The sequence below is a fragment of the Sciurus carolinensis genome, chromosome 7 (genome assembly GCF_902686445.1).
Source record: "Sciurus carolinensis chromosome 7, mSciCar1.2, whole genome shotgun sequence".
NCBI classification, from domain to species: Eukaryota; Metazoa; Chordata; class Mammalia; order Rodentia; family Sciuridae; genus Sciurus; species Sciurus carolinensis.
This window is the reverse complement of record NC_062219.1, coordinates 146,574,494-146,646,582: the sequence shown is the minus strand read 5'-3', so window position 1 is coordinate 146,646,582 and position 72,089 is coordinate 146,574,494. Positions and strand designations below refer to the sequence as shown.

Genomic DNA, 72,089 nt, shown 5'->3' with positions numbered 1-72,089 from the left:
AAGGAATCAGGTTATAGCTTGGCACAGTGTGCACGCCCGTAATCCCAGTGATTTAGGAGGCTGAGGCAGGAGGATCACAAGTTCAAAGCCAGCCTCAGCAACTTAGGCCCTAAGCAACTTAGCAAGACCCTGTCTCCAAATAAAAAATAAAAAGGACTGGGGATGTGGCTCAGTGGTTAAGTGCCCCTGGATTCAATCCCTGGTACAAAAAAAAAAGAGAAGAAATTGTGTTATAATGCCCTAATTTGGTATGTATGTATGACTATCTCTGAAGATGTGAATTCTTAGAGGGCAGTAAATTGACTTAGTCATTTTTCTTCTTTTTCTGGTCTTGGAGATGGAGCCCAGGGCTGTGTGCATGCTAGGCAAATGCTTTATTATGAACTACATCCCCAGTCCCTTATTCATCTTGTTGTTATCCTAACAACTCTACCATATTATAGCAGTTGAATTCATGCTCCCTGAATGAATGAGAGAATGAGAGAATGAATGAATGAATGAATGAATCTAGCCTGACTTGCATTAAATGAGAAGAAAGAAAAATTCAATATAATTAGGATTTAAAGATGGTCCCTGACTGAGGTCAGTTCCACTTACAGTTTTTTAGCGTAATCATGGCACAGAAATGTAACCATATAACATTTTTTCACTTTCAGTACAGTATTCAATAACTTACATGAGATATTCAATAATTACTATAAAACAGATTTTGTGCTAGAGACTCTGCCCAGCTGTGAGCTGTTGTCAGTGTTCCGAGCACATGGAGTTAGGCTTGAGTAAGCTGTGATATTGCATAGGTTAGGTGTAGTAAGTGTGTTTTCGACTTAGAATTGTTTGGGATTGTTTTACCAGGACATCACCCCATTGTAAGGCATGGGGCATCTCTGTTGATCTTGTTTATCTGAAGTCTGAACCAGGTGTGCTAAATACAGGCACAATTGTTTGTCATTGAGTCCGTTCCACATGATAGCTATGGGACACACACATTCTCAGAAGGGAGTACTGCTGGAACTTGTCTAAAACTTATGTATGGGACGCACCATCTTTGCTCCTGAGGGCATCTTCCTACCATGGTCCCGCAGTGAAGTCTTGGTGAACAGGGTGCAGTGCCTCCAACCAGGCCCAGAAGCACTGAGTCCTCTTGGAACTGAACATGAAGAGATGCCATGAAAGTTGCCAATGTATCATGATTCCCAATTCAGAGAGTGTAAATACGTCCAACCAGGCTGAAGATCCGTTGAACAGACTGTGGAATCTGAGCAGAATACCGACCTGTGACAGTCAGAGCTGAGTTGCAAGGAAAAGAACCAGTGCTAACTAAGGGAAGCGTATTATGGGATTGGAAGTGGTTGGTTGACAGAGACTTTGAAAGGCCTGGTGGAGCAGGCCCCAGAAGCCACACCTCAGGACGGAGGCAGAGGGAGCTGCTGCCCCTTCCAGGGTCAGAGAGCCCTGGGCTCCTCACACACCCCCTCGTGCCATCCGTGACCCAACAGTGAGGAAGCCAGCGTGGTTAGGAAGCTGCCCCGTCCCACGCTCGCCATAGTTAATACCAGCGAAACACAGGCCCACACCGGCCTCTCAGCACCACGCATTCAGGTCTGGACCCCGGGACCTCTGAGGACGAGGCCAGTGAACAGAATGCCCCCACTTCTCTACCTGACGGTGGAGCCGGTGGGAGCAAGGCCTCCATTCCCGCCTTCCGATCTCTGGAAGGGAAAACCAACATCACGGGACTACAGCCCAGACGGGAGGCAGTCTGGGAAATGGGGTTGTACCAGAAGGAGGCTGGAACGAATGCCGAGTGGTGATGAGGGTACCCACCACCATTTAGGGGTTGAAATGAGATCATGAACATCGAGCAGTCACACGGAGTTCAGCCCGCAGTCGCACCCAGTAAATGGCGGCACTATTAATATCAAAGCTACAGGACACGGAAAACCTTCTTTGTGCGGCACAGCTGTTTGTACAGGTTTAAAAAATCAAGTGGAAGTATTTCTTCCACCCAGATGGACTCTCATGAGACTGCAATGTGACAACGAAGGGCCCATCTTCTTCAGGAGGACCTTGACATTGATAGAGGCCTTCCATGGGCCAGGTGGTGTGCTTTCCATTCATTATTCCTTCTCTCTCTGATTCCTCAAGACTCAGGTCTTGTTACAGAATTTGTCATGGAAGGTGAAAGAAGTTAAATCAGGTGCTCAAGTTTTCATAGTGAGTGATTAGGGGCTAGAATTCATTGCAGGCCCTGAATGGCCCATTTCAGAGCTCAGCTGACCTCCATTGAGTTGGATGGACAGGACTGACTCAGAAGATGAGGTCTAAAATTTGGTACTAATGTAGAGGATGTTGATCAACAGCACTGTCCATATGCAGCAGAGTTACTTAATAGAAAGGTAAGTGGAGGGCTTAGACCTGTGCCTGACTCATGGTAAACACTCCACCAAGTGCTCAGATAATTAGCCATTAATAGTCTTGTGAAAAGACACTTAATCACTGAGTGGATTGTAATCCTGTTAGCAGCAGGCTTCACACCTTACAGAACATCCATTTCCAAAGTGTTTTGATTAATGGCTCAATATCAATGAGGAATCCTCTAAATGGATTTGTATCAAAAATGGTATAAATTTCTATCTCCCAGAAATTTGACCATGTACTAGCTTCATGATTTTGAGAGAATCAACTAATCTTTCTTATGTCTGCATTCTCATCTGTCAATGGGAATAATAGTCCTACCAATATCAAAAGTCTGCTATAAGAATTAATTGTTTAACACATACAGTGCACTCTGCGTGTTGATTTCAGCTATTGTTTATACTCCCCAAATGGGATATTCTACATAAAATTGGTGTGGTGCCAATTCATTCATTTTAGTGGCTGCATAATATCTACAATATGGGTACACAATAATTAATATGCCATCATCCCTGACTAGCATGTGCCTTGTTTATAGTTCTGTTAGAACAATGCAATAATGGTCCTATGCACGTGACCACTTTGGGAAAAGCAATTTGGTGCACTAAGTGGAGTATACAGATCAATGAATGTTGACACTGAAATCCCACATAATCAGCTATCAGGTCAAGAAGTAGAATGCTACTGGCTCATTAAAAGACTTCATGACACCCCTTTCCAGACATGAATAGCTACCTCCCTGATTTCGATGAGTTTTGTGTGTTTGTGGCTGTATATAAATAGTACCATGCATTTGTACTCTTTTGTGCAAGGGCTTCTTTTGTGAGAGTCGTTCATATCATTGCTTGGAGTTAGAACACACTCATTCTTATTTCTGTACAATATACCACTGAGTAAATATGACAATTTATTTGTCCAGTCTTCCCTTCTTGGATATCTGGGCAGCATCTTGGTTCATTTTGTGCTGTCATAACAGAACACCTGTCACTGAGTAATTTAGAAGAAACAGAAATTTATTTCTCACGGTTCTGGAGGATGGGAAGTCCAAGAGCAAGGTGACCACAGCTTTGCGGTCTGGTAAGTGCCAAGTCTCCGTTTCCAAGATGGTGCCCTAAAAGTTGCATCCTCCAGAGTGGAGGGATGCTGTTCTTTACATGGTAGAAAAGCAAAGGAGCTGAGAGGGCGAGAGAGGGCCTAACTGGTTCTTTTACATCAGTGCTTGATCCCATCTGAGAAGACTTGGCTGTAACAGCCTAATCATCTCATAAAGGTTCCTCCTGTTAATACTGTTGAATGGCAATTAAATCTCAACAGGAGTTTTGCAGGGGACAAGCATTCGAAACATAGCAGGTAGTTTTTAGTTCCAGGTGTCTATGAATGCCACAGCAGTTGACATTCTTCTGGTGAACATCGCATCTCCAATGGTCATATAACAAGAGGGACATCGCTTGCTACCCCACAAGGTGTACATGTGTTTAGAGGACACTGAGATTTCCCTCCTGATCATCCCAGGGTCCTCCTCTGCCAGCACAGTCTATTAGTTTTGATGGCTCCACACTTGTGCCCACACTTGGCAATTTTCTTGTAGATAAACCTTTTACTTCTAGTGGGGGAGTCTCAGGATGGAGCTGCAGAGTCAAAGTGTGTATATATATTCAACTTAAACTGATGTGGCCATATTGTTTTCCAAAATGTTTATATGACTGCATCTTTTCACCAGGAATGTATCATCCTCCCCACATATCTACCAACAAGAAATACTGCTGCTCTTTAAACTTTTCACCATTCTGATGAGTGTAAGATCATATTACATGCTATTTTAATTTTCACTCCTTACTATGTCAATTTTTGTATTTGTTGGCAACTTGAGTTTGATCTTCTATGAACTATCTTTATGACAGACAAGTTACTGAATTCATGACCTATCAGAAAAGATTAAAAGAATAATTTAGCAAAGAGAAGGAAAGGTCTAAGGGAAAATGTATTTGCTGTCTTTGGATATTTGAAGGCTCCTGTCCTGAGGGAGGACATCATCTATGCATCTGCTGGGGCAGAGTTGGAGCCAACGAGCATGGGTTTTAAGGTGACATATTTTAAATTAAATTAAGAAAGGACTTTCAGACTAATAACATTATCCAACTACGAAACAAGCTTTCTCTGAGGTTGTAAATTATCTGTTCCTACTTGTGACCCTGGTGAAACCACCCCTGTTTGCATGTGATGGGTGTGTTGGAGGGAAATCGTCCCCTGGGTTGGAGATGCACCTGGATCAGGGGTTCTAAAACCAGGTTCTGCCTGAGAATCCACTTAGAAACTTTAAAACTTGTGTTGCCAGTTCCTTGCCTTGAGGCGTTTGCTGCAAGCCTGGGGAAGGCCCAGTATTCTTTGAAACACTATCCACGTGATTCTGGTGGCTCCTGTGTACCGATCAGTTTTTGAGACACTCTGGTCTAGAGGACTTCCAGAATCTCTTTGAACTGTGAAGTGACAGATTCCGTCAGCTGCTGTGTGAGCGAGGCTGTTTAGCATAAGATGTGATAAGATCACATTAAAAAGGACCACAAACAGCGCTGGCACAGTTCTTTGCCCTTTGGATTAGTTCCTGTCACATATTTTCCTCCCACAAATGAATGTCCTGACTATAATCCTCCAACAAACAAAACAGCCTGGGAAATTATGGGTTAGAGGTTAATAATTTGTAGACAAAGCGTCTTAGGGATTCTGCAGTTGAGTGCTGGGGAGGATGGTATTCATTATCTCAGAAGTTAACTCTCTAAGGAGATAAATCCTCTGTCCAAATGAACCACCATAGAAGAGAATGAGCTTCGGGTCCCAGGTCTGATTGACTCTTCGCCTCAGTCTCCTTATGTCTAAAGCTGGGACAAGGATACAACAGTATCTACTCTTAGGAGAGTTCCCCCAGGATAAATGAGATGGCATAGGAAGTACCTCGCACAGTGCTGGATACACACTTAATAACTATTAATTATTATTAATTGGAAGGACATAACTTAATTCCCTTCCCATTACAATGCCAGAAAAAGCCACTCAATTCTGAATACAGCTCTCTTTCTACAATTCAATAAGTCAGAACTCAAGTTTGATCTTGATATGGCAGCTTAAAAGTATCGCAAGCATTTCAAAATATTTGGATCCTTCTTTGATAATTAATGGAGGTACACAGTGTGTTAACCCTGGATGTTGCTCAAACATTTCGTGGATATTTAAAGGAAAGATTTATATTCAAGGAAAGAGAAAATTTTAGTCTTAATAGGAAGATTTTCAAAGGTTAAAAAAGGAAAGTTATTTTCGGGTATCTTGATCTGTTCCAAAGAGCTTGAATAAATTAGCTCTTCTTTTTCTTTTATTAGTTATTTTGGATTTCAGCTACTGCCTTAGGTCTAATATTAAGTTCTGGTTAAGCTTCATTTTATTACTAATTCCTTTTGCTGAACCAGGGAACTGGAACCAGGTTTGGTCAAGATTCTACTAAAAACATATAGGGATCTGGAGTTTAATCTCTGAGCCTCAGGTTGTTGGAAAGGGCAGAGAGCTGCCTACCTCTTAGCAGGAGATGCCACACCTACAACTATTTCCCTTGGACCAGCTCAGAAAATAAGCAGGTCAGGCACAGTTTTAACAGTTCCTTGGAGACAGGAAGGCCTGTCTTGTTTTTGTAAGATAAGTAGACAACATAAGGCAGCCTTCAATAGATGTATTTTGGATGAAAGAATGAATAAAGAATGGAACTAGAACTAGGAGCTGACTGGAAACCAGGAAGACTGAAGGAGAGAAGCTGAAGACAGCAATACTGGTTGAAGCCTGACTCTAGGAGCATAGTAGGCCAGAGAGACCCGAGCACGTTCCTTAGGCCTTGGTCAGTCCAGTGGAAGACGGTCAGGCAATGAACGGAGGGAAGCAAGCTTCAGAACTCTTGGCCGGGTACTGTAAGGAAAACTGTAAAAAGCCATTTGAGCAGAACGTGAGCACCCCAAGGGGACTACTATGGGCATAGTTGCCATAGGAGGCAAGGAGGTGGGACTGCTTTATAATTCTAGAACGGTGAGGGGAGTGGGAAGATGAGCCAGAACCTGCCGGAATGCCCTGTGAATGTTGCCAGGTGACTAGTCTGCGGAGTGGTCAGGAGGTGCTCGCGGTAGTGGAACTTCCTGATGAAACCAGCCAAGAGGCAGCTTGGCCGGTCCTTTGAAGTAGTGCAAGATGCAGGCAGCTGGAAGCTGGGGGCCAAGAGGGGCAGGAGGAAATGAGGTCATGCAGGAGTTTGTAGAACTGGAGTGTGGAGGGAGGCTTATCCCAGAAGAGAGAATTAGAGTGAGGCCAAGTGTGTCCCATCTCTGAGGACAGGGAGCCCCTGCCGACATCTTGATTATGTGAGTAGGTACCAAGAAATGAGGTTCCTAGAGGAAAGCTGAACAGGCCCTTCCACAGAGGGATTGGCGCTTAGTGGGTGGGACTAGTATCCAATGACACCTGTTGACATTTGTTAATTCCCAAGACTGTAACTGCCAAGAGAGATTTGAGTAGCTATATAATACATAATAATAATAACTGGAACATATACACTGAATCACATACATATGTATGCATGTGTGTGTCTATATGTACATATATGTATATATGTGTGTGTAAACATACACACATACATACCCTAACTTATCATTTTTAGAACTTGCCATGCTGTGAAGGTGGTCTGCATTTAGTAGAAATGACATTTCAAATTCTGAATTTGAATCTCTTCTGGGCTAGCAATATGGGGTCCGATCCTCCCTGGTAACACTGGGCAGAGGCAGCCAGCTGCAACTCCCATTCATTCAGGGAAACAATCACCAACACTCAACCGTGTACTGTGTTGCTAAGCTAGGATGCTTGGTAGTTAGGAACAGTTAATGCAGTTTTGACATGCAATACTTTCAACTGATGATGACTTTATTAGGACATAACCCCATGATAAGTTGAGGATCGTCTCTATTGCATATATACATATATATATATCTATACATATGTAATATATATGTTTATAACTAATACTAATGAGCACACTTGTGCACATACATATAGACATAAACAGCATATATTCTGTGTGTGCAGACATGTATATATGCACAAGTATGTATTAGTATTATTTAAATTGGTACCTTTTTCTCCAGGAGCTTACAATCCAACACTTCTGGGAAATATCTAATCTCCCTGAGCTATGAAGGCTAAGAAGAAGTTACTTCAGGCTGGAAGGATTGGTGGAGGTGGGATTCGAGAGCAGAGGAACTGTAGGAGAGGTTGTATGTGAGTGCATTTCATGTGTTTGGGATCATAGGAGAGGAGAAATCAAGATGAGAAGGGTCCCAGCATTTTTAGAGAAAGCAGTGCAGATCTGTTGGGCTGAGCAGAGGGAACACAGCTTCTTTCTCCACCCCAGGAGCCTGATCAGGAAACCAGCCCTGTTTCTCAGGAGAGCTGATTGTGTCCCTGAACTGTGACCTACATTTAACAGAGGCTCATTTTTCACTTTGAGATGGCCCTAGACCTGGTGTTCCTGTTCAGGGCTCATTTTACTGGTGTCCTAGTGTAAGATAAATTTAGTTAAATTTGCTATCTGTGGAACGTAAAGAGAATAGACTTACACAGCCCCTGAAACACCCACTGAGGGTTTATAATGTCAACCAATTTTGTCCAAATGCAGTCCATCTTTCATTCATTCATTCAATTCCAGATGTTTGCTGAGTTTATTCATAGAGTCTGAGTGGTTTCTGTGGCAGGCCATGTAATTAACTGTGTTCACGGCTTACCCAGAGCCTACGTGATTACCAGACCCCAAGACTAAATACCCAAGGCCTTTGAGCTTCGTTTGTCTCTGTTATTGAGTTCCCAGATAGTCTAAGATCATGAAGGGACATCCTTCCATCTTCTCCATGCTACATAAATAGCGCAGATCCACACATTACTTTGCCAGGGAAAAGGAGGGCATTTGGTCTCAACTGGGTCCAGTAAATGTTGCTGAAGACCCCAAATCAAGCTGGGGTGTTGAGACCAGAGGGGTAGTGCATTCCTCAGCAGGGAGGTGGACCGTACCCTGACCATGCACCATTTCCCACCTAGACCTGGGGCACCAGTGGCCTCCCTGAGAAGCTTGGAGCTGGGCCTGGAACCTGTTTCTCCCAAGTTGATGTTCTGGTCTGAGCAGCGAAATCTGCTCAAAGTCCCCACACTGCTGGGTCGTGAGCTTGTGTTTCATGAACTCGGAGGGTCTGTGTTTTGGAAAGGGTTCCACTCGAAGCCAAGTGAGCAGTCTTCTCTGTGATACATGCTTTGCTTTCAAAAGCGCCCTTATTTTTAGACATTTTGCCGAGATCCCTTTGATGTGATCCTCTTGTGAAATCCTTTAGTTGCACAGAAATGTAAGCCTCCGTCAACAAAATTGAAAATTTTTCAAGTTGTCATGTTTTAGGCCCCCTCTGTGTGCAGTTTCATTTTTCTGAGGTTTCAGTTATCTACAGTCAACCTCAGTCCAGAAATATTATGTGGAAAATTCGAGATATAAACAACTCATACTTTTAAAGCAACTTTAATTGCATTATATGGTTGTAATTGTTTTATTTTATGGTAGGTGATTGTTTTTAATCTCTTACTGTACCTAATTTATAAATTAAACTTCATAGGTATCTATATGTGAGAATCAACTTAGTATATAAAGCGTTTGGCACTAACCATGGCTTCAGGCATGTGTTGAAAGGGTCTCTGGTGGGTAAAGAGGGACAATTGTAATGTTTCACTGACCCTAATGCAGCCCCCTCTCTGCTACCATTATAAGGTTGACTTTATCATGCTTAGTTGGAAACTGTGGGCTCCATATTATTTGGATTTCCAAATGCCTTCTCCAACCCTTGGCATCTTTTCTGAGAGACATTTGTTTTCCATGAACTTCATGATGGAAGGATTTGGTTGCATGAATAAATAAAAAATGTCTATTACCCACATGGGAATCAGCCATCATTCAAAACATTTCAATTCAATGCATTTCAACTTCACTCAAATCTATGTTTAATTTTCATAAAGCAGCAAAAGCCTGGGAAGCTGGACAGTGTGGTCCCATGTGGACTCCACAGGGCTTGGTACCTGCTGGGAAGTTTCTACCATAAGATGGGCTAGTCGGTCACTGCTGTTGGCCAAGCGGATGGACTTCTGGCTAGGGGAAGATAGGACAGCCTCCAAATTGAGAGCACTTATTTCTGAATCAAAGATTTGTTCTTAACCGGGCACAGTGGTGCATGCCTATAATCCCAGCAGCTAGAGAGGCTGGGGTAGGAGGATCGAGAGTTCCTGAGTTCAATCCCTGGTAACTGTATCCCCCACCCCCTGCAAAAAAGACTTGTTCTTTCTTAGAATTTTTTTCCAGTTGAAAGAATTCAGAACTTTTCAGTTTCTGTGAGGGGGAGGGGAAGGGGAGGCTGATCTTTCAGAAAGGACTATTAAATGTGAAGAATGGGCGAACGGGCAGGGAATCCATTCTGTATAGAGCTGGATGGGGGAAAAGCTTCATTCAGTGGTGACCTCCACAGGACAAGAGTTAGGAGGCAGTGTCCCCAGTGAAATGACACCCTGGATGCCCCGGACTCTCACTTCACAATGAATGGCCTTGTTTCTGCATGTAAAAGTGATATTCTGACTGCATGTTTTAAAGGTATGTCTGGGGACAGGTGCAGCTTAAAGTTCCACGAGAATACAGGGCGGAAAACAAAACTCCTTGCATCAGCTGGACCATGGGGACCACAGAGACCACGAATCCCATGCATTGTGCTGTTCCTGCTGTTCCCAGGAGCGGCTGCAATCAGCCACAATTATCCTGACCACAAGTTGCCAACGTCTTGGAAGACCAAACTCTGTTCAAAACCCTAGAGAAATGCAGGGCCTCATGTCATAAAGTCCTGTGTACTTTGAAAAGATTACTTATGCTTCTTCCTAGTCCCAAACCTCAGAAAGGAGGAGGAAGAGGAGGAGGAGAAGGAAGGGGAAGGGGAAGAAAGGAAAAGAAGAGGAGGAGGAAGAAGAAGAAAAAGAAGAAAAAGAATCAAATCCCCTAAGCATCTGCTAGGAGCCTCTTTGCTAGACCTAAGTCTCTGGAACTCTGTCCTGGGGCCCCACTTTGAGAGTGTAATTTAAGTAGATTCTGAGTTGTAGCTTTCTTAATGAAAAACACACCGTCTGGACAGCTCTTTAAGCAAGGAGGGATTCCTCTAGTCAGGGCAGGTATCTTGGAACTGGCACCAGGACAGTGACTTTCCCCTCCCCTTTCAGACTCACCCCTGTAGGTAGCAAAATTTCCCCTTGGGCCAAACCGCCTTGGTTCCACCCTTGGTCTAGCATAAGACTTTCAGGGCTCATCTGGGCTTATCCGGACGTGTCTGAGCATCAGCGTTTGCCTGGAACTGACTTCCTGTGCGTGCCCTAATCTAGGCTTCGAATCACCACGGTGCTGCAGGGCACTCGCCTCAGCTGATTCCAGCTCAGAAATGCAATTCTCATCCAATGGAAACACACCGGGCACTGCTCCATACCCATGCGACGCTGTCTTTCTTCCTGTTTTCCTGGGCGTCACTGAAAAGGGGTTGTCACACACGCATGACTTGTCCACACCTCCCCCAGTGTGTTCTCCTTACCATTTTCATTTGATTAATTTCAAAGAGATGCCTCCATCTTGTCCTCCGCTCTCTGATCTTGTTTCTGAAACTCACTAATTCTTTCCATGGGCCACTCTGGTTGCTTTTATCTAAGGAGGCTAAGTGGTTTCCTTGCAAATCAAAGAAGGGTGGGAGATCCCATCTGGGTGCCCTGGGCCCCAGGCAGTTAATTACTAGCAGAGTGTCTCGGTGAACTTTATTATCCTTGAGTTTCAAAGTAGCAAGTTGGGCATAAGGCAACTTCTCTTTCATGGAAACGTGAAATGTTCTGAGATCTCTGGAGTCAAGCATGCCTCTGGCATTCCTATAAAAGGAGAGAGCTTTTAACCACTGACAATTATTGGGTATGCCACCACATTCCCAGACACAAAGAGTGGGCAATCCTGGTGCTTTCTAGTTACACACAATGAAAGCCATCTGTGGGCAGTTTGAATTCAAGTGAATTCAACTGGGAAGAAGAGCGGTTCTCGACATTAGACGCTACACAATTATCTCATTATCTCACACCCAGAATTCTGAGGACACAGGCTATCTGTGAGCCTTCCCTTCCTCCCTCTGGGCAGTAACATACAGGCTCATACCCACAATCCCTGCAGGCTGCTTCCCATTAGGAGGCCAGACCATTGGATGGCACTGTGATGGTTTGGATCTGTGATGATCCTTTATTAAGTAACTGTGAGATTCTCTGAAGACTAGACAAATAACTGTCCCTTCATTGGTCACAGGTTCTAAAATCTGATGCAGAAAGGAGTCAATCTCAAAACCTCCCCTAGACGACCCATTTGATTGGTGGGGGGAAAGACTTGGTTTCCAACCTTTTTGCCTGAGAGCCAAAGAGCAGAAGACCACCCAGACCCAGTGGAGACCCGTGGTGGTCTTAAGAGTTCCGAGCAACTCAGTCAAGCTCCTTAGACTTGCAGATACAAAATTGACTGAGACCTTGGATGAGAGGCAAATTCTTAATCTTAGATGTCTTTTACAACAGCAATGGATGGAAAAGAGACTGTTATTTTTCCTCAACTTCAATGTTTCAAACAGAAAGTCTTTGATCTATTTCTAAATACTAAAAAAAAAAAAAAAATTCCCCAAGGGAATAAAATCATGGGAGATATTAAATTTGCATCCTCTGACTTCCCCGTGGGAAGAAAGATGGTGGTATTGTTAGCTGCTTCTCTGGGGCAGGTGTTGAATATACATCTTTCAAAAGTAGCTGCTATACAGGATGTGACCTTTTTAGCTCGAGTTAGGGATAGTCTTTGAATAATCAGTTTTATCGAGCTGGTCTTCTCCATTTCTTGACTAGAATAAATTCTGGGAGGTTGGAAAGTACCCCTTTTCCGAGGACCATTTATTTTCCCAAGGATCCAATATTATGTCAGTTCGGAGTGGTAATGGAAAAACCGTAAAATGCCTGGGAATTTACAGATACTTAAATAACGTTTTTTCTTGTTTTTGCAGTACAGTTTAATGACCTCTAGGTGGTGGTAAAGATTCCAACTGGGTCTCATGACTGGTGTGGACAGCTAATCCTCAAATTGCTCTCTAGGATCTTAAGAGTTAATGGACAGGACAATTGAGTTGACTCATTTTCTTGTGCTGTCAGTATTATCTTTTCCCCTTGATTCTCAGTGGCAGGCAGCTTGTCCACGGCGAGAAGCTCTGAAAGCAAAGCATGAAATGGAAAACAAGGCTTGGAGGTGCTTATTTAGTGTAGATCTCATTTGAATCTTTGGGACAAGTTACAAACAAAATTCAAACATCCTTGAGTTTTAATTTGTTTACGGTGAAAAAACATACAATTTCCTGTTTTTAATGGAAAGGTATTTGGTCATTAACTCCCATTAACTGGGCATCGATTTGATGAGTAATGGAAAGAGCATATGGATTAGATTTCCTACAGAACACTTAAAAAAGAAAAAGGAAGTTGAAGAGGAAAAACATGCTTGGGAAGAATGTCTTGGGCTCAGAAAAATAAGTTTCGCAAAAACACAGGATAATAGTAGTTTGTAAACACTCGTCTTCCGGTTTGTCCTGAAACTTCAGTTTGGAGAGAAGTAAACAGAATAAACCTGTCTGGTAGGAGGTCAGCCTCTTCCTGGTCACCAAGTCCCAGACACAAACTCTAGATGTGGCGTGTGTCACGGTCACCTCTTAACTTCAGTGATTCCAGTAGCCAGACCCTGAATGGCGCCCCACAGTGAGTCTTCAGCTATTTGCGGCAGAGAGCCTGGCCCAGGAGCACGCCACACGCTGACACAGGCCTTGTGTGCCACTCCTATTTGTTGACTTACTAGACCACAGCAGCGTGTGTTCATTTTAGCAAATTAACCCTAGAAAAACAGCTGTGCCCAAATTCATTGTGTGCATTGCTTTGCGATCATTGCTAATAGATAATAGAACGGCCAAGTGACTGGGCTGTCATTCCAGGATACGTTCACTGAGCACCTGCTACGGCAAAGCTTTCTCTGCTTTCTCTCTCCCTCCCAACCTTTGGCCTCCCTCATTCCAGTTTTCAACACTCCTACTTACTACTTGGGGGGCAGGGCTATCATATTTGTTGTCCCCTTTAGTAGCATGGGGTGTGGTTTCCTTTTTCACTTAGTCCTTGATCCTGTGTTCTCGGTATTATTTGCGTATTTTTATCTGTCATTATTTGTGAGTGTGGCACTCTCAGAAACTGCGCTGCCCTTCTCCAATCCTGCATCCTTGCAGGAGAGACTTTTAGGCCCTTGGGTCCTTAAGTTATGGTGGGGGTACTCACTACTCCCATGAGCTGCAGTATAAGCTTTTTTATTGGTGTGGGAGGGAAGGCACAGGGGATTGAACCTAGGGTTGCTTAACTCTTGAGCCATATCCCCAGTCCTTTTTACTTTATTTAATTTTTTGTTTGTTTTTCTTTTTCTATTTTGAGACAGGGTCTTGCTAAGCTGCTGAGGCTGGCCTCAAACTTGCAATCCTCCTGCCTCAGCCTTTCTAGCTGCTGGGATTACAGGTATGTGCCTCTACGCCCAGCTGCAGTGTAAGTTTTGAAGAAGGAAGTGAAAGACTTAGGGGCTTAGTGCCTATTAAAGCACTTTCTTGTATCATTTTTTGTCACAGCAAAGTGGATGACTTCCATGAGAAGATGATGAACTTGGGAATGGTAAGACAAGCCGGAATCAGCTTGCCATTACTGTGACAAGTACCTGAGATAAATCAACTTTTAAGGAGCAAAATTTATTTTGGCTCAGGGTCTCACAGATTTTAGTCCATGACTTAACTCAGAGTTACTCTACCACTAAGCTACATCCCTGGCCCTCCCAGTTACTTTTTTAACTTATGTTTTGAGGCATGGTCTCACTAACTTGCCCGGGCTGTCCTTGAACTTGCAATCTCCTGCCTCAGCCTTCTGAGTCGCTGACTTTACAGACGTGCAGCACCACGCCCAGTTTAATATCTAGGTTTTATAAAACCAAGCTCCAACTCTAATGAGATTACATAAACTAAATGATATATTTCAACCATTTCAGTAAAACTTGCATCCAACATACTTCTACTTATATGGAACAAACCTAAGTTAATTCTGGTTTCCTGCAGTTGCCTGAGGGAAGGCAGCTTCACATGTCCTTAGGACAGAAAGATTTGTCCTTAAAGATGTTTGGCTGTGTCCTTTGGAACAGATGAATGAACGTGCGTTTTCCCCAGAGAAAACCAGATATAGATACTCCAATTCAACCCACAGGATTTTAATGTTGCCACTCCTTGTATAGAAGTTTCCTTGGCCTAGGAAAATTAACGGAAAGCTTTTAAGACCTCTGGCTTAACTGGTCTGAGAAATGGCAATCATATTTCAACAGGGCATTTTTTTCTTTCTCACTCACTAGTAGTTTGACTCTCCCAAAAGGCAGATGTGAGGATGTGGGTTGGGGAGTTGGGGAGGCTGATCTCAGAGCTCAAGTTAGGCAGGAGGAGGGTTTTCCGGGTTTATGGCACAGTGTGGCGACTGTGGTAGACAGCAGTACGTTGTGGGTTTCAAAATTGCTAGAAGAATAGATTTTAAAAGTTCTCACATCAAAATATGATAAGTATGTGAGGTGATGGCTGTTAATCAGGGCTTTAGTTAACTTTTTGTTGCTGTGACCAATATGCCCAAAAAGAACAACTTAGAAGAGGAAAGGTTTATCTGGGGCTCATTGTTTCAGAGGTCTCAGTCCATAGACGGCCAACTCCATTGCTCTAGCCCAGGTGAGGCAGGGGGAAGGCCCCAGCTCATGGTGGGTCAGGAAGCAGAGAGGGAGGAGGAAGGGACAGCAGAGCAGATGAGGGACAGGACCCCAGTGACCACCTCCTCCAGTCACAGCCCACCTGCCCAAGTCACCACCCAGTCAGTCCAACTAGGATGGACTGATTAGGTTGCAGCTCTCAAAATCCAGTCATTTCACCTATGAATAGTCCTATATTAACAGGAGCTTTTGGGAGACACTAGTAACAACTGGGTCAAGATATTAATTCTACAATATATACATAACATCAAAAATTCACATTGTACCCCATAAATATATGATCATTATTTGTCAATTCAAAATAAAAATTTTAAAGAATGCTAGCATGGGGTAAAAATCTTCAACACAGAGGACACTTACCTTTGGGGTACACCTTTTATTTACCTTTTCTCTCTGCTCTTGTATTTCCAGTCCCTTCCTGTCATCCATTAATCTCCCAGATCCCATATTTAAAAGTCCCTGGAAACCCAGGGATCGCCTAACTTGTGGGTCTGTCTCCTCACCCTTTTCCCTGACGAAACCTATTACTTATTTCATTTCATCTCTGCCATACTTAGAAGCACGATGGCAGACTAATTCATCTTATTGACTCACAGAATTGACTCTACCATCTCCTGGGGGTGGGGAAGAGCAGAGAGGTCAGGCTCTAACATTACTGATGCATCTGAATGTGCTAGCTCATTTTATCCTCAGATGCCTCTAGGAAGTATAGCTTTTAATTTCCTTATGACAGATGTGCTTTGAGAGGTAGTTAGCCAAATAAGAAACGTCACAAATGGCAGAGGTAGAATTTGATTCCAGAGTTTTAAGACTCCAGAGCAGGTACAGGGTCCACGCTGTGCTATCTGAGGGGTTTACATCTGGAGGCAAGGCCTTGACCTGAAGGTCATGAAATCCCACAAGGAGGATGGGACAGGGATGTGCTCTTGCTGCCTTGAGCTAGCCAGATCCTATTAGAGCCTCTTTTATTTCAATCCTCCCCCAGCCCTAGGCAAGAGGTGTCTTTTGTCTTGGAGGTAGTACAGTGGCAGGTTCCTTCACCTGCTGTCATTTTCTTTTGATCAACCAAGGACCTTTAACCCACATGCCACCCAGTGGGAAGTACCCAGGAGAGATCCTGGGTGCTGAGGAAGGCCGGTGAAAGAGAAAGGTCTCCCAGGGGCAACACGGGGGCCTCCTGGGGGCTCCTTGGGCAGACCTGAGCTCAGCCTGCTCTGAGTTGGCTCAGATGGCAGCGGGAAAGTCCCCCTCCAACTGCCACTCCGAGCCCTCAACGGCCAGACTTGGCTTACAGGAAAAAAAATCAATCAATCAGTCAACGTCTGAGAATTTTAAAGAAGTGAACTGAGACCAGGCCCGTGATGATCCAACAACCCTGATTCTTCAGGGAACCAGCTCAGCATTCTCTTCTCCACAAGGCTGGCCTGTGGCCTTTTGATTAAATCATTTGCAGGTGAGGACTGATATAGTTTTGGTCTTGAAAGGCCCAGGTATTAAAGGCTTGGGCCCTCGGGTGGCACTTTTAGAAGGTTTTGTTTAGGAGGTGGAGGTGGTGGGAGGGGACTTAAGTGGGGCCTCAGGTCACTGAAAGCATGCGTGCCCTTGAAGGTGATCGTGGGACCCCAGCATCTTCCTCTTTCTGTTTCCTGACTCATGAAGTGAGCGTACACCCGCTCCATGATGTGCTGCCTTTGCGGGAGGCCCAAAGCCAATGGCGTCACGTGATCCTGGATGGGGAGCCCCAGAGTCATGAGTTACCTGTTACAAGTCTCTTGTAAGGTAAGTGCCTCAGGCGTTTCATGATAGTAATGTGAAGCTGATGAATAAGAGGAAACTGGGACCGGAAGGGGAAAGGAAAAAAGGGGACAGAGCTGGAAAGGAGCCTGTTGTGCTGATATTGATTCTTCAACACTTCAACATGGCAGGTGGTTTGTTAAGATTCTGTAGCATAAGTGGATTCATGTGGCAACAAATTAAATATTTCAACTTCTTTCCCATTCTCTCTTTTTTTCTCTTCCCTGTGGCTGGACTGATGGCCAGCAGGGGTAGGATAGGGTGAGTGAGTGAAAGTAGGTTATGAAAGGAGAACCACATGCTGCTGAACACAAGAGTACACTCTGTATAGACACATGCTGATTGCGGGAAGCTCAAGGTCTGGGCGTTCACATTTAATACTCCAGGAAATAAATAGGCACTTCTGCTTGGGTCTGGGATTTGCTGCTATCCTTTCCACCCTCCAGACAAATTAGGGAGTGACTGTTGGGATGACAGCAGCCTCTGTGGGAACAAAGTAAACCGCCCCCCCCAAAAGCGAGAGGGAGTTGCCTTCTCAGAAGCCAGGGTCAATATGTAATCTACTCGGTGACCCTCGAGTCCATTTTAAGATCTTTCACATTAAAAAGAATAAAGCAAACAAACAAACCCCCCCAAAAAAGGGGGGGGAAGGGAGGGAGGGAGAGAGAAAGGGAGGAAAGAGAGAGGGAAAGAGAGAGAGAGAGAGAGGGAAAGAGGGGAGAGAGAGAGGGAGAGAGAGAGAGGGGAGAGAGAGAGAGGGAGAGAGACAGAGGGAGAGACAGAGAGAGGGAGAGACAGAGAGAGGGAGAGAGAGAGAGAGAGGGAGAGAGAGAGGGAGAGAGAGGGGAGAGAGAGGGAGAGAGGGAGAGAGAGAGAGGGGAGAGAGAGAGGGAGAGAGGGAGAGACGGAGAGAGGGAGAGACAGAGAGAGGGAGAGAGAGAGAGAGAGGGAGAGAGAGAGAGGGAGAGAGAGAGAGAGGGGAGAGAGAGAGAGGGAGAGAGGGAGAGAGAGCTCACAAGAGGCATATTGGGTAGTGGAAGTTAAGGGAAACTTCATAGAGACACTTTGACCAATTGCAATGTATTGCTCTTATTTGGACTAGGGTTAAAATGAGATGTGAATGATACATTATGTGCATGTAGGAATATGTGCCACTAATAGATGTACTTAAAATGCCCCAATGAAAACATTTAAGAATGAGCCAGAAACCCAAAGAAAAAATATTTCCAAGACCGCAGGCGAATTTGAATGCCGACTAGGTTGAGAACTGAACATAGTAAGGACTTACTGGTGTGTTGTTGGATGTGAAAACAGAATGATCGCATTTTCAGTTAGAGTCCTAATCTTTCAGAGTTGCCTACAAAACTGTCTAGAGGAAATGACAGCATGTCTTGTATGTGCTTCTGATGAACCTGGGGAGGGTGGACAGGAAGGAGCTGGAAGTCAATGGAACCAGCCACACGGGGTCGGGGAGGCCGGGGCTCCTCATGCTGGTCTCTCTTCTGGGGTGTGAGTTCCGCCTCTCCCATGAAGGAAGTTAGAGCGAACCCCACTAGACTGCTCTGTGACCTGTTCACCACCAGAGCTGCCCGGCTGGAAGCCTGCGCGCTGGGCACCGGCCCTCCGAACGCTGAGAGGACTTCCCCTTTTGAAATTGTTTTTGTGTTTTTCCAACGAACCCTCTGCCTTGGGCCAGAATCAAACCACAAACGGGCTTTTTAAAAAAGATCAACACATAGAGAATATGGCAGGAAGGAATGGAGGGACCCTCACAGCAGAAGAGGGAGCCCAGGTGCGCTAAGGCGGCCCTGCAGCCAGGCGGCGACGCCAGGCAGACACGCAGCCCAGGCCGCACCGGGCAGCCCGCCACACCCAGGCCGGCAGCTGTCTCCAGAAGGGCTGCTGTGGCACATCTGGGTCAGGCCCCGTGAGTGTGTGTCTTTGGACCTCGTACCTGGGCACGACCTAAGGCTCAGGGTAGTTTTCCTCCTGGTTGAAATCATTCTCTTGCTGGGGATTTTGCAGCAGGTTTCCTGAGCAAGCACCTACTTAGCTGGCCCCAGAGCAAAGTGCCCTTTGTGACTCTGAAGCCCATCTGAGGAGCAGGGCCTGGTTCCCCTTCCCAGAGGACATTGGCAGAAGAGTCCGTGTCATCTCCAGGTGACGAAGCCATGCTGCCAGCACAGGACCAAGAGGGCTCCATCTCCACGTGGGGCAAGCAGCAAGCCAGGCAATAAAAGCTCACAGAACCGCAGGCCCTGGGGGGACTCCGGACTCAAGCCCCCCGGTGGAGGGCTGCGCTGAGATGCTTCTGTGGAAAACGGGCTGGACACAAGGAGCCTGGCACAGCCTGAAGCCACCACCACTGCCCAGGCTCCTGACCAGGAGCTAGGGAGGCCTCGACGGTTCTGTTTCTGTCTTCATTTGCAGCCTGACTGTCCTCTCCCCACAAAGACAAGACAAATGGAGCTGCAGGAAAGAGAAGAAAGAAACCATGACTGCTGATGGGGACACAGTGGCAGCCAGCGCGGGTCCCCCCTGGGCTCCGATTCCGCGTCTTGGTGTTTTTACAAAGCTACTTCCCCATTCACTCCACCTACCTCTTTTCTTCCCCTAAACAAGCCGAAATATAATTGTAAGGCAGAAAGCAGATTGCTCCTTGAGCTGACACGGTGGGCAGCGTGGGGGCGGGGAGCCGTCGGGGAGGCCGGCCGCCGAGCTTGGCTCTCCTTGGCCTCTGGCGAAGGCTCTGCCTGTGTGGCTTTTTGAGGTCCTTTTACTGTTTAAAAATAAACTTCAAGGAGGCTGGGGATGAGCTCAGGATCTGCAATTCCCTGACTGCGATCCCCAGGCCTGCAAAACCATCAACATCAAAATAAAGGTGCATGGAAACAACAACTTTTAACTTTACAACAATTTTAGAAATACAGAAAAATGGCAGGGTAGTACTGAATCCCTATCTTCTCCACACCCATTTCCTCTATTATTGATATATATATATATATATATATATATATATATGCACATATATATAAATAAATACATATATACATATATATAACATGGTGCATCTGTCACAACTTATGAACCAACACTGTTATTGTTTTTGTTTGTTTGTTTGTTTGTGCCAGGGATTGAACCCAGGGACACTTAACCACTGAGTTACATCCCCAGTCCTTTGTTATGTATTTTTTTAGAGACAGGGTCTCACTGAGTTGCTTAGGGCCTCACTAAGTGACTGAGGCTGGCTTTGAACTTGTGATCCTCCTGCCTCAGCTTCCCAAGCCACTGGGATTACAGGCGTGTGCCACTGAACCCTGACAACACTGCTATTATTAACTAAAGCCCCTGCTTGTACTTTCTTTGTTCTCCTCTATGCCTTTGTTCTGTTCCCAGAACCCACCTGGGACCCACATTACATAAGTTGCCATGCTTCCTTAGTCCTCACTTGGCTGTGACGGATTCTGGAACTTTCCCCATTGTTGACCTTGACGGTTTTGAGGAGTTCTGCCAGGAATTCTGCAGAATGCCCCTCAGTGAGGATTCAGCGGACATTTCACTCATGATTAGCTGGGGTTGTGGGTCTGGGGAGGGAGCCTTTTAACGCTCTCGTTTTGGCTTCTGAACATCAGTCCTCGGCCTCCTTCAAAGCCAATGGCTTCAGGCAGCCGGAGAAACATTGAGGGCCCAGCTTCCTCTCCCTGCCCGATTATCCTGTGCCTCCAAGCCCTCTGCTGTTTGCTCTGTTAAAGAACAGAAATGTTTTTAGAGGTTGGAGACGTGATTGGCAATAGCCGCCATGAGGGAAGGTGTATGTCAAACCCGATTCTAATTTTAGCGGCAATGCAGGGAGATTTCAACATTAAACATTAGCGATGGGTTATTTTAGTCACCGACATGAATGGTATATAAATTATCTTTCTTGCTCAAAGACGGGGTCTAGATTTGCTTTTTCCTGAGCTAATTTGTGCCTGTTTCCATTTTTAATTGTGATCGCTACAGGATTCAGATTCATCTTTAACAGTGTCCTGGGGGCTGCTTTCCTACGCTCCAGCAGAACTGAGATTTGAACTATACTTAAAAAGGACACTAGATTGCATTAAATGGAAAACTTGAGACCATCATCACTTAGAAAGACCGCTGCAAAAATCTCAGATAAAATGTTAAAGCATGCAACATAGCATCTCATTAAAAACCATGTCTTGAGCAGGATTTAGTCTAAGAAAGCAAGGGTGATTCATTAATAGAAAATTCCATAATATGATCCTTCTTAGTAAGAGAACTAAAGAAGGATCATGCAACCATCTCTGCAGAGGCAGATGGGCATTTCACAAAGTTAGCATTCATTTATGTTAAAAGCATTCAATCAGATATAGCTTGATGACCATCTTCTTTAACTTATATATAATTTTATACATCATTTAATACTCTGTAGTATAAATATATATGCAAATTTCATATTTTGTATTTATGCTGTCATCTCTTGGTATCCATAGGGGTTTGGTTCCAGGACCCTTATATAAAATGTTCAAGACCCTTACATGGTACTGCATTTGCAAATACCCTGTGCATAGCCACCTGTATACTTTAACTCATCCCTAGATGATTTATAATACTCAACACAATGTAGATGCTACATAAGTACTCGTTATACTGTATTGTTTAGGGAATGATGACAAGACAAGTATCTGTGTGCATTCAGTGCAAACATTTTTATGAATATTTTTGATCTGTAGCTGGTTGGATCCATGGAGGGAGAATCAGTGGACACGGGGATTATACAGCACTTGATGACAGAGTTGCATTTAGAAATTAGGTGTCAGTTGACTGTGTCATTGTGTGAGCAGCATAGCGAGTTCATACCTGTATGAATATGTGGTATATAAACCATCTTCTCTGATCTGCTGTTGACTGAAATGGGATTATGCAGTACATGTATGTAGATGTAGAGATACGTATGCATGTACACATTTCAGCTCAAAAGCCAGCTTCATAGGTAATGTGATAATATAAGAGACTGTCCATTAAAGTGAGAAGCAACACAAGGATGCCCTATCCTACTATTTAACTCTGAGCTAGAGGTAATAGCCAATGCGATTAGACAAGAAAAAGCAATTAGAAGGATGAAAACCGGAAATAAAGAAGCAAAACTATCTCTGTCTGCAGGCATATGAAATCAATAGCATATGACGTTATTTAAATCCTGATTTAAACACAAGAACTGTAAGAAATTGATTTTATATTGACATTTGTAAACTTGAGCACTGGCTAGATACAGGTTAATATTAGTAATTTTTGTGATATTTAAGAATGATAATACTTGCAATTCCAGTGGCTTGGGAAGTTAAGGCTGGAGGATTGTGAGTTCAAAGCCAGTCTTAGCAACTTAGCAAGGCCCTAAGAAACCTAGTAAGACCCTGTCTCTAAATAAAATGTATAAAGGTCTGGGGATGTGGCTCAGTGGTTGAAGATACCTGGATTCAATCCTCAGCACCAAAAAAAAAAAAAAAAAAGAATGATAATGACTTTTCAGTTAAGTTTTTAGAAATTCTTGTCCTTATGAAATACCTAATCATATCTATGTATATATATATATATATATGAAATACTAATTACAAATGTATCTAATTATTATATGTGTAATTATATACAATTATACATAATAATGATGGAAAAAAGAATTACATTAATATTAACATTATTTTTAAGTATATTATAGCTAAAACAAGATTGGCCATGACTTAATAATTGTTGAAGTTGGGTAATGGATATATGGAGCTGGTTATGCTATTTTTCCTAGTTTTTTATGTCTGAAATTTTCCACAATAATTTAATCATTAGTACTGTTTAATAATTTAGTACAATATTTAAACAAATAATCTTCATGATGGGTATGTAGATATTCATTGTATTATTTTCCATTTTTTCGTTATTTTGGAATTGCTTGTGATTAAAATCAAAACAGTTTGTAAAAGAAATCACAATGAGATAGCTGTGCAGTTTCTTAAATTGAGGGAGGTCTTCAAAGTCTACAAAACTTTATTTCTTAAAAGAAGAAAAACAAAAAGTTCTGTTTACTCCTGGTGTTTGGCACACAGGTTTCTCATTATTTTCTGTGAATTTTGTTGACTTGTTTCATAATTTAAGTAATAGTTTTTTTTTTTTTTTAATAATTGCCTGTGTGGTGCCAAGGTCACCTCAGCCCTCTGGGGGGTCTACTTGTGATGGGGCACAGAGGTCATCCTCAGATTTTGCAGCTGGAGATTTTGTACCAGCAAGAAGTGGATAGATAAGGAGTGTCCTGAGGAGAAGTCGCACTCCCAACCCTTTCCACACACTTTCCCACCCTCTGCGGGCTCTTCAGGGAAACCCAGGGGCCTCCGAACTGTCAATCAGCAAAGGAACTGAGGAAGGGTTGCCTGCAGAGCCTCTCCTTTACCCGCTCAGTGGGTGCCCAGGGCGTGCTCCTCCTTGGTGGTCAGCACCCCTGACCCTGACCCGGAAATCACACGGTCCAAGCTCTCCTCCCTCCAGGGTTGGCAAGTTGGCACCCTGCCGCGTTCTCCAGGTCCTGCTTGGCTGAAGGTCTCGACTGGCTCACTGAGACCTTTGCCTCCAGAGTGCCACTCAGAGGACGAATTGGTGAATGCAGAGACTGGAGGACACAAGAGACAGGAAGTTACTACACACGTGCTTCAGGTGTGGTGAGATCCAGCCAACGGCCGCCTTATTCTGAATTCAAGGCAGCTTAGGAAGCAACAAAACAAAACAAAAACCCATCAGTACTTCGATCCTGGCTGCCTTTGTTTCTGGAGAGTCATGCATCATAAATTTATTTCCGAAGGAGGAGCAGTAAAGAAGGAGGCACGGTTTCTATTGCTTTCTGTTGTGAGATACTCTTCAGTATTAATATACTTTGGAAATATATTTCAAAAATAATGACACTGAATTTCTAAAGAGAAAAAACCTGTTTTAGGATCAGTTCAAGCACACTCATTAGGCATCCATTCCTTCCTTCCTGTAGTCATATAATAAATATTTTTTAGGTTCTTACAATGCTCCCAATATTACTTCCAGGTTCTGAGGTTACCCAGAAGCCCGGGCAAACACTTAGAAGCAGAGGCATTGGTAAGAATGTGCTAAGTTTTGCTCCCACTCTACTGAATTCAATTAAAAGCTAGTTATTATCTAAACATTTATGTCATTGTAGGCAGTCATTACCCAGATTGCTTTCCAAAGGCCAAATTTGACTCAGTGCACCTCTGAATACCCACACAAGGCAACAGCAATTTCTCTGCAGAACAAAAAAGTGATTACACAGGAGGTTTAGCTCAGGAGAAGGGAACAGAGAAATAGCTCCGGGGACAAAGCTCTTTATCTTGGCTTCCAAAGAGCAGTGGTTTAACATTTAAAAGGCTACTTTCCAGAACATTTTCCCCAGGATGTTTCTTTTGCACATTTGCAGACAGGAACTACAATAGAGTCTCCAACACCTTCCATTCTCCAGAGAGAATTTTCCTGCTTGACTTTGTGTTAGATAAAAATAGCATTTTACTTCTCTTCAAGCCTGAACACGGGATGGCCAGTGAGTCTGGCTCTTCCATTCTAAAATGGGAATTGTTAACCAGGAGGTAATGAGATCTGGCCTTAGTCAGCAGCCCTGGGTGTTGTGAGATGGACATCCTCCTCTCCATAAAGTTCCCCTTAAAACAAGCCCCAAAGGTCTGTGATCAGGAGGTTTCTTCAAACATTTCACTGGGTGTTGCGCCGGTAGGTCCTGCACTCTGCAGAGAGCCCAGGATTTATTTGTCTTACTTCTCTCCCACGTTTCCTGAACTTTTCCTAATACTGTAGGTCAGGACCCCTCAGGTGCCACTTTTCTTTTCTTTATTGACAATGTAAGTCTGATAGATGTCTCTGGTCACTCTGTACCCTCGCGCCTGTCCGGATCACGTTCCCTGATTCAAGGCAGTGCCAGGATCGCGGCAATCTCTTTGTAAAGAATTTAGGAAACAGGACTGTGGTTGTGGCTCAGTGGTAGCATGCTCACGCCTCGCATGCGTGAGGTCCTGGGTTCGATCCTCAGCACCACATAAAAATAAAGGTATTAAATAAATAAATAAATAAAAGAATTTACCAAACAGTAATTCAATAGATGTGCTCTGCAGGAGAGTGTGGACCACTTAGGTCTTAAAACAAAGGGAGAGCTGTCCGGAGTGTCAGCAGTGGCTGTCGCTAGAGGGATTTCTTTCACGTGTTCCATGAGAACATTATCATTTCAGAACTCCACAGGACTCCTCTGGGTCTCCAACCTCCTTTCTTCCCATCACAAGAAGCGAGACTCAGGGAAAGGTTAGGACTTTCCCAGTATCACATCGCTAGACCTCAGTCTTTCGCGCAAGGGACTTCTGCTAGAGAACAAAGCAAGTGAATAGCTGAAGACTGTCCAAAGATAAAAAAGCAAAACAAAACAAAACAAAAACAAACAAACAAACAAAAAAAACCCTTCTTTTAAAATGAGACCCAGCTCAGATAGCACCTCAATGCCCCTTCCCAGCCATATTAGAGAACCACTTCTCCCAAGTTTGTGGACTTAGGACATCCTAGTGTCTTCTGAACTAGCACCTAAGTGTCAGCACTGATGGTTTTGTTCACTGGTACATCCTGCGCTCCCAGAACAGTGCTCAGTCTCCAGGGGACAATCAGCAAAGGTTTGTTGACTGAATGAATGAAGGTTTGAATGAATGAAATGAAATCTGTCACCACTGTTGGAAACTCAGGATTGACAATAAAAAGAATGAATATAAGATCTGAAAAAGCTGTATGTTATCCTCAAACAATAGAAAATATGATACTGATACATTTTGAGAATCTTAATGTAGTCTTTTTTTCTTTTGGTCCAGGCGAGGAGGACTAAGAAGAAGGTGGACATGGCCATCTCCTGACATCTCCAAGCCTTTCATCATTAGGGTCAAACGCTGGATATCGAAGCGATTAGTTAACTTACACTTAGAACTCCTTTCCCAGGTGCTCCGGAGCAGCCGCATCCACGCATGTCACCTGTGCTCCCTCTGAAAACCACTATAAAAGTTCAATTTGATTGAATTCAAAACAATTTAAGTTATTGAGCATCTACTCAACAAATTACTCTGTTAGGCATTTTAGGGAGAGAGAAATGAAAAGGGTCAAGTTCCGATCAACGTTGGCTCTTGATGTATTGCCTGCCTGGCTCGCTGCCTGCCAGGCGCCAGGGTCGGAACGTTTATCTTACAGTTGTGGGGTTGGAGGCTGGGGAGGAGCTCTTTCCAGTGACCAACGGGGAGACGTGCAAACCTGAGCTCACAGAGGAGAAAGACGTCCTATCTGATAAGAATTCAGTAGCGATAGGGACATGCAGTGACACGGGACATCTCAGGCTGGCATTTGCCACCAAGAGCACAGCATGAAAAATCAAAACAATAACAAAGCAATGATACAGTGATTGTTTTAAAGGCACAAAGGACTGAGAGATGGTTTCATTAACAACGATTCTAATGTCGAGTGGACAACCTCGATTTTATGTAAGATCAAGAAAAGAGGGAAAGGATGAAGACAGATACTAAAGAAAGATGAACCTTTCAACAGATAAAGAGAGTGAAAACATCATCAGAAAGTTTCATCGAGACCAGACTCAGCAAGAAGGTACAGATATGCTGGAATGGTACGCTTGCCCGTAATCCCAGGGACTTGGGAGGCTGAGTCAGGAGGATCACGAGTTTGAGGCCAGCCTCAGCAACTTAGTAAACCCTGTCTCAAAATAAAAAAAATAAAAAGGGCTGGGAATGTAGTTCAGTGGTAAAATGCCCCTGGGTTCAATCCCCAGTTAAGAAAATAAAGAAGAGAGAGAGAGAGACAGAGAGAGAGAAAGAGAGAAAGAAAGAAAGAAAGACTACACACACAATGAGCTAAAATTTGAATCTTGACATCCGACAGGAAAGAAGGCAGATAGAGGAGAAAAAAAGGAATTTTTGTGATAAAATATCATTGAATCAAAACTAAGACAGATGTTGAAAGCATTAAGGGCATCACCGGCTCAAGTTTCCAGCACAACAAAGCAAAACTTGCGATGGGTCGATGGGTCACAGGTGTGTCTACTGCTGGAGACGCCCTACAGAGAGGCGGCCTCACACCCAGCAGCAGGGGACAATTCGCTAACCATGATGCTTTGGGCTGGAGGTAATAAGAAAATCAAGTGCAGCAGCTTCAACAATGGAAACAAACGTACTGGCTCCCTGACTAATCAGGAGGTGGGCGAGGGACTGCAGGATGAAGCGAATTCCTTCTCGGTGCTCTCAGGATGGCCTTAAGCTTCCCACCCAGCAGATTGTCCATCCTCTGTGTGTGTCCATTCCCCTTTTTCTCACAAGATTGCTGCAGCGGCTCCAGGCATCGCATGCTTACAAAAATACCCAAAGCCAGTGAAGCGGATGGCATGTGAGTTTCTGCGAGCCCTTTAAAAGAGAAAACAACCAGAGCAGAAGCTTTCAGACCCCCCACATCTTGAATTGGTTAGCATGTTATCAAATGCCATTTTAAACCCAGTCAGTGACAAGAAGAATCAGATTACCAATTAGTTTAGATTCATGGAGACGCATCTCCATGAGGCTGGGAGGGTCCGGCCTCCCCTAAATTGGATAGATGCCTGAATACATCAGGATTTTGTTGCAGAAGAAGCAGAGGAGGGGGAGGGCTACGTGTGGGCGACCGGCGGGGTCTGCGGTGACCTCCCTCTTCACCCTGCTCGTGATGTTGACTGGCGTGTGGCTCTGTGGGCGTCGACGGTGCGTGGGATGGTGTGACCGGTCGGTGCCTCTGTGGTCAAGATGGAGACGCCTGGGTCATGGAAGTGGGTGGGGCTGGAGCCCCCAGCATGGATCCACTCTTGTGGGTCCAACGTGGGGCATCTTACCCTTTGCCCTGGGAACACGAGAGGAGAGTGACCAGGCCACCTGCCCAGGGAAGCCCAGGTTGGAGCCACGGGGGTCGGGGTGGCGTGATCCCACCCCAGCCCCAGACCTGCTGTCCATCTGACCCCCCACCAGCTGCGGTTTCCAGGAGCAGCCACCCGAGCGCGGCCCCGGGTCTGGCCCGATGGCTGGTGGGGTCCCCAGGGTCACCTGGCCTTACCCCGCCTGCCCACCTCATTGATCCTCGGTGGCCAGGCGCGGCAGCCAGGCCCTCCGTGCAGGTACGTGGCAAGGACAGAGGCAGACGGGCAGAGGGCCCAGGTCCAGGCAGGACCAGTGGCTGCCTTTGGATCTTCGTCCCCGCAGGTGGACACACTGAGCCACTTTAGAGGCTGGCCTGGCCTCCGCGTTCAAACACAGCAGACTGGACACAAGGAAGGATAGAGTGAAATAAAATAAGGGTTATAACGGGGACAGCGAACGCAGTCGCTGACATTTACACACCCAAAATGCTGTCCAGCAAGAGTGGCTTTCCAAGCCGACTCAACAATACCACAGTGTTTGTGCCCCGTGAATGAGCCCAATGTGGCCGAACAAGCCATCCAACCCGGTAGCTTTCTTCCAGGGAGCTGGCGCCAAGGCCTGTCTTCGGTGCCCAGGGCCAGCGCTTGCCCGTAGAGTGCCTTTGTGCAGAGTGGAAAGAGTCTCCCCCTCGTCCTGTTGCTTTATTTCCATCTAATGAGATATTGTTCTAATGTGCCATAAAATTGGAAGAGTTAATACACAAATCCTTGAGGCGTGAACTTTGAATGGTGCCTCCTTGGGTTGTACAGTGCGCAACCAGTGCAGCTGTGACAGTAGCCTCGGGACCCGGTTGTTCTGGGGATAAGAATAAGTCCCATTGTCTCACGGATGGAGTGGGTCTGGGCCCGTGGTTTGGAGGGTGCCTGGCAGTTTATTAATTTAGGCATTCAACACAGGGTGGTTGCTCTTTTTTCTAGGTACAGTACTGAGTGCTTTGAAAGCATTAGCTTATTTAATCTTTGCAAAATAACTGTGAATGGATATTGCTTCATCCCTATTTCATAGACAAGGAAGTCAAAGTCTAATATCTTATAGGACTCGCCCCAATTTACACATTTAATGGTATTGCCTCACTTGAATCCTGACGAGGCTGATGCTAAAGTTACCACTCTACCTCTTAAATAAATGTTCTCTCTCTCTATATATATGTATGTATATGTATATATATAAATATAAATGCATGTGCACACATTGCATATTACATATGCCAATTGTGATGAATATTCATACCATCGTCTCTTTATTTCAATTCACATATTTTCTGTGTTCCTCGGGAAAGCAAGGAGGAGCCTGCCACGTTTGGGGTGTCCCTGAAGGCGATGTGGACACAACAGAAATCTCAAACACTAAGTGAATGTGGGTCGCTCAGACCACATGACCGAGGGCCATCCAAGGAACTGCTTCTGCAAGGGGTGACTTGTGCGGTGCCCCTCTGTCACTTGCTTCGGAGGGATGACTGTCCTTCTGCCCAATTAGGAGGCTCAGCCCTCCAAACTGGGAGCTTGTTGGCAAGGATCCAAGCCTGCGGGCCCAGCCCCTGCGGCCGAGATCCTCAGGAGCTCGGGTTGGGCCGTGGCTGCTTCCTCCAAGCGCGTGCAGCAAACAGAGCGACCTACTGACCGAGGAGTCTGTCTCTCTCTCCTGGGTGTCTGGAGTCACTGGGGCATAGTTTTTGGCCCAAGAAAATCCCCTTGCTGTCCTGCTGTCTTGCCTTGGACTTTGAGGAAGTTGATAAAAACACATGAGGAATGAAAAAGTTGGTTCTCTTGCAAGAAGGATTCTTAATTTAACTGATTTCCTTCTTAATTAGATTTAGCAATTAGGGTTGCACATTAACCTGGAGCTTCCCTGTAAGAGCCTCATTCTCCACCGTGTCTGCCTGGTTTGCCGTGCCACAGCTGTGTGATTGGCAGTTAGAGCCGCATCTATTCCAAGCAGAGATGCACACAGCCCAAACCTGCGGGCGGGCTCTGCAACCTGGCTGCGTTCAAGAAGCTCCTGTGAAGAACCTCGCCGGCCTCTGGGGTGATGGGAAGGTAAGCAAGGCCATCGGGGGCTCCCAGGCGCCCACGAGTCATTTGGTCATTCAACAAATGTCTTTTTTTGGTACCAGGGATTGAACCCAGGAGTGCTTACTCACTGAGCCACATCCCCAGCCCTTTTTTTTTGCGGTGCTGGGGATGGAACCCAGGGCTCGGTGCTTACAAGGCAAGCACCCTACCAAGTGAGCTATCTCTCCAGCCCCCCCCCCCCCTTCCCAGCCCTTTTGATGCCTTATTTAAAGAAAGGGTCTCTCTAAGTTGCTTAGGGCCTCTCTTCATTGTTGAGGCTGGTTTTGAACTCCTGAGCCTCCTGCCTCAGCCTCCTGAGCTGCTGGGAACAAATGACTTTTGAATGCTCTCTGCTAGACTCTGTCGTAGTGACGAGGGTTCTGCCCACCAGGCTGGGGAACTCCGCGTGCAGCTGACGTTACTGTTTTGGGCGAGGGCTGTCGATCACACAGCTGTGGCACTACGAGCCAGGCAGGCGTGACGGAGAATGGACTCTACAGGAAAACCCTGGGCTAATGGGCAATCTTAAATGCTAAATCTAATTAGGAAGGAAATCAGTAAAATTAAGAATCCTTCCTGTAAGAGAACCAAATAAGCCAGGAGTGTTTTCTTGGGCCCAGAGCAGAGCAGCTGTGTTTACAGATGGCGATGCTGGTGGTGGATGCCTGCTCCAGGTGTAGGGGTGGTGCTGGCCCTTGTGGCTGGTACCCAGTGGCACTGAGGCAAGAAGAGGCTTTGATTTTTGTTAAGGAACAGGTGGCATTGCCTTGCGACTCAGATTACTCAGGATAACAAGCTGCATCTGCTGTCCCTAGACATTTGCATGCAAATGTGATCAGTTCTTCACTCCTAGGCCACTGATCTTCAAGTTCAAGGGCAGTAAACTGAGACTCTTGACGGGTTCACAGCTGCTTCTTTTTATAGCTGCAGTTGAGCAACTTGGGAGCCTCCAAACTTGATTTTTATTGAAAACTGCAATGCGCTAAATGTGTGTCCCCCCACCCCCCCCAAAAAAAATTTCATGTGTTGCCGATTTAATCTCCCAAATTGTATGCTAGTGGTGCTTGGAGGTGGGGCCTTTGGGGGTGATCAGGATTAGGTGATGTCGTGTGGGTGGGACCCCCATGATGGCATTAGTACTTTGTAAGAAGAGGGAGAGACCCAAGCCTGCAGCTAGCTCTGTCAGGTCACATGATCATGCCGCGCAAGGCCCTCACCAGATGCTGAACAGATGCTACCACCCTACTTTTGGACTTTCCAGCCTCCAGAACCATGAGCCAAATACACCTCTATACTTTATAACTTACTAGTTTCAGGTAATTTGTTATAGCAACAGAAAATGAACTAAGACAATGATCAAATTCTTGCATTAAGTGTCAGAGAGGTTTTTACATGAAGAGGCAAGGATTGTGTCTTCTTTTGACAAATTGCGCGGTAGACAGAGAAGTTTTGGAAAGGAGTGAATCCCACCACCTTCGATGTCGTGACATTGCAATTTACCCTCATGGTCTGTGAGTAACACAGAGTTCTAAAGAGACGAGAGGCAGCAAGGAATTTAATTTCACAAGTTTATTTCACTGACTTCCCCTATGCTAATAGCCACCGAAGATATTTGGCTCTCCTGCATTTACGGAAAAATATTTCTCCCCTCCAGCTCTTCTCCCACATTTTTCTTCCCTACGGTCACGAGGTTCATTCCCCTGCCCCCGTCTTTGTTGGTGTTTATGGGGTCTAGAAAGAAAGAACAGAAGCGGACCCCTTAAGGAGACCCCCTTAGCAGTGTGTTTTCAGAGGTTCTTGTGACACCACGTGCATAATGCAAAATTTTCTGTCTTTCCTCCAAGTCTCGAGTGACATCTCCATTTCTCAGGAAAGCTTTGTGGAGTTGTCTTGGGTATTTTGGTCGGTTTCCCGGGAGGTGTGGGTCTGGAACAGGGCTGCCCTTGGGCACGCGCAGGATGAGGGTGAGCGTGGGTTCTCTGCCCACTTGGAGGCCTGACCAGTCCCCAGCCAGCTCTTGTTCTCTGCCCGGGGCTTAGTGGTGGAAATTCGAAGCCTGTGAGCAGGGCCGGCAAAGAAAAGAGGGTTCACGGTGATACTTTGAAAGTGCAAAGGCTTGTGAAGACTTAGATCCTTCTGTTGTTCCTCTCGGTCCTTTAGTCAAAAACAGCTCTGGCAATCCAGACGGTAATCAGTAATCCCGTTTGGCTCTACCTGTATGTCTACTCGCTGGGTGTTGAAGGCTTATTTCCTGAGAAACACTGGAAGTTAAAAGGGTGTGTCGTTCAAGGACCTTGTGCTGTGCACTTGGGCTGCCTGGGAGAGGTGGCCTGGAGCCGGGCAGCGCGAGGGAGCGTCAGCGGAGGCCGCGGCCTCGACATCCAGGGCGCTGGTGGAGAGAGGTTCCCACACTCCTTAAAACACAAAGCAAAAATAAACACCGTGGCACTCGGGCTGGGGTTTGAAACTGAGGTTTGAATATGAACCATGGAAGGCCACATGCAGGCTGTCACTGAGAAGCAGTGCTGAGCCCCCTTGAGCTGGCTCCCGGCTCCAGCTCTGTGACCTTGGCCAGGTCACTTCAGCTCTCTGTGCCTGGGGTCCTCATCCATGGAAAGAGGTCAAGAGGAACCTACTGCATAGGAATGTCGTGAGAGGGTGTGACCCCACTCCCGCCAAGTCCCGAGGGCTTCCCGCGAGGGACCCTGCCTGCTCCCTCAGTGCTGGTGTAAGTTTAGGTTGATTATCAGATGGAAAGGGGCCACCTCTTGTTTCTCAAGAGGAAAAGGAACCCTAAACAGAAGTAGTGTGAAACGGGAAAGGCGTTTTGGAATCAAGTACAGCTGTCCTTCCAGGTGCCGCACCTGAGGATTCAACCAACTCGTCACCCGACCTACAGATGGAGAATTTTTCTGGGAAAAAAAAAGATGCATCTGTATTGGACGCTTAGTGACGTTTTCTTGTCATTATTCCCTAAAGCAATGCAGCAGAGCCACTGTTTACACAGAACTTACATTGTCCGGTGTGCTAAGTCATCTAGAGATGATTTACAGCACCCGGGAGATGTGCATGCATCATGATCAAACACGGTGCCATTTGACAGGGGGCACTGGGCATTTTGCATGAAGGTCCTGAACCCAATTCCCTCAGACACCAGGGCTGAGTGTACTGCCACGGGGGAGGGTCACGATCCCCACGGCAAGAGGGCAGGGGCTATGCCTCAACTTCTCCCTGCAGAGAGGGGGAGCAGAAGAGAGGCCCCGGAAAGGAGGATGGTGCGCTTGGGTTCCTCTGCACAGGCTGCATTTGCTTTGGGTTGAACGCATAACTGCAAGACCAAGGTGTGCGTTTGCAAGGACCCGGGCTGGAGCAGGTAACCGAGTGCCGTTTCAGAAGGTGCTGCCTGGCACTGAGGGTCCTGTGCGCCCACCACCTGTGAGCCCGTCCCTGTGAGGCGGTGGCCTCTTAGGAAGCTCAGCAGTGGCAGCTCCACTCTTCTCTGCAGCCTCCGACTCCGTCTCTCTTGCAGACTCTCCTGGCCCACAGTGGCACCAGCTTCCAACGCTGAACACAAAGGACGTTTGTTGCATGAAATCGTTTTATAAAGCTGGCCCATTTCCATTATGAATAATCATGACACTGGGGTGAAGGAGAAGGGTAACTCTGCGTTTGAAACTACTAAAAGGCTATGATTCATTTTTGGTCTTTTTTTTATTAAGAAGCCTATCTCAGATAATTTGCAGCCAAGTTTTACCCCGGAGCAAATTTCCTCCGTCATGTTAAATTCATGGGGGAAAATCCTCCTAGGATTTAGAACTGAAAAATAGACAGCTTTAATAAAGAGCAGGGGAAAGGCAGTGTGTTCTAACCATTTAGGGAAAAATGGGCAAGATGTTACTAATAAGCTGTGCTATTTTTTTATCCTGCCGTTTACTTCATCTGAAGGAATATGGAGATGAGCTTTTAAATTCTGGATGATTACCTGACAGCTTCCATCTCTAGGGCAAATTATTAGCAAGGGTATCATTTTGCTATTGCCTTTACTAAAAGCTCAGAGGACACACGCTTACCAGAGCCCAGACGGGAAAGTCAGATCTCTAGGCAAGAGGCACGTGAACAGAACTGCGGGACCCAGCCAGTTCTTGATGCCCTCTCACAACATTTCCACACACTGCATTAGTCAGCTTTCCATGCTGCAACAAATTATCAGAGATAAAGCAACTTAGAAAGAGGAAAGGTTTATTTTGACTCAGTTTCAGAACTTTCTGTCCTTGGTCACTTGGTCCTGTGGCTTTGGTCCTGTGGCAGCATAGGACACCACGGCAGGAGAGGATGGCTGTCATCTCAAGGTGGCCAGGAAGCAAAGAGAGAGAAAGGGGCTGGGGTCCCAGTATCCTCTTCAAGGGCACTCGCAGTGACCTAGTTCTCCCCCAGTAGGCCCCACCTCTTAAAGGGTCCTCCACTGCAGCGGGGGACCAAGCCTTCTTCACATGGGCCTTTGGGGGTCACTTGCCCAAACCACAGCAGATACCAACCTTCTTATCAGGGGGCTGGGGGCAGGGGCTGGCAGGGCCTGTGACCCCTTTCTGGATAAGCTCCCAGCCTAAATTGTCAGCCTGCTCTCCAACCATGCACCCCTTCCCCTCCACCCACACCCCATGCTTCAGTCACGCCGAGCCACCCGCTGGCTCCCCGGTATCCAGGTTGGTGGACGCCCTCCTTCCACACCTTTCCTGCCCGGCACACTCGGGCTCATCTTCAAGACGCTTCTCCAACGTGACTTTCTTCAGGAAGTCTCTCAACCCCAAAGTTCAGGGCACCCTCTGCTCTTCCAGGTGCCCAGGACCTGCTTCAGCCGTGGAACGTGGAGCTGGGGTGGCTCCTCGAGTCTGAGCTCCGCTTGGTGCTCCAGAGGGCGGGGACTCGGCTCAGACACCCAGACCCTCCACCTGGGTTTCTCCACAGCAGCAGATTCTTCGCTGAGGGGGGTTTTCCTGTGCCCGGAAGGATGTCTGGCAGCCTCCCTGCCGTGCTCACTAAAGGCCAGCGGCGTCCAGGCCACGGGCCAATGTGACAATTAGAAAAGGTCTCCAGACATTGCTTGGCGCCTCCGGGGGACAACATGCCCCTGGTTGAGGACACTGACTGCCCTCGTCCGATCACAGATCCTCATGGATATTGGGTGATGATGACTATTTGATGAATTAATAAATCAACACCCACATTAACGAATCAATGCATTACATGAACAAAGAACTTACTGTAAACCAACGTTCAACAACAACACAACCAAAAACCCAAACCTCTTCTTATAACTTGCCACACGCACCGGACCTGACTTGAGACCTGGTCCCAGCAGGTGCGCGTCTTTATGAACCGGCTGGGTCTCTTTCCCCCTGGTTGGGTGCACTTCACTCTTGAACGAGGGCTTCTTCCACTTTCTCAAGCTTTCTTTTCCTTTCTGTCAATCAAATTCTGTGCTTATGTCAAGACAAAGTGATCTCCTTCAGAAAGTGTCCCCCAATTCACCTGTATTCCTTCACATAAGAATGCTGCACATGCGTGCTGGTTTTGGTCTGAGTACTATTATTTTTTTGTTCCACAAACATGCATAGGTATTCTTTTTGACTAGAATAGCCCCTTAAGGTTTTTCTGCCCCTTAGCACTACGGCAAGCTTTATGAACAACAGATGTTTAGCTTTCGCTTGAAGCGTATTTTTTTTCTTTAGGCAACAGGCAGGTGTGTTAATCTGCAGTTTGTGTGGTCCTGACATAGGTTTGTGCTTAAGAGGCACGGGGTTCATGCTTTAATAACTTGCAGTTCATACAAATGTGAGCACAAGTGTTCATGAATGTTCTAAGATGTCCCGAGAAGGCATTGAACGTGCAATGAGTAATGAAGACAGAAATGGCCGCCCTGTCTTGAATCTGGCGGTGCAAACCCCACTCAGGATCTATTTTCATTGCTTATTAAATCTCATTAAGTCCCAGGCCTCTTGTTTGTTCTGCACTCTAACCGGTGAGCACCCGGCAGCCCTCCTGTGGCACGCATGCAGGGACCCCCGGTTCGTGCACTTCCAGTGCGCGTCTGGAAGTTTCTGCCAACTCCGGTTCCACAGAGCACTCTTTTTTTTTTTTTCTTGGCAGTGTTCGTGTTTATCCACGTGTGCCTCCCGCAAGTGTCTGATCCTTGGTGTTCAGTGGCAGTTAAGGGATGACTCCCGGAGTTTACCAGCATGGTGCTGAGCTTGCCATCCTGTGACAGGGTGGCAGAGAGCAGATGTCCTGGAGCAGGTGGGTGGGTGGGGACGTTTCTAGCTGCACCGCTAAGTTTGCAACCCTGAATGGAAAGACGGGGGGCTTCTGCGCGGGTCCTGCGATCGTCTCTGGCAGAGCAGCTTCGGGCTCCAGCCTCTCCGGCTCAGAGCCGGGCTCTCCAGTGCTGCCCGGGAACCTGTCCACCCTCCTCCACGCCCCGAGTGCCTTCCCCGCGCTTCTCCTGCTGGGCCCCGCTGTGGTGCCACCCTCTCCACTTGTGGCCTCTGACTCCTTCCCTCCACTCACACTCAGCTGGCGGCCATCTGGCAACCCCTCTTCTGAGGATGCGCCCACAGGTGGGCCCTGGGCCTCGCACATGACATTTTATGGCTTCCTCAGACTCCTCGCGCCTGCTGCTGACTGATGTAGCCCACCAGCCTCTTAGTGCCGTCTCCCGACTTAGCTTCCTCTCTTCAATTGTCCCTCTGTATCGCTTCTTCCTCAGATGCCTTCAGTCTGGCCTCCACTTGAGACACAGCTCACTTCAGGATCCATCTCTTGCTCCACCCTTTCCCCCTGAACTGCCCCCTGTAGACATCTAACATTGTCATGTCTTCACATGTCAGTTAAATGCGATGGCCACCAGCTGGTTTCCTGTCTTTCTCAGACTCTGTAAGTTCTGGCCCAGGTTTCTGACTGACTCTAAGCTTGCCCACAACCAAGTATCATATCCAAAACCAAGTGCAACTTTCTTCCTACTCCCATGGCTTGCTCCTCTATTGGTCCCTCTGTTCAAGACTCTCTTCCAAGAAAAAACAATTTTTTTTGAAGGGGTGAGTACCAGGGATTGAACTCAGAGACACTCGATCACTGAGCCACATCCCAAGCCCTATTTTGTATTTTATTTAGAGACAGGGTCTCAATGAGTTGCTTAGTGCCTTGCTTTTGCTGAGGCTGGCATTGAACTCTTGATCCTCCTGCCTCAGCCTCCTGAGCCGCTGGGAGCTGCTGGGATTACAGGCATGTGCCACTGCACCCGAGAGAAACAGAATTTTTATGACTCACCTGTTGCAGATTGCTGATCTCACTTCTGAAATCTCGACTCTTGCCTTTTATCCCTGTGTTTTTTATTGTTGTTTTATAGTTACACATAATGGTGGGATTCATTGTTACATATTCATTCATGCACACAAAATAACAGTATCATTTGGCGAATATCATTGACACTTACTCTTTTTACATGGATCCATTAGCAAGGTGGAGTTCTCTGACTCTTCTCTCCTTGCTCTTCTGTACCACGTGAGGAGTTCTCTGTGCAAGAACTGAGGTTCACAAGTTCCTCACTCTGAAGGCACGGAACCAAGTCCAAATCAAACTCAGAACCCAAGTTCCCTACCACTGTGACTTGGCTGTGTATCACTCCTGAGTCCTCGCTGGCCACGCAGGGGCCTGTCCACCCCACCAAACTGCATTCTAGTCATGTCCACACGCATTCTTTTCCCATTAAAAATCAAGACCTTGCTCAAAGGTCCTTCGGGAGCACCTTTATCCTTGGCCCTGAGGCAGAGCTGACCACTAGCCTCTGGGCCTCCACAGCACTTGCCTTAGAGTTCCAAACGGCACCTTGTAATGCAGAGGTTTTCCTGTTACTCACTGGAAGTGCCCGTGGTCCAATGGGCGTGAACGATGTGATCAATTTGTTGACCTGCCATCCATCCATCTACCTACCCGCTGACCTGCTTACCCTTCCCTGTCTTTCGATAAACCAGGCTAGTATTTTGAGCCTCCATGCCTAAGATCCCCACCAGGGCTAATATTCTAGAAGTCTGAATATTAGTTAGCCTCTGTACAGAGAGACAAGAGGGTACGTTGCAGGTTTAGTACATAACATGGGCACTCTGGATCATTCATATCTTGAGGACTTAGAATTTCTAAGGTTGGGATCTACTATTCCTATGCCTTAGGTTTGTAATAAATTTTGTGTTCTTTTTCCTGTTAAAAAAATTTTCTAACTCAATAATACTTAGTAGGCGCTCAATAAATGTGTCAAATTAAAAAATGAGTTAAGTTCTAGAAACTGACAGAAGATGGACTTTGGTATAAGTAGAGTAGAAAACAAGTCTCCTGCCTCCCGGCCTTTTGAGTTATTTAAGAATTGTCAGTTACGCACACTGTACCACATTCTCTGCCCCACAGAGCATCTCCTAAACAGGAGCACAGGAGCGTGTGTGAAGCTGTTGGGGCCCAGCAGCCGCAGGCCGGCACCGTGGAAGAACCAGCCCTAGGCTCTGCAGCTGAGGCTGTCCTGCGGGGCCCAGACCCGTCCCAGCAGGACCCACGCCAGTCAACTGCCCCTCACCTGGTGCCTTTCCACACACCGCTCCCTCCAGTCGTTACCCCAATTTTCACCTTCCATCTGCTTGTGTACCTTACAGTATTTTTACCTAAGTCAACTCTACAGCCCAGAAGCACAGGGGAGAGATTAGCGAGGTGGAGTGGCCTCAGAGCGAATATCCTAACCATTTCAAATTTTCTGTGTAGAACCAAATTAGATGCCAACTTTGATGCTATTGCTCCTTTCTTTTAACTGAATAAAAATGGCTTAAATGACAGTACAATATCATGTTTGCTTTAAATTCTTTATTATCCTGAATATAAAAGACGGAAGTCCTCTAGGATATAACAGAGTTCTTTATGTGGAAACATTATTTTTTTTTTACAAGTGAAAAAATAAATACCTCTTGGAATAAAGGCTTATAATGCTAATATGTGCCATAAAAAAGTAGAGTTTTAATATTTGACAAAATGTCTGTGCAAAGAAACAAATGCATAAACACATTACTGCTACATTAAGGCAATATGAAAAGTATACTCAGAAATCTCAGTAAAGTGACAGTGTAGTTCCTAGCTTCAACTCAGCTAGTATTGCACCCGATAAGGTCATCTAGGTTTCCTGACACCCTAGAAAACCTGCTAGCTGACCAGCTTCCAAAATGCCCAAGTGGGAGTGGAAAACATGTCTAAGAACAGAGAACCAAAGAACCCTGTGGAGGGGTCAACCCAAAGAAAATCTAAGCACTTATTTAAAAAGCACATACGCAAACCAAAGAACAAAACCAAAAGCCCACCGAACCGCACACAAGGAGGCAGCAACTGGCAACCTGTGGGAAGGCTGAGACCTCAGACGGTGGCAGCAAAGTGACGCCCGGGTGGGAATGGAGCCCGGTGCCCAGGAGTGAAGACCAGCCCTCTGGGTGCCGGGGCTCCGGTTTCGGGGCGCGAGGCTGGCCCTTCCAGGGCAGTGCTCTCCCTCCCCAGTCTAAGCGCGTCCACCAAGCGGAGCCCAGGGAGCCTGGCTAGTCACAGACCTTTACCCAAACTGGTGGCATCTGACAACCACAGGCTGGCACAGCGGGCAGGGACGGGAACGGTGGACACCGCCTGCCCACTGCTGGTACCACTGAAGCCCAACTGTCGAGAGTCACAGGAAGGACTCTGAAGCCTGCCTGCATTCCAGTCATTCTTGAACAAGTTGTAAAAACAGAAATGACATGATAATGACAACTACTTAAGAAAAATTTTCCTACTAAAAATGTTCCGCGCTCCATGACCTTACAAAAAGAACCAAGTGACTTTGTAAAACTAATTCTCACAAAACCTGCTGCAAGGTGGGACCTCGCCTCAGGACACGTCGCGGAGACTTAGGAGGTCATTTGCCAAAAGGTCCCCACTTCTTGGCCACGCTGCCACTTACTGACACCGAAGACTCCATCTATCCCTTTGCTTGATCATAAAAAAAACAAGACCAGGGATGTGTCCGCGGCTGGGGTGTTGGCTCTGCCTGTAGATGTCCTCGCTTTTCTTCTCTTTTCTGTTTCTAAATGTCGCGTGGCGGGGAGTCTGGGAGTGGATTTCTCCACGTCACCGCTCTCGCCTTCACATGGGTCAGTCTGTGGAAATGCGGCGTGTCCGGACGCAGGACGGTTAGATGACGGTGAGGTTGAGCAGGCTGGTGTGCGTGGGCAGGTAGACGTGCTGCACGTGCTCCACGCGGGACCTGCAGACCGGGCACGACTGGAAGAGAGGCCAAGAGCAGGTTAGAGTTCCTCGGAGGGCGCCTACTGCACGCGGTGAGACCAGGGGCCCCTGAGCCTCCGTGGCTGGAGTCTGCGGCTCAGCTCCACAGGGCACAAGAGCCAAACCCTTCCTCCTGTGCTGGACGTGGCCCTATAAGAGTGGAGACCACACCTCAGGCCTCACACAGGAGGCCGGTGGAGACTGGCCCTGGGCCAGCATGACCAGGCGGATGCCCACGTGGCTGGAACGTGGGTGGCTGGCGCTGCTGGCAGGCAACAGCTCTCTCTTCCTGGGGTCCTCAGCAGGCACGTGCCCTTCATCAGCACTAAGGGAGACTGTGGTACAGGCCAGTACATGGCTGCTCCCATGGAATAACTCATTGTCACAGCATGACCCACTCTCAGGAAGGACACAGTGCTCCTGTGGACTTGATGTCCAGCCCTAGGAACTGGGGGACTGGTAGCTTCCAAAGGGCCACAGAAACCCACAGTGATCTTTAGCTGATGCTTCCAAGCAATGGAACCAAATAAAGAAGTTAAGAGGAAGCGTAGAAAAGAATAAAAAATGCTGTATGAGTACCTTTCATTGTTTGTACTAATATCGAAATGAGTTTGACTTGCTAACAAGCAACAGCCTATCCCAGAGGGCCCTAGAGACAGCAGTAATCAAAGTGAATTCACCACAATCAGAATGAACAACCCACCCCTGGGCAACTGGACATGAACTGTAATGCACGATCCTAGGGCTCCTGCCCAAGTGTGCCAGGCGAGTGAGAAAGGCCATCCCAGAGTGTCAGCCAACACCAGGAGTGTGGAGCAGCAGAGGGAGGCCTGCATTCTAGGCCTGGATTTAGCCACCAACTAGGCGCCAGAGCCACAGACGTCCTTCGGATGCTCACTTCCAGAATTGGAGATGAGCCTACGACTTGAAGCAGTCGTGCCGCTGAAAGCAGCACACTGACCCTCAGCGTCTCCTTAGGCCACCAAGCTCAATGACGCTCCAGGGAGAGGCGGATTCTCTGGGTATGGCATGCGGGGCGTGGGCATGGGCCAACTACGGACCGCCTGTCGAGGCGGCCCCTCACCTGCAGCTGGGCGGCACAGCTCTCACAGCACACAGTGTGGCCGCAGGGGCAGAAGGTGGAGTTGATGTCCTCCGCGCAGCACACCATGCACAGCATGGCTTCCCTCAGCTTGCGCAGCTTCTCCTGCAGCGCCCGGGTCTGCTGGCAGCCGAAGCCCTCGCAGCTGCTGCAGTTCATGCTGCTGTCAGAGGACTTCAGGGGAGAGCTGGGGGGGCTCTGGTCGCCCCGGGGAATGAGGTCCACCACGCCGGCGTTGTACAGAGCCCTCCGGGCGTGGTCGTACACCTCCTTCGACGTTCTCTTAATGTCGAAGACGTACTTCTTGCCAAGGTTGATGTTTTCATTCAGAAACAGAGATGCCAAGTGGCCCTTCAAGTCACGGCTGTACTGCATCATGACGGCACTGGTCACTGTGTCACACCTGTGAAGAGAGAGTGGACATCTGCTTCAATACCCAGATCCAGGGCAGACCTCTGCGTCACCTCCTGACGCTGCTCCCACCAGCAGAGTGGTGTCAGCAGACGTTCTGCGTTCTTGGCACGCGCCTGGAAGGCGCAGCTTCCCATTCTGCATGTGCCACACAGCCCGGCCACACCACCTCTGCCTGCCCTATTCCAGTCCCTCTGAAGTCCCTATAAATCACGACTATGGAGAAAGTGACCCTCTGCTCTTTCTCTAGGGCATGAGCTGCAGTCCACAGCAGCTTGAGGAAGAGAAAGGACATTTTTCTTTGAAGTGTTTGCTTTTGTGTTTAAAATGTCGACAATTTGTCCATTCTGCTCCACAATCTGTGTGTCTATTTTAAACTAAAATATTTTAAGACTGTCTACCAATTAAAGTTTCTGGCTTTACTTTGCCAGATATTTCAGTCCAATCACAACTCAGCTTCGAAGTTCCCTCTGGAATGAGGGGATCAATATTGTTACTAAAACCCTCATGGAGTAGGTGGTAGTGAGGACTCGGGCAGGATCTCCCGGGAGGGAAAGACGACCTGCCATCCTTCTGCCAAGAAAGGGCAAAGCTGCAGCAGAACAGGCCGGCCACCCAGGGTCACCTCTGGGAGGCGAGGTTAGGGCAGGAAGGTGAGAGAAGCAGGAGGTGAGCGGCCTACGCGGGTCGCTGGAAGCAGGACGACGTGGATCAGGACTCTACTGCGCCTGAAGAGACAGGATGTCCCACAGAAGCCACACGCCACCTCGTGTCTCCGAGGCACAGTGACGCTCTCCAGGGCCCCGAGGTACGTGCCTGTAGAACGCGTGTGTCTCGGTGATCGCTCGGTAGAGCCCGCTGGCCGCCCTGGTGCTGATCATTTTAAACAGGAGCACGATGCTGTTCCCAGACTCCTTGGTGACCGTCAAGTACACGTTCTTCCCTGACTGGGTAGCCATCTGCACCACAGGGTAAGCTATCCTGGGAGACAGGAAGACGAGCGTGAGCAGGCCCAGGAGGAGCCTGGGGAGGGTCCCCCCGCCCACAACTCAGCAGGAAAATCACACACTGGATCTGGAGCGACCCATGACCCTCGTCCCCAACACCCAGGCAGACCCCAAAGCAGTCACGCGACCTGAAGGGCTGCAGCAAGTCTGGGGTGGGTGCACCCGAGTGTGTGGAAGCGAACAAGAGATTTTCAAGGCAGTGAACTTACTTCAAAAATACTGTCACAGCGACACCCCGTGGGTCAACACCGTCACGTGGTTATTAAGCCCGAGTGAAATCAACGTGAGCACGCCAGGGTGACAGTCGCTCCTCAGAGGACTGCCCGCGCCGTCCCTCCCCCTTCCTGCTTCCATGATGAGAGGCTGGGCGCGCGGATGCCTGCTTACCTATTAATGGGGCTGAAGTCCTCCTTGCAGACCGAGATGCCCTCGGGCCCGACCCCGATGAGCAGCTTCTGCCCTTCGCTGTCCCTCACGGTGTGCCACTCTATGCCGTAGTTCTCCATGGCAGACACGATCTGCAGAACCTGGTACTCGGCCGAAGCCTGGCTGGTCCCCTCCAGCTCCCTGTGCTTCGCGACAATGCTGCAGAGGAGCAGGAGGGCGGGGTCACACAGAGGGACCAACTCATAAAGATGGACCCAGATGGTCCGCTCTAGTCCATGACGTGACAGCGTCGTTTAGGAATCACAAAACCGTCCACTGCATATTACTGATGTTTCACTTACTGAGTAAACTTGTTATAAAATACTACTAAGAATCTGTTCAAGATCGAACACTTAGGAATGAATTGAAAGAATTATGGAAAATCTCTAAAATTATACCTAAGAGAAAGTTAGATGTTGGAAGTCCTCCCGCATCTGTCTACACAGACTTCAAAAGCGTCACTGGAATCCAGCATTATAAAGGGGCTGATTAGATCAGCTGCTACTGAAGAATATGAGCACTTATTTTCTCAGTGGCCCTTGGTGATCCTGCCTCCTGATAGCTGTAGTGTAGGCTGGATTCAAGGCTGGCTGCTAATGAACAGAGAACCAGGGAACTCAGGGGATGTGACTCACTGAGATTAAGTTACTAAAGACTGTTTCCCTCTTGGCTGTCCCCTCAGGCTCTGAGTTGGTCAGTCACCTTGGGGAAGTCAGCAAACACATCAGGAAAAAGTCCTCTCTGAGGTTCACAGGGCAAGGGAGGGAGGCTGGCCAGCACACCACAGGGGCTATCCTGGAAGTGGGTCCCTCCCTCAGGAACCCCGGGACTCAGCGAGGCCATGGCCGGATTCCCAACCTGGAGATTCTCAGTCACAGAGATAATGCTTGTAGTTTTAAACCACCACATTTTGGGGTATCCTGTCATGCAGGTCTAGGTAACTAAGATGCCCACTGGGCCTCTTGATCTCATTCTTGCCGGATGAAGAAAACACCAATATGCATGACGGACTTTTCATTGTAGGAGACTTAAGTTTTTAAAAAGTTGAACATTTAAGAAATTCTCATTCTGTGTAACATTTCATATAAAGGCATTTATTTGTATAAACTACGTTTTGTGTTTGTAAATTTCTGAAAGAAAAGGCTAATGAATCTTTTGAAAATAACTGGTTAAACTGCGTAACGGCCTGGAGCAACCTCACAGATGATCTGTACCATGGATTCTCTCTCCTTGGGACATTCTTATCAAGTTGCGAGCTCTGTGCACATCCGCCGGCCTGGGGCAGCCTCACCTGTTCAAGGCAGCACTGGAAAGCTCCTTTGCACACAGCTCCTCGTAGTTATACTTGGCAGTGTTCTGGTTATAGTCCCCAAACTTGGTCTGGGCCAGGAGGGCACTGAGTTCCACTGCTTGCTCTGGGGAACACTGGAGGTGGCCTGCCAAGAGGGACTCCTTGATGTGCAGAAAAAAGATGTGCCTGCAAAGAAAAGGAAGAATGAGGTCAGGCTTGGGGAATAACTGGACATCAAGCCCTATCTGCTGGGCTGGGGTGCGGCTTAGTGGCACGGCGCTGGCCTGGCATGTAGGAGGCCCCGGGTTCCATCCCCAGCACCAGAAAAACCAGACACAAGGACAAATACAACCTGCGCAGTAATTTCACAGTCAAGTACTTTCCTTTTAAGGAAGGAAAACATCAATTAAAAAAAAAAATCACACTGAATACACTTATCATGACAGACCCTTTTTAATCAGGAGCATTAAGGCAAAATAAGCCCGAACACTAACTTTCTCTGGAATAAAACTTGAAATTCAAACAAGACATCCAATGAAGACAAGTTCAGTAGCTGTCAGGTCACAACATGTTTCTGCATTGTTTTAAAATAAATAGTCTTCATCAGAAAAACTCTACCTTGAAATGAATTCTGAGGCAATCTTGAGCAACTAATAAAAAGAGCGGCCTCACCTGCTCACAACCCGCATTTCTAAGAATACACGCTCCATCCTCAGGGCGGGAAGTTCATTAGCACCTTTGAAACCAAGCTCTCCCTGGGCTCCTTTCCCAAGCCCACCCTTCCTCCAGTGGGGCCAGACTCACTTTTGCCCCCATCTCCGCCTACCTGCTGGTCTGAGAGCGCTCAGAACAGCGCCCTGCCCCTCCCTGCCTCTAGTCATGGGTCCTGCTCACAGCTCCAGCGGCCAGAGCGTCCCTCCTCCAGCCTCTGCCATACCCCCTTGCAGGCCGCCATTTCTTTGCTCAGATCCTTCAAGGGGTCCTCACTGTCTGCTGAGGAAGCACCACGGTGGCCTGAAATCTAGGTTTCTCCGCTGTCCAAGGCTTCCCAGTCACAGCTGTTGTCATGTCCTCCAGCCGCTGTGCCCAGGGATGGGACCACTCCTGTCCTTAGGGACTCTGGTCTTGCTGCTCCCTCTGTCCTGATGGCCCTTCCTCCTGGATACCTGGGTCTGTGTGGCATGTGCACCACCTCCTCCTTGTCGCGGTGCTTGGTGTTGTGCTGTGGGTAGGGTTTAGACAGCTGCACGGAGGTCGACTGTGCAGAGAGCTCCGTAGGTGCAGGTGCGCCTGCGGGCGTCTGGGATTATTTGACACCTGACCTTGGTTTCACTGTTTGAGCCTGTCCTGTGTACGACGCTGCAGTCTATACGTGTTAAAAGGTATGTCCGTCACGCTCACACGCTCCTGGGGAAATTAAGATATTGTTCATATTGTCCAAAATTCTGGAAAGAGTATCTAAACTGCCACAGAAAAGGTTGGTCTAGGTTACAAAATGTGTCCCCAGCAACTGGAGTCCTAACCTTACTTGGAGGATTTGTGGTTACCTCTGAAGAGTGCTTAAATGCCACCATATCCCTCCCGATGATAAATGAGTTATGGCCACTGGTAATGCTTGGACAACAGGTAAGCTCAGTCCCCTTGCACCGAGCATGACAACCTTCCTCCAGCCTCACACCCTTGTGCTCACACACGCCACCTGTGCAAGACATTCCAGGCAGAGGAAGAAGAGGAAGGAGAGGGTGACGACAAACCCGGAATCTTGGGATGTCAGGCGGGGAGAGCCACCATCTGCCTTCACCAACATCCAAAGCCAATCTTCTGGGCCCTCAATGTTGATAACAGAACATTTAAAATGATCAAACTCAGCCAAATACTGCAGTTTTCTCCTTATTCAAAGCCTCCATAAAGAAATCACACTAAGAATGCACAACAGCCCTGAAAGAAGGTAAACATGGTTTTTATTAACCCAAACATCTGTTAGTCTTTAAAGTATTTCTGACATACTGCTACACTGAGAGGGGCCCCAGCCGGGGCAAAGAAATCATCAAAAAACAAACAAACAAACCCCAAAACCCTGGCTTTAAAATAGCTGTCCGAGGAGGGCCCAGCATTTCCACAGAAACCTGGTGTCACAGCAGCGCTCGGGCCTCAGAAGGCCTTTCAGACGGCCTCCGGGAGAGCTCGTCTTGTGACATCCCTCTGTCCGTCCACCAGGAGTGCTTTTAGGAAACTACCAGCTGAAGGCAGGTTCACGCTCAAGAAGAAATCACGGGAGAAAAGATTTTAAGTTACCACCACCAACTAAGTCTTCCAGTCACTGCGTACGTAAATGCCTCTGTCAACTTATTTTCCTGGAATAAAGTTAGAAATGACTTCCTGTTTCATTAAGTAGCAAGTCCAGCCTGCGAAAGGCGAGTTTCAAAACCGACTCCATTTCTTTTCCTAAAGTACCCGCGCCCACTTCTAGAGAGACAGCTGCCAAGTCAGAGGCAGAGTAGCAGCAAGTGGCCACATACAAACAGGGCAGAGGCCGGACAGTGATGCGGATCCCCTCGAACCGGTCAGAAATGGGAGAGGTGGGGACAACGGGCGCACCCGTGTTTTCTGAGCACAGTCCAGGCTGGGCTGGGACCCACCCGCTAGGCAGAGACCCTCCCTGCTGTTCACGTCCCGCCCTTCCTGCATCTTGCAGTTTCACGGCTGTGAAGCCACCTTTCATTTCGAGTCAGGAAAGGTCCGTCAGGCACTGCCTGTGCCCAGCCCTAGGCCGGGATGCAGGACGGACATTTCTGAAGGAACTTAAGCTTTGAGAGCGAAGGAACACATCCAAGTAACCCAGCCACAAACTGGCCACTGGGTGACAAGTGTTCACTCCCCGGACAGCAGCTGGGAGTGGGGGGCAGCCAAGGTCAGCAGCTTGGAGGAGCCACCAGGGGACAGAGGGAGGAAGGCAGAGCTCAGAGCGCGTTTCCAGCGAGGAATTCCCTGGGAGCTCAGGGCCTGCCAGCGGCTTCCACGCAAGCTTTTGCTCCATTATCCTCCCCGCCGACCATCTGGCCTGGGACTGTCTGGCTGGCTCCTGGATCTTGCCATTCCTTTTTTTAGGTGAGAGGGTGAAAGGTCACCAATAACATCAAAACAAGCAGATGCAGTCAAAGAAGTCGTGCATGCCATGGTTTTTTTCACTAAAGATGGAAAGTGATGACATGTTTAGTTCAACACAGACGACACCCCACATCGCGACAGAGGGAAAGGCTTTCAGAAGAGACTATTGTGTCATAAACACATACACGTGAACGCATCCTACGACATGGAAGCTCAACTGCATTTGAAAAAATTTTCTTGGGGTTCTACTTTGAAATTAACTCCTTAAATTTTACCTAGTCACTAAGAAAATGGAAGTTTTCAACATATGGGTCACATTTTGGAGCCCAAGGTAGAAACACTCCAGCTAATTCATGTCTGGATGTCATGTATACAAGTGAGTCTCACTTACCCTAGCATTAGGGAAGGTTTGAAAAAGTGGGGTGAATATAAGAATATGCTCAATTTAAAAAAAAAAAATTCTTAGTTGCAGATGGACACAATACCATTATTTTATTTATTATATGGTGCTGAGGATCAAACCTACTCTACCACTGAGCTACAGCCCCAGACCCCAATTTTAGGGATCACATAGTCTTAATGTTTTGTTTCAAGTCATTGTAAATTGCTATTTTTAAAATTAATGCCTTGATAGTGTTAAGGAATGAAGTTAAATCATTTATCTTTTAAGAGTGTGTAACCAGAAAATCCTCCTCTGAACGCTGGCTTGTCTCTGAAACAATCACCCAGTCCCCAGAGCAGAGCTTTCTACACTCCAATTGGGACTGTGGATCTGCTAGAGGTGGAGGCTACTCTCCATTACTCAGTTACCACCCTCCAGTCATCTTACCAGTTACACCATTTGGAGATCTCCTAGGGACAAATGTAAAATAACTATATCCAGATGCACTATTATACCCCAAATTTAAGTAACTAACCTAAAACTTCCTTAAAAAGGCTAAGGAGTTATTTTCAAAAAATTCAGTTACTAGTAACTGAACTGTATTTCTCCCTGAGAACCAAGACTGACTCTAGTTGTGGGGAGTAGTAGACAGCCAGCCCCTCACCTCGGTCAGACCCCACCACAGTCCCGCCTCCCACGCCTCCATCCAATGAGTCACTTAACCATGTCAGTTTATTTTACACCAAACTCTGACTGCCAAGTTACACTTAAAAACTATCGAATCAAAACAGAATTGCTAGGAGAGTTTTCCGTTTTCTATCTTAGAACAGAAAAGAAATCAGTTCAAGATGGATCCCGGGCCTGCATGTAGAAGCCCAAACCATAATGCTACAAGAACTAAGCTAAGAATCCTCATGACTGGGGGGTGGCAGAGGTTTCTCAGGACATATCAGCAAATACCACAGAAGAAAAAAATGGATAAATTAAAACTTCACCCAAATTAAAAAATACCTACTCACCAAAAGGCATAAGAAAATAGGCAAGCCACAGAGGAGATATGTTTACAGAAGTTATAGCCACCAAGGACTGGTATCGGGGACAAAGAAATTGTACATTTTGAAAATAAAAGCTAACAATAAAAATGGGTAGAAGACTTGAAGACGACACAAAAGATTCAGGAAAGTTCCTGAAAAGATGATCAACATTATCAATCAGAGAAATGCAATTAGAACCCCAGCACCCTCCCACCATGTGCTAAGGGAAGGCCAGCTGGGACGTGGGGGGCGGGACTTGCCCTTGCTCTTCATGGAGAAGGCTCTGGAAATGGCTTGGCAGTTTCATATAAAACCAGTCACCTACTCCATGACCCAGCTATTCTTTTCTTAGGTATTTATTCAAGAGAAATGAAAACACATGTATCTACAAAAAAAAGACTTGTACTAGAATGTTCATAGCAACTTTGCTCATGGAAAACAGGTGTTCATCAATAGGCGTATGGATCAACAAATAGTAGTGCACTCGTAAAACGGAGTGCTATCCATCGATAAAAAGGAATACATCAATCAATATGGACAATCTCAAAAAAGTCTGATGAACAAAAGCCTAGAACACAAGAGCATGCATGGGGGTGGGGATGTGGCTCAGTGGTAGAGTGACTCCTGGCCAGTGTGAGGCCCAGGGTTTGATCCCCAGCACTGCAAAAAATCAAAATCAAAATAAAAAATAAATTCAAAACAGCATTAAAATACCCTCAGTTTATTTTCAAGCACAAACTGCTTGATTCCATATGTGCAGAGTTGAACAGGCACAACATAACAAATCTTTGGTAAAAAAACACAATGGTGGTCACGCAGTGGGGTGGGTGGAGGTAGGGAACAAGTGGGAACTGACTCTAGAAGGAGAGGGGGGAACTTTCTGGAGTGACTTTCTGGAGTGGTGGTCATGTTCTAAATCTTGATGGAGGTCTTGTTCAAAGTAGCACATTTATCTGTCAGAACTCAGTAAGCAGCATTAGGATTCATACACTTCATGTAAAATTTTGCATCAAAAGTAAAAAAGAACTGTATGCAAACAGGGAGTTCTAGTCAGTGAAAGATCCACTGATGTACTTAGGAAAAAGTACACTTATAACAACTTATTTTGAAATGCATTAAAAAGATAGATTGATGGATGGATAGCGGAACCAAAAAAAAAAAAAAAGGATAAATACATAATAAAGCAGGCACAGTAAATAGTAGAATGTAGGTGGGGCTCTGTGAGTGCTGTAAAGGCCTTTGACTTTTCTGTAAGCCTGAAATTTCTCATAAGCAGCTGAGAAAATCCTAGTTGGGTCAAGATTCAGAACTCCACCTAGATCAAATGAACGTCATGGAGGGCTTGCAATATTCTCATTAGTAAATCATGACCAAGTACTGATCAAATCATCTCTCTACTCAAACTTAAGGAGGTTCTTTTCAAAGTCCCAAATACAAAGCTGGATGATGGAGGTGTGTCCGCAGGCCCTGCAGCAGTTAAGAGTGGAGCGGCCAGAGGGGACTGCCAACTTCAAGTGCCCCACTGAAGAGCACCAGCACTGGAAAGCTTCAGCCCTGCACTTCTGAAAGTTGCTTACTGCCTCCCAGAGTGTCTCTGTCAGGCCCCAGTCCAGGCAGGCCTGTGGCTATGGATGCCATCTCCTTCCCGACAGCCTAGACTGGCCGGGAAAGCGCTCTTCCACAGTGCAGGGCCAGCTGAGGAACTTTCAGACCCCGTCACCTCTTTAAATGCCTTTGGATCACAAGTTGTTTGCCAGGTCCTGCTGCTGGTATGAGAGCGCTGAGACCAGGCTGCAAGAGGACAGCAGAGGAGCCCATTGCTGTGTCTGCCGCTGCCCCACGCGGTCTCCCTGAGTCTAAGTGCCTTCTAAGTAATTAGGTTTTATTTTAAATGCCCTTTAAAAAAAGTTCTTTGACCCTTCATGCTAATATACAAATATCGGAAATTCAAAGAGACTGAAGATGCCCAGATGGGATTCTTTTGACTAAAATAAATACCATGTAATAACACAAACATCCTATAGTCTTAGCACAAAGAAAAAAACTGAATAGGTAAACTAGAATACAGAAATTCAATTCATACTTTCCTTGGAAATATACACACGTCAGATTTTACCAATTTTACTTTCCTGGGGCCTGTTCTGTATTTAGAAATGCAAGAAAAAAAAAAGGAAAAAGTGCTACTTTAGGATGGTCAATACAAGAACACACATGACGCCTTTCCAGTAGATACACACTGTTGCAACTGCTTGTTAAACACTGACCCACCCAAGTCACCCAACAGTAAATCATGTAAGCAACCGTTCCCAACACAGACAAGTTAAGAAAGGCTTTGAGCATGATTTTCAGGCACGAGCAGGAGCCAGTTGGATTCAGCTCTGAACTGAACTGAAATCCCCACATTCCAAACTTGCCCAAAGCTGTCATGTGGCATTTTCTCTTGGTTTCATGATGCCATCTTTCCTAAATTTCTATGTTCATGTGATTTTTTTTTTTTTTTTTTTTTTTGGTTGGGAGACAGGGAAAAAATTGAGTTAATAAGTACTTAGAACTATAAATTGGCTGAAATTAGATAAAGTAATGCTGTAGCTTAAGATGGATCTGAGCCAGGCACCCTGGCTCACCCCTGCAGCCCAGCTGCTCTGGAGGCTGAGGCAGGAAGACTGCGTGAGCCCAGCATGGGCAACACAGGGAACCCCGCCTCTTAAAAAGAGTATACAACACAAAGAAACAAAACCATCTGAACATCATAAAAGGCCCAGGGGAATAGCTGTCCATTTTAGATTAAGAACTAATAGCCACAATAAACTGGTGGTCTGAAATATGGCAGAGGGGGCAGAAGACAGGAAGGCAAGGGATGCCAAGCACTGAGCCAGCTCTAAACAGAAAGAAATACCACATGACATTTTTTAATGGCGATGTTTCTTTTAAATATTGTTATTCTATTTACAGAAGCAAACAAAAACTTTGTTTTGGCTAGCCATTAACCCACTACAGAAACTTTGTATCAGTTAACCCCATTTTTATTTCTAAATTCTTAATCACTGATTGAATAATTATTTAATAAATTAGCACTTGCTAGACTCTGGGGATGCGATGTTGATGGATTTTAATGGAATGCAGACCATTAGAGTGACTGACAATAAACAACTGCCACATAAGTAAATGTGGTGTTATAAGCTCATTAATGCCACAAAGGAAAGACACAGGATGTCTGGGGAAAGTGTAGTCCCTGCACAGAGCTGCAGCGGGCTCCGCAGGACTGAGGACTGAGCTCAGGCCAGGATGGCAGGAGGGCACTAACAGGGCACTGGTCAACCTTGTCGCGGCTGGCATCACTGAAATCTTGATGAAATGCAGTGTCCAGGATCAGGGTGTGTCTCTGAACACTCAGATGAAGCATATACATCTCTAACCTCTGGTTTTGAAAGTATTGGCGAAATTCAGTCAGAATAAATGAAAGCCTTTGAAGAGCAAGAATTTCCATGACAGTTACAATTTCAGATCTACTTCTAGAATACATTAATTTGTCTCACTTTTTGTTTACATCAACAGCATGGCAAACATCTGCTGAAAATACCTGCTGTCTCCATCTCTGAATGATGCCAACTAGTCTGAGCAGGACTCTCCTTTCACTTTGAGGCAAACAACCATCTGGGTAGAAGAACCTCATCTAAAATGAGGCCAAATCAGAGACCAGATTAACCCTACCTACCAAGCCTAACCAATACCAGATATGTTTTCTCTGTTTTCAAAGGAACATAATTAGGAAAACATTAAGGAAATCATACAGATGAAGCAGAAGCCTAGGGGAAAAAGCTCTGGCTAGCGGGTTTTCAGAGGCAATCTCCTCCTGGGCTTTCAGCTGGGCTCAGGCCCAAAGGCCTGTAGGGCTAGTAGTTAATGGCAGAATGGGAGCTAGAACCCAGGGCTTCTGCCTGGTTCCAAAGATAAGCAGGCCTTCCCGCTTGTTACTCTAATCTGATGTGAACTAGTATGTTAACTGCCCCCAGTTAGGCCAGCTCCACCCTGAGCAGGCTACTTAATTGTCCACAGAGGACGACTAAGCCAGGATGTTTGGAACCATTTAATAAACTGCCCAGCCACTTTCAGCACACTAAATGCACCCTCACGACTTGACTTACTAAAACATCAACTCTAATAACTGGATTGTCACAGCTGCATTTACTCACTACATAAGCACATCAATTGTATTTTCACAGTGTTTTATATACTTCATAAAACTGGAATACCAAAAAGCTTATCAACAAGTTTATTTTGCTAAAATATCATTAAGGGGAAATAAATGTTTTTGTTCTTAAGTGTCATGCATACAAAAACAATGCTGATTGTAAACTGGACCTAGTACAACTGCTGATGCCCTAATTAAAAGGTACAAATGGTAATTAAAACAGAATGTGATATAAACCTTAGGGGGCATTTTCTTAATTTGTATTTTAGCCAATCCTACACATACATACAAAACAAGCAAAATTCACTAATATATTGAAAGTCAAAAGTTTAGATCACAGTAACCTTTCAATAGGATTTGAAAAAGGAATTAAAATCAATTAAAATTACCCAGTCGAACTAGCTAGACACATTCTTTGAGTGCTATTAGCTATAAATCTCAAGAGTCAAAGTCAATTCAGTCAAGAAAGGAAAAATCAAGGGAGGAAATTTGATTCAAGTTCTAATTCATAAAATGTCTCTCGTTCTTGCATGAATAAAATGAATTTGATCATTGTTACTGACCCAATTACAGGAGAGCACAGGTAGAGACCACCTAGTACTGAATTATAAAGTATGAATGCTTTCACAATACAAATGTATTATGCTATTATCACTTCCATTGTTTAAACAAAGTATCTGGTCCTCCAAGTTTCTGCAGGTATAAAACATCAATTTGTGTCATTAAAATAGGGTTGTGCCGAGAGATGCTGAAGTAACTACAAAATCATATATGACTACACAATGAAAAATTCAATGTTTTGTTATATTTTTTCTTTTACTCTACTGCAAGTCATGAAGTGCAAAGTAGAAGCTTTCATCAATTAGCTTTATATAAAAAAATTCTGATTAATAAAGACAGCTACAACATCATTAGGCATGGAACGACTTGAATATTTTGCAAGGTATTTTCAGAAGCACTAAGAATGCAAAATGTAAATTACACATTTCCCTCAATCTTTAAAGCTCCATATAGCAAGGCAAAGTAGGGATTTCAAATTCAAATGAAAAATTATAAAATGTTTCTATCAGTTCTTTGGTAAACAAACAAAAAAATTACACGTTAAAAAATCTTAGGGGATTTTGCTCACTCATCATTATTCAAAATTCTCAGAATCACATTTTTCACATGCATGGCAGATTTCCAAGTCAAAGGATTATGAAAAACATTGGTGCTTAGATTCAGAGTTCGCTGTTTTTGAAAGCAGTCATTTTCTTTTTTCTACATGCCACTGTAAGATTTACGTCTCTGGCATTTCAGCAGTAAATATTAAACATCACTTTCCTCGTTTGGCACATCCTTGAGAAAAAGTATCAGTCCAGAGGGAACACAGTTTCTGTTTGAAAAAGGAGACCTCAAGCTTCAGTTGTTTGCTACTATTGGTAGGGTTATTATTTATTTTTTAAAAACACAGAAATTCTACAGTCTAAACAACAGACATATTTAATATATCTGTGGGGTGGAACTCAGTTACAGTGGCCTTCAAAGAGTTCTTTTATTTAAGTTTTCATAAAACTTAAAAACTTTTAAAATTCTGCATGAAGCCAGAGCTCTCTGCTACACAGTGTAATCTGACACTAGACTGAAGAAGTTAACCAAGTTTTAAGTAACCCAAGAGGAACTGTTTCCTGCTTTCGGTTAGAACAGTCCACAGTGACCTGTAATAACACCACTCGGGCGAGGTTACTATAGGGCATGAGATGCTGCTATCAGGAAGTCAGTCTCAGAACTGTTTCTTTTTGTTTGTCCGTAAGAACTCAACCCTGTTCTCCCAGTAAGTTCATAAAGACGACAAAAAAACAAACAAGAGCTGGAAAATGCACCCAGGCCAACTATGCAGCAAAATGAAGTATAATATGGGAAATCAAACTAAGTTATGAGGAACTCCCTCTGCATTAACACAAATTTGCCTGGGGACATCTCTGAGAGGGTGTAAGGAACCCTCCTAAAGGATTCAAAGGTGTATTTGACACTGGTTTACTTTGGCCTCGCTTTACCTCGTCTGCTCCTGTAAGATGAGATGAGGTTCCACGAAGAACTTGACTCTCAGCTTAAGCCGGTAGGGCGCTAGCCCATCCATCTGCTGGGAGATCCGGTTTCTCAGATTTAGCCATAAACTTTCACCTTTGCTACCCGTAAACTGCAGTCCAAAATAATCAACTTCTATGATTCCCAATCGCCTGCACACCTAAAACAAAAAAGGAACGCAAGATGGATGAGCAAATGGTACAAGTAGTTAGAGCAGACCCAAGGGCTGTATCTAAGATTACCCCGTGATTTTTTACAAAGTCCACTGGTGCTACAATTCTCCATGTAAACGGGGAAAACAAAATTCCAAGCCTGACGCTGAAATCTAGTTGGCATGGAGGTTTGTCCTCTCTTGAGTATCAACAGCATGATCGACTGCCATAGAGAAAAGGGAGTCCCCAAAAGTAGTCTTGCAGAACGCTCAGGAGGGGCACCCACAGGGTATTTTCCCTTTTATTCCAATCTCTGGAATTCCCTCTACCAGCACAATCTGCACAGCTGATTTGGCAGCCTTATTATCTGGACAATTTTAACCATCTGAATTCCAAAATACAAACACAGTGAGGAAAGACGCCACAAGTGTCAGCTAAGCTTTTTCCAGCTAAGCGGTTTTCCAAACATCTCAGGTCTAGAGGATCTGAAGGCAGGACAGTTCACAGGGATCAAAGGCTCTGCCTGCCTTACCAACCATTCATGCACTGTAGGGCACCTTTCTTCACTCTCTCCGAATCACATGCTTAAAGACAACCTAGCAGCAGAGAGCCCAAACCTCTCCAAGTCTTTTCTCCCCTGCAAATCCGAAGCAGGTGAATGGGCCGTCTGAGAAGCAGGAGACAAGAGCCCGGCTTGTCTGCCAAGGAACCCGGGGACCCAAGACTGCCTCGAGCCACCCTAATCTGGCACGCGGGTGGCGCTGCCAGGCCCTGCGGGGATCCCGCGGGCGGCATCACGCGCACACCTGCAGCAGGTGTGCTGGTCCGCCTTGTTTGGGGAAAGTAACGGGTTAGGGGACAGGGTGGCAGCTCCCAGCTGTGCCCGCGACCCCGGCGCCGGGGTCCCGGGCGCGCGCGTCCGCTGCGCCCCACATGCACGCCCGGCGCGCCCCACGCCCGCGGGGAGGAGGCGGCTCGAGCCCGGCGCCTGGGGCGCGTTCTCCGGGGCCGCCGCTGCAGCGCCGCCGGGCCCCTGGCAGGCACCGGGCGTCCGACAGGCGACGAGGCCCCTCGGCTTCGGGGTGCCAGCCGGGGCCCCCCGCCCTCACCTGGTTGAGACAGTCCTCGCCGTTGGCTTTCGCCTCCACCTCCACCTCCATCAGCACCGCGTCCGGCCTCGTCACATAGCACAGCATGGCTGGGGCCGCTGCTGTCGCCACAGCCGCCTCCTCTTTGGTGTCGCGGAGCTGCAGGGCTCGAACCCAGTCCCGGGCTCGACAGGGGCCGGGCTCACTAGGCTGCAGCCCTGCAGACGCCGGCCCTGCACCCACGGTCGCGGCTCCCGTCCCCGTCACCCCCTAGCCGGCCCGCTTGGCCGCCAGCTCTCCAGCCCTACGCGGCGCCGCACTCCAGCAGCCCAACTGCCTGCGCCGCGACCGGGACTCCTCTGATATAGCGGCCCCGCCCTCTTCAGCTCGCGCTCCCGCCAATCACCGCATCTCTGCCCCTCCTCCGCAGCCTCACCAGCCAATAGTAGCGCCCGCTCCGCCGCGGCCCCGCCTCTCAGCGCCGGCTGAGTTCCCCCGGCCTCCTGGGGAGGTGGCAGCTTGTGGGCGCCTAGAGCTGCGGAAGGAGGGAGGCCCCGGAACACACCCGCTGCCTCTGCCCGCTGGGCGACGCTGCCCCGAGCGAGCTATCGTCCTCGGCTCCAGGCGGGGACGCCTCACTGTCGGGGCTTGAATTTACGATAATTAAACGCTTCCAAGCTGCCACTATTCTCCAGGAGCGTGGGGTCACTCCAATAGCGCATTTCGGTTGTGAAAGCAAAAGGAGAAAGAGCAACCCAAAGCCTAAAGAGAACTCTTTCCCACCAGGACTAGCCACAGTGGATTTGTGGAAGGCAGATTTGTTCTTTGGACTTCATCATTGAAAAAACAAAATCCGTGTATAAAAGTTTTTACAGTTGACCAGTAAGCCAGGTAGCTTAGTCTAGTGTTTCTTAAATCAACCTTTTCCAAGGGCTTCTATGCATTCCGTTTTGCTGAATCAAAACGCCTTACTGCAGCGCGCTAGGCCCTCTCTCAGTTTGCCCATCGTATCTTGTCTTATCTCACTCATTCATTAAACATTCTCGGAGCTCCTGATACCTTGCCTGTCCTTTATCTCAGACGACTGATTGTTATCCCCATCTTCAAGGTAAGGGGCTCATCTCAGGATCCAACCATTGGGATAACCTCAGTAGTAGCTATTAATAATTAAAGGTCTACAACTCATCATTCATTTACTACATATTCCTCTTTGCCAATTTTTTACTTGGCCTTCCTGTTTGGTTTCTTAATCTGATAAGCCAGAAGATGTGGTTTTCAGCTTTGGACCCTTGGAAAACTTACTTCATCTCTCAAGCTGTGATGGCAACAGGAAAATGGAGGCCAGACGTCTGCTCCCCCTTCTCCCAGCATTCCTATGAAGCATATCAAAGATAATAAAGCTCATAAGCGCATTTGAGTGCTCCCTGTATATGTAAGGAGGATTGTGTCAGTTCTGTTCTCACCTGCTGATGACTTCTGTCTGTGCCCCTTTCCCAAGCATCTCTGTCTCAGTGTTCTTTATTTCTGACAATTCTGGAAGGATATCAGAGCAGACGCTATAGGGAGGGATCCTACCATAGTCCTGTCACTAAAGCCAACTCTGGGTAAAATTGTTTTGTCAAAGCCCTGCCCCACAATGATGCAGAAAGATGTGGGCAATCTCACATCTTTGTCTCTTATGAATGTGTGTCACAGTTATTGTGCTGCTAAAATCGTCCCTGCTGGCATCAACTCTTGTTCCTCATTCTCTTAAGTCCAGTTCACCAATCTGGGATATTTATCTGGAAGATAATATTTGGGTCATTGTTATCTAATCTATGCTTAATTCCTAGAAATTTCAGAACAGGGAAAGGAGGCAACGTAGAACCCAGTTGTATTGGTTAATATTTCTGTTTTGAAAGACAAAACTAAAGGTAGCTAACAAGTGAAATGGAATTTAGGGGACTGATTTTGGGAGTTCATAGAATCAATGGGGACCAGGCATGGAAATGAGTAGAAAGAGGAAATATTGGTTGGCCAAGAAGAAAAATAAACAAATGAAACAAGCAAATACCAATACCAACACCAAATTCCCATATTGTGCAGCAACTGATTTAAAAATAACTTATATTTTTGGTGTTGGCAGGGATTTTTTTTTTCAAAAAAGAGTTCACATTTATTTAAAAAATAATCTAAAAAAAACAACAAAAAAATAATCTAAGCAGCTAAAATGGTTTGTAGAAACAGAAAATGTCTAGCAGTTTTTTAAAGTTTATTTTTTAAAATTATGTTTTTTTTTTCTTCTTTTTAACAATCATCACTTACAAAACAGTTGGAGAGTTGAGATTGACAGGGATATTTCTAATCCAAACCCATCATGCTCCTGTTATGAAATGGTTGGTAAAGATTCCAATTGTTATGCAATTAAGAATCACCAGAAAAAACTGAAGAGAAGAATTTCTTAAAGCAAAATAAAGCTGAAAACAGGAAAGAGACATTTGGGGAGGGGGGAATGAAATCCTGATGTCTAAGAAGAAAAAGAATACTGAGTGGGACATGCATATGGTCCCAGATGCTCTGAAGACTGAAGTAGAAGAATCGCTTGAACTCAGAAGTTCCAGACCAGCCTGGGCTACCTGGTCAGTCCTCCATCTCTTACGGAAAAATAATTATCATATTGGCTTCTCCTAGCATAGCATATACAGGATATATGAGATGATGATGTCTCCCCCCCCCCCCCCCTTGTCATTTCTTCCTTGAGTTGAGATAGGGTGAGACTGGTTAGTTAAGGAACGGGAAAGTCTTGTGAGCTGGTCAGGAAGCCCATTATGTTTAAAAGCCTTGGTTAGGGAACAGAAACCCACAGTGGAATTACTTCCTAGAGGATTCCACCATCTGTTAATGTTACAGAACGTCTGGAGCCAGTTTCAAGCCCCATCTGGGTCCAACTCCAAAATAAGAGATTCTGAACATCCGGGGCGGGAGGTGGGAAATGTATTGGATGGAGCTGTGATTGAAGCAGAGAGGTGCTCCGAATTATTGGTGTCTGCTTTCTTCTGTTCTTAGTTAGCTATCGTCTTCAAAAGATAGATGACAACTAGCTTAGTAAAAATGTCGCCTGTATGAATGTCGATTTTTAAAAATAGAAACTATAATGAAGTGGTAGGGTGTGTTTAACCCAGTGGAGGCCTAGCTGTTTGAACATGCCCATGCTCCTCAGATTTTCTCTGTGTCCCGTAGTAGGTCATAAAAGTGGGTGCTGGATAATATTTGTGGGACACGATACAGTGGTCTTCTGCTGCAGAATCTTCCAGGTGAGCCCTGGGTCTGCTCTGGATGGTTGCGTATATATTTCTGCTCATTTAACTCTCCAGCATAGCATGTGCCATGTAGGAGCCCATGCTGGGTCACAGGACAGGCCCTGGGGAGAAGAACCTTTGTTACCTGCCACACCCTCCCCTCTTCTTTACCTCTCTGTGCATTTTGTAGGAGGGAAGAACAATTAACCACTGACTGAAAAACTGTCCTCTTGCTTCCACACGTTATTCAGGCTAATTATTCACATAAGTACCGCTTCATCAAGCCCAAGTGTGTTAGAACGTGTTGAGTGAGCTGAAATTTCTAATTTGAAATATTAGCCTTGTGAGACTCAGGAGTAGTTTCATTTGATCCTAGCCTACCATCAAAGCAGAACATCTCATTTCCAAAACTGGATGTTTAAAGGCTAAAAAAGAAGAAACAGGAAAAACAGGCAATGTCCATTTTGAAAACCCTGGGAGATCTAAAATGGCATTGTCTTAATTAGCTAGTTGCTGAGATGATTTTTTTTTTTTCTAGTTATGAGGGTAGTTACTATTCATGGTAGACTACTTGAAAAAGTCAGAAAAGTACAAAGAGAAAATGAAGTACCTGTCATTTTATCAGGCATTTCTATTTGGCATTGATGTTCTGTTGTACTTTGCGTATGTTGTGCTCTACATATTGATTACTATCTAATCCAGCATTTCTGGAAACATCTCAAGAAAGCAAGAGAAATTTAAGGTGTGGAATTCTAAACCTAGTATCATGATTATTATAAGAATTTTGATATTGCTGGGCGCGGTGGTGCACGCCTGTAATCCCAGCAGCTTGGGAGGCTGAGGCAGGAGGATCTCAAGTTCAAAATCAGCCTCAGCAATTTAGGGAGGCCCTAAGAAACTCAGTGAGACCCTGTCTCTAAATAAAAAATAAAAATGACTGGGGATGTGGCTCAGTGGTTAAGCACCCCTGGATTCAATCCCCAGTTTAAAAAAAAAAAAGAATTTTGATATTAAGAAAATTATAGGGACTGGGAAGATAGCTCAGTCGGTAGAGTGCTTGCCTTGCAAGCACAAGGCCCTGGGTTTGATCCCCAGCACCCAAAAAAAAAAAAGAAAGAAAGAAAATTATAGCTAGAAAGAACAACTAACACAAAAATTCCAACTACTACCATTTCTCAATCCTTTTCTTCCTTGAAATACTAACTGTTCTCCCATGTGTTTCTTTCTCACTACTAAAATGCCCTGAAAGGCTACATTTTGGGGGTAGGCTTCCTTTTTTTGGCAAATATCATTTAGCTGAGAGATGCTCCAAGCTGGGAGATAATTTTCAATGTAGAACGTTTTGTTTAGCAATACTATTTTGCTACCATCTTCATCTGGTCTGTGTTCTAGAATGGAGTGTGTGTGGCTGGGTGACTTACACAGTAGGGACATTCATTTGGCTTACGATTCTAGTGGCTGGAGGGTCCCGGCAGCATGGTGTCTGACTGTGTCACAACATGGCAGAGGAAATGGAGGAGGACATGTGCAGAAGGTGAGCAGAGACGGACAAACCCACTTCACGTCAGCCACTTCTCCTGGGAGTAATCCAGTCCCACAAGAGCTGCGTTAATCCCTCCAGGGGGCAAGGCCCTGTGACCTGACCACCCTCTGCTAGGCCCCACTGCCTCACTGGCATCAAGTTCCCAGCACATAAAACTTTTTCAGCGACAAACCATATCCAAACCATAGTAGATACCTATCTTTTACTTGTGGAAATGATCCACAGTTAAGCATATGAGTTTTTAAAAGTTGCTTATCAATGTGGTGAGAGTATGTGTTGAGCCCCCCACCACAGCGCTCACCCGTTGTTCTGTGAATGAGATTGGATGGATTCAGGGATGCAGTTAGGATCCTGGGAATGGAGAACAGAATTCCAATCTGCCCGGGGCTGGAGCTCAGCTCACAAACCTACCCTACCTGGCGGCCTTCTGGCCAGCGGATCTGTGATGACACCCTCCTGCTCTTCTTGCCTGAGCAGCCTTGGCCTGTACTGCGTGGGTGGGTGTGACAGAACTGCCTGGTGCTGGCCAATCCTGGTACAAATAGCCCCTTAGGAAGTATCAATTTGTAGGAGGAAAGTAACACCTGCTAGAAACGTTACAATGTACCAAAATATGTGAAACGGGCTGTATAAAAATGCAATAAAAATAAGCAATACAGAAAACAAGATAACAAACACTGAGTATTTCAGAATGAGGCATTTGCTCATTAAACTTCAACTGTACCATCTCTTTTATTTCCCACCTTGGAGGATATGTTTATTTTATTTTATTCAGAAAGGCAGTGATTTTACATACTCTCATAGACCTCTTTTTTTTCTCCCTGGGGATTGAACCAGGGAGGTTTTACCACTGAACTCCATTCCCCAGTCCTTTTTTATTTTTTTATTTTGAGACAGGGTCTTGAGAAGTTGCTGAGCATCTTGCTACATTGCTGAGGCTGACCTTGAACTTGTGATCCTCCTGCCTCAGGCTCCCGAGTTGCTGGGATTACAGGCATACACCTCCACATACCCCTGCTCTTCATTATCTTTTTTTTTTTTTTTTTTTAATATTTTTAGTTGTAGATGGACACAATACCTTTATTGATTTACTTGTTTATATTTGGTGCTGAGGATCGAACCCAGTGCCTCACAGGTGCTAGGCAAGCGCTCTACCACTGAGCTAAAACCCCAACCCCAACCATTTACCTTTTAAAGTCTTTATTGTATCTCAAATTCTGGGCACTAGTAGTAGAAGCAAGGAGGACAAATGCCAAATCTCTATCATGGGGTATAATTTAGATGGAAGAACTTGTAATACGAAGTTACAATTAGCTGCACTGTAATAGATTAGAACAGACGTACTTATGAGAACAAGATTGCCCTTGGGTTGGTATCACTGTTCTTGTCACGACTGAAAGATATTTAGATTTAGCTGAGACACATTGCCCAAGGCAAGTCTTAGATTTTACAAGTGGGATAGATTAAGAATAAGCAATACTTACATTGCTAGGTACTTTGAGATAATAAATCCTCCTTGCCCCCCCCCCCCTTTTTTTTTAGCTCCACTTTAGTCAATAAGAGGTCTTTTGCAGATTGTAGTTGTTTTTAGGCATCTTCAAATATATTTTTTAAAACCTCATCAAACTGTGAAATGTTTACTTGAAAAACTGCAAGTCTAAGATGGTACATATGTGCAAAATATAAAACGATAATGTAGGCAAAATACTTAGGGAAGAAAATGTACAGTGGCAGAGTGACATGATCCCTTTAGGGGCTGGGGACATAGTTCAGTTGGTAGAGTGCTTACCTCGCATGCACAAGACCCTGGGTTCAATCCCCAGCACCGCACACACACACACACACACACACACACACACACACACATAATAATGATGATGATGATTGCTTTAAATTGATCACCTATGCTGTGTGCCTTTACCATCCACCTGATGTCATACTGCAAAATCAGTCCTCTTAGACAAAAGTCTTGCTGGAGGATGACTGGTGGGACTCACTGCATCAAGTGAGATTCATTTTATAAGATCAGTTCAATCATCCAGACATAGTGGCACACTTCTGTAATCCCAGCTGCTCGGGAGGCTGAGGCAGGAGGATCACAAGTTCAAGGCCAGCCTCAGCAATTTCACAAGACGCTAAGCAACTCAGTGAGACTCTGTCTCAAAATAAAAAATTAAAAACAAAATAAAACAAAAAACAGGACTGGGAATGTGGCTCAATGGTTAAACACCCCTGGGTTCAATCACTGGCTCAAAATCAGATCATTTCTTAAAAATATAAAATGTGCCTTGCTATTAGAATTTTAGCATACATCGTTAAAAGGAAAACATATTATCAATAATTAAAACTATCCTAAGTATTTGCCATGGTGCCTTGCAGTATTTATTAACAAAATAGCCTTAAACATTAAGGCTTAAAAGCTATATTTTATTATTTAAAAATTTTTGATTTGACATAATTTTAGACTTCAGAGTAGTACCAAGAATTCCCACAAAGGTTCTTACTAGAGTCTCCAAATGTGAAACATTTTTCTCATATTAGTTTGAATTTTTTCTGTGTGTATGTTTTCTCCTGAACTACTTGAGAGTAAATTACAGGCATAATGATATCTTTGGCCCTAAATACTTCAAGGACACTTATTAATCCAAATATCTAAAAATAAGCATATTTTCTTACAGAATCATATGCTCTTATGCTCATAAGGAAATTAACACTGATGCCATATTCTAATATCCAAGTCTTATTCATATTGCAACACTTATTTCATTAATATCTTTTATTGCAAAAGAAAACTCCCATATTGTGTGTTGTGTTCAGGTGTCAGGTCCCTTTATCCTCTCTTAATCTGGGCCAGTTTATCCATCCTTTCTTTGTCTTTCATGACCTTGGCATTTTGAATACACATCTTGTAGGATTTCTCTTGACTGGAGAGTGATCATTTTTAAGGTAAAAGCAAAAATAGCATCATGCAGCATATGCATTCCGAAGAAGAGCAAAGGACTCAGAAAAGGCCAGGCCTTCTTCTCAATGTCCCTTACACATCACTGCTATTTTCTAGGCAAGGTCTGAACCAATGGTCCTGTAAGGGGCTTTCAGACCTGCAAGGATATTTGGAGGTCACATGGAGAAGAACTGGAGATGTGCACCTTTAAGAACCATGACACCTGTCCCCTGCATCAAATCCGACTATATGGGTTGAAAGTGAACTTGGAGAGGGTTGGCCGTGCTCCCTGGCCTAACCCTCAGGTTGCAGGCTTTCCAAAGCTACCCAGGCCCTCAGCTCGCTTATCACTAAATGAAGTCAAACTAGGAAAGGAGCCCGCAGCCCCCCATTCCCTCCCTCCCTCAGGGGGGCTGCTTCCTAGTTTGGGTGACCTTCCTGCCTTCTCTCAGAATGAGAAGGGTCAGGTTTTGACATTGCTTCTCAGACCGTTTATGGTCCAGCTTTTGGCCTCCTGCCGGTGTGGCAGTGGAAAATGAAGGGTCACTCAGATCTTACTTTATAAGACACGCAGAGTGGCACACGCTTGTGATTCCCACAACCTGGAAGGCTGAGGCAGGAGGATCCCGAGTTCGTGGCCAGCTTCAGCAACGTAGTGAGGCCCTCAGTAACTTAGCAAGACCCTGTCTCTAACAAAAAAGGAAAAGGGCTGGGGACAGCCCACCTGGGTTCCATCCGTAATGCCAAACAACAACAACAACAATGAATAAATAAAGAATTAAGTGTTACCGTTCCTGAGAGTTACTTGAAATATTAACGAGGTCTTTTCAACTATCCCAAGAATTTAAACTTCCATATGGAACACCGGTACGAACAGACTGAAACTCCATTAGTTTGCACTTCAAAGGATAAATATTAATATTATTCTACCCACTCTGTCAATTTAAGGTTCTGATTAACTATTCAGGTTATTTCCCCAAGTAATGTTTAGCAGGTATCTTTATTTGGACAAGTAGGTTACTGGAAAAGTACTAAGGAGTTCTGATTAGGAGTTCTGGTTGTCTTTAAATTCTACTAAATCCACGATTCTTATTTTTAAAGCACTATACATTCTCATTACCTGAAAAGCCTTTGAACCTTGCTAATTATAATAATAGCATCTCAATGCCCCAGGCAAATGTTAAAGTTCTTCCTGTCACACTAACACACAGGTTCAGACCCACAAGCAGGAACGAATTTAACTGGAGAAACAAGCTGTAGCCTGCCAAAGGTATTACCATACAGAGGGATGTGTCCTCAACACACACAGAGTCCGTCTATCCTCTAACATGATAATGTTTGAAGCATTTCAGAAGCAAAATAAAGGCTAAGTGAAAGGGTAGGCCATTTGTTTCCAGCTTCCTAGGTTTCCCGACCAGCTTCCTGAGATCACTGGGAATTTCATCAGCTGAAAGCTGCTGACCTTCAGCTCAACAGGCTAGAAAAGTACATTTGTGGATTTTAATGCCGACCTTGCAAGTCACAGTCAGAGGCTCGACTTTCTCAGCTGCAAAATGGAGTAACAATGCCCCTTTTACACACCGAATGGTTGTAAGATATAAATAACATGAGCTACAGGAAACTACCACCCCACAGGAGGCAGATATCTTTTTCTTAATGGACAATGGAAGGAATGCTTGATTTTCTATTTCTTAAATTTTAGAGGATTAAAGTATGTGAGATAATAGAAGCAAAATTTTGTAAAATTATAAAAACAATTCACTCAGCAACAATATCAAAACCCATGTGTGTGTTCTTTTAAGAGTCATAGAAAAATGGGTCCTTTCTGCCAACTCCTCTGTGTGACTTAGCAGTATCAATGACCGTCTTCCTTACTTGCACAAAGAGAAAGAGGACTTATAATACATGACTAAGACTTGTTTTGGTGACCAAAAAAACTTACCAGAAAAAACACTTTTTTAAGTGAAAATTTAAACAAATACAACTTGACTACTCTCCTTTTCTATATTGCCGCTTTGATTTCCTAATCTTATGTAAGAAGTTTTTGCCGCTCTGTTTTTGAATTATACTAAAGTGTAATTCACTTAGTGTCTGTGGTTCTGCTAATGCAGGCCTGAGTGAATGAGTTGGGAAGTGGTTCCTTCTTTTGTATTTTCTGGAAGAGTTTGTGTAGTGTTGCTGCTAATTCTTTCTTCCTCCCAGTGAAACCCTAATTTCTTTTCTAACCAAGACCCAAATCCCAGATTTTCTCACTCTTTTATTACAGCCAACCTCTAGTCAGGGGTTGCCCCAGAACATCTCAAATTTCTAGATGCTTCTCTTCATCCTAATGGTGGTGAGCTGGCAGACTGAAAAATTTCCATCCCTTTCCTCAATCCCTACCCTTAACTCTAATTTGGAATTTGGAGAAAAATGAATTTTGAGTTATTAGAATTTTAGGTTATTAAAATGATCCTGTTGCATTGAATAAAACTTAAAACTTTTAAATAAAGTCATAACAGATGCAGTTTTCCAGAAAACTAGCCATGCTCCTTGTTCCGGTAGGTATAGGACCTGAGACCCAATTCTGCCACCTCTTGTATGATTGTTTAGCCTTGGTTTCGTATTTGTCTTTGAGGGGTTGTGTGCTTGTTTGATTTTGGTACGCATTAAATGAAATTAAGTAGAGTCCTTGGCACCCAGAACTCTCTAATAAATATTGGCTGTTATTACAACTCTTTGACCCATAGTTTCCTCAGTTAGTAAAAGGAGGAAGCTAAGTTAGATTACCTACAAAATCATTTAAAAAAGTTCTCACAGCTACCAGGCATGGTGAGGTACACCTCTAATTCTAGCTACTCAGGAAGCTGAGGCAGAGGATCATAAGTTCAAGGCTAGCCTCAACAACTTAGCAAGACACTGTCTAAAAAAAAAAAAAATCCCACAGCCTCTAATGAGTTCATCTTTAGTAGTGCCTACTTGAACATGGCTAAAACCATTTTTGACCAAGTGTATATATTATGAAATTTCTTTGCCAAAACTATGATTATTAATTATATGTCATTTTGAGTTTAATTTGACTAATTTCAAATTCATATTTTCCCGATGATTTTTATTGAATATGTGAGACAATATTTAACCAGGGTCACATTTTTTTTGTTGTTGTGGAAATTGATTTATTTTTGTTTTGAACTAGGTGCATCTGTCCCAAATAAGTTTCAGGCCCTGGGAAGCTAGGTCTACCCACTCATCTATTGTGACCACATTTTCAGCAGAGTCTGTCTGCTAATTTAATTCAAGCAGGTGGTATGGTTCAAGCTGAGCAATGGACAAACATTTCTAGACCACGAACAGAAAATGTAACTCAATTTAGAGACCTGGAGGTGATCAGTGCAGACTGTAGCTCCAAATTAGGGTTCTATCTATGTAGTATTTTGTTTTACTATGTAACTACTGAAGCTTCAAGGCTCAGCTGTCATGTTGGTCATTCATTATTGTTGAGTTTAGCTAGATCTTCATCTTTAAAACAAAACGAACTGGGCGTAGTGGTACATACCTGTAATCCCAGAGGCTCAGGAGGCTGAGGCAGGAGTATCAAAAGTTCAAAGCCAGCCTCAGCAAGTTAGTGAGGCCCTAAGAAACTTACGGAGACCCTGTTCGTCTCAAAATTTAAATAAATAAATAAAAAGTGCTGAGGATGTAGCTCAGTGATTAACCACCCCTGAATTCAATCCCTGGTTCCAGTCAGTCAATTAAAAAAAAAAATTAAATTAAATTAAACAAACAAAAAAGGACCTTCAGGCATTAGCAAAACCAAATGACTTCTTTGAGTCATAGCAATACTGACCTTAAGATTAAGTGCATCCTCAGAAAACTTGGAATGGAACCACCATTTGACCCAGTTATCCCACTCCTCCATTTACACCCAAAGGACTTAAAATCAACATACTACAGTGACACAACCATATCAATGTTTATAGCAGCTCAATTCACAATAGCTAAACTATGGAACAAACCTAGATGCCCTTCAACAGATGAATGGTTAAAGAAAATGTGATATATATATATCACATTTATATATATATATATATATATATATATATATATCACATATATATCATATATATGATGGAATACTACTCAGCTTTAAAGAAGAATGAAATTATGGCATTTGCAGGTAAATGGAAGGAGTTAGAGAATATCAAGCTAAGTGAAATAAGTCAAACCCAAAAAACCAAAGGTCAAATGTTTTCTCTGATATGCAGAAACCAATTCACAATAAGGGGGAGGGATAGTGAAGAACAGAGTTACTTTATATAAGGTAGAGGGGAGTGAAGGGAGGGGAAGGGGTATGGGGAAGGAATGACAGTAGAGTGAAACAGACATCATTACCCCATGTACATGTATGACTGCATGACTTCTGTGATCCTGCAATATGTACAATCAGAAAAATGAGAGATTACACTGTATTTATGTATGAACTATCAAAATGTACAAACACATTCTATTGTCATGTACAACTAATTAGAACAAATAAAATTTAAACATTTTTAAAAAAGAAAACATAGGATTACCATATAATCTAGCAATCTCACTTCTGGGTATATATCCAAGAGAATTAAAACAGGACCTGGAAGAATTGAAAAAAAAATTAAATGCAGAATTTTAAATTATATACTCCTTCATTATGCCAATCCTGAATTTTCTTCTCCTGTCTTTTTCCTTTTATAAACCAAAAGAGCACCTCTCCTTTTCTCAGCCTCCGCCTTCCTGATGGGGACTAAATTGTACCTCACACAGGTTCTCTAAAGTGTGTGCTGACGTACAATCTAAAGTCAGACAGAGGAGAGGAAGAGAAGCATTTTATCTCTGTGATTGTCCTGTATGGTTCAAAAGGAACAAATAAAAGCGCTCTACTTTCCTGTCTCTTCATGAGAAAGAATCTAATAGCAAGGCCTTTTCCCCTCAAACAAAAGTTGTTTTCCAGGTTGCCAATCCAATCTCTTGATACTTAACATTCTTCCAAACTTCCTATTTCAGGGGAATCATTGCTGATGGCTATTTTTTTCTGCGGTTTTCCTCTACTCTGTCTGGTTCCCTCTACTTCCATCCGCAGCTTTCTAAACTGTTCCTTCTCTGATCTTGAAAGTAGAAAATAGGACACCATCTGGAGTGAGTTCTCATCTTTTAAATAATGTATTCAGCAGGCTAAGAGTCGTTTTTGAGGTATCTCTAAATATATTAAATACTTTTCTGAGTAAGTGCTCAACTTTCAATCAAGTTATGTTTTAGCAAGCTTATGCATAGATATGTATTAATGAAATCATGGTTAAAATAAATTTTTTATTTTAGGATAATTTGCAAATTTAGCACAGTCTTTATCTACACTTAATTTCCTCCGTTAACATCTTAAAACTTTTGTTGAACCACGAAACTGACATTAGTGTTTTTTGGAATTCAGACTGATGTTCTTCCCCCAAACATACTGTCATTTGGATTTCACACTAATGCCCTTTTTCTCCTCCAGGATTCCCCTCAGGATGCCAGATTACGTTCATGCATCCTTCGTCTCTCCAAGTCCAGAGCATTTCTCAGACCTTCCTCATTCTAATGGCCTTGACAGTCTTGAAGAACGCTGGACTCTTGTAGACTGTCGCTAAATTTGAATTTGATGTTTTCTCATGAAACATCCAACAAATATATATTTCAGGAAAGGACATCACAGGAGTGAGGTGGTATCGACATTGCATCATATAAAGGAATACGGAAACTAAACATGATTTATCAGTAACCTGGATCCCTTGGTGAAGTTGGTGTCTACCAGGTTAACACAATCATTGCTCATTTAAAAGATGAAACCGTCAGAGCAGGCTCCCAGTGCCGCAAACTTAGGTATTTACGAACACAAACGTGACACATGGCAAGTATTGAATTTTAATAGCCACAATTGCCAAAGGTTACTAAAATAATGACTCTACATTTGTCCCAGTGGTATTCTCCTTTGAATGACTTACTATATTTATTACTTATTTGGAATACCTATGCTGAGGTGGGAATGTAGCTCAGTGGTAGAGAATTTGCCTGGCATGCATGAGGCCCTGAGTTCCATCTTTAGTACTGCAAGAAAAAAAAATAACAAATAATAAATATGCACACACACACACAAAGCAGCTACATGAGAATGTATATTAAAATATTTCTGAAAAAATGCTAAAACTTAAGTGTATAAAATGTTAAATAATCTTCATAATCTATATGATATTAAATAATCTTTATAAGTGAGGAAACATCAATTCCAAACTCTAGCTAGTCACCTCAGTTACAATCATTTGATGCATACAATTATCTTCTACCTTTTCAATTACAATATTTTAAATAATTTTATGCTTACTATAGTGTATGTGGCATACAAACAGAATGACATCTATGTATAACTATGGAATATTGAAAATTCAATCAAGCATGCTAATTTAATTTTCTGGTTCAGCATGTTTAAATTTGTCATCTTAGTGAACAGACATCCCCAAACTTTTACATATGTGACTTGTGCCTGGAGCCATGGTGCACACCTGTAATCCCAGCGACTCAGGAGGCTGAGGCAAGAGGGTTGCAAGTTACAGACAGCCTCAGCAACTTAGCAAGACTCTGTTGCCAGATAAACTTTAAATGGGCTGGGGATGTAGTTCAAGGGTAAAGCACCCCTGAGTTCAGTCCTCAAGCACCCTCTTCCCCAAAAAGAAAAAAATGTTTTAAATATTTGTCTCAAGCACCTTTCCCCCCCAATAATGAATATCCTCAATTTTGAAGGCAATTAAGTAGGATATTCAAAAATTGCCTGTGGTGGGAGCAACCCAAATGTCCATCTACAGATGAATGGATAAAGAAAACGAAATAGATTTTGCAGACCTGATTCCCCCTTATCCCTAAATACCACCGTGCATGTTTTCTAGCAGCAAGCACATTCTCTTAAAACAACCACAGTATGATTTATTAAAACAGGAAAGACACTGATCAAACACTATTATCTAATCTACAGAACTTATTCAAACTTTGCCAACTGTCCCAATAATGTCCTTTAGGCCTAAAGTAAGATAAATAGAGGAGGAAATAAATCTGATCTAGGGTCCACTTCAGGACCACACATTCCCAAATCTCTGTAGTCTCCTGGAATAGTTCCATTGTCTTATGTGACCTTGATGTTTGACAAGAATTGGTCAATCCATTTGTAGAATGTCTTTCAATTGAAAATGTCTGTTTCTTCTTTTCTCCACAGTTTTTTTATTGGTGCATTAAAGTTGTGTAAAATGATGGGATTTGTTGTTACATATTCCAATGTGCTCACCATATAACAATATAATTTGGCCAATATCACGTTCCCCTCCCTCCCCATCTCCCTCCCCTTAGTCCCTTTCTTCTACTGATCTCCCTTTGATTTCCATGAGCTCTGTCCCACCTATTTTAATTCTCTCTGGCTTCCACATGTGAGAGAAAATATATGACCTTTGACC

At 45.1% G+C, this 72,089-nt stretch overlaps 1 protein-coding gene across 1 annotated transcript; it reads right to left on the bottom strand.

The window, feature by feature from the left end:
* Positions 1-39,132: 39,132 nt before the first annotated feature.
* Mylip (myosin regulatory light chain interacting protein) lies at positions 39,133-57,160 on the bottom strand. The gene is made up of 7 exons (XM_047558742.1): positions 56,862-57,160; positions 55,570-55,760; positions 44,818-45,003; positions 43,488-43,685; positions 42,910-43,074; positions 41,665-42,085; positions 39,133-40,577 (listed from the first exon to the last, which is right to left on the bottom strand). Exons 1-7 carry the CDS (start codon positions 56,946-56,948, stop codon positions 40,488-40,490), a joined length of 1,338 nt encoding a protein of 445 aa, XP_047414698.1. The 5' UTR covers positions 56,949-57,160; the 3' UTR covers positions 39,133-40,487.
* Positions 57,161-72,089: the final 14,929 nt, after the last annotated feature.

What these genes read in the sequence shown, in the direction of transcription:
- Mylip (XM_047558742.1), bottom strand. Translation starts at nt 56,948, where the DNA reads ATGCTGTGCTATGTGACGAGGCCGGACGCGGTGCTGATGGAGGTGGAG. An exon ending in GCGAGGACTGTCTCAACCAG is followed by an intron (nt 55,761 to 56,861) that starts GTGAGGGCGGGG and finishes TTTTTGTTTTAG; the next exon opens with GTGTGCAGGCGATTGGGAAT. An exon ending in GAGACACACGCGTTCTACAG is followed by an intron (nt 42,086 to 42,909) that starts GCACGTACCTCG and finishes CTCTCTTCACAG; the next exon opens with GTGTGACACAGTGACCAGTG.